General features: G+C 41.5%; 1 protein-coding gene across 1 annotated transcript; it reads right to left on the reverse strand.

Moving 5' to 3' along the window:
* Window positions 1-5,635: 5,635 nt before the first annotated feature.
* On the reverse strand, window positions 5,636-56,811 carry GARS1 (glycyl-tRNA synthetase 1). The gene is made up of 17 exons (XM_040259693.1): window positions 56,508-56,811; window positions 42,398-42,499; window positions 41,423-41,525; window positions 40,259-40,400; window positions 38,727-38,815; window positions 38,255-38,331; window positions 31,906-32,051; window positions 29,352-29,501; window positions 25,408-25,570; window positions 23,805-23,969; window positions 17,563-17,670; window positions 16,636-16,781; window positions 12,653-12,738; window positions 10,997-11,106; window positions 8,273-8,366; window positions 7,526-7,716; window positions 5,636-5,943 (listed from the first exon to the last, which is right to left on the reverse strand). Exons 1-17 carry the CDS (start codon window positions 56,727-56,729, stop codon window positions 5,818-5,820), a joined length of 2,220 nt encoding a protein of 739 aa, XP_040115627.1. The 5' UTR covers window positions 56,730-56,811; the 3' UTR covers window positions 5,636-5,817.
* Window positions 56,812-72,089: the final 15,278 nt, after the last annotated feature.

Below are 72,089 nucleotides of genomic sequence, written 5' to 3' on the forward strand. Positions count from 1 at the left end.
GCAGAACAGTGGGTTTTGATGAGCCAAAAAAGGTTTCAATTAGTCTAAATTGTTTCAGTTAGCATAACTGCTTCTGCACTAATTGTTGGTGATTGAGTTTTAAGACCCAGCAAATGTAGACACTCCCTGGAAAAATGCTCCTGGGGCTCATGTCTGCTCCAAGTCCTCAAAGTTGAAAGAGGAGGGCAGAAAGCTTTGGCTCCCAAAGAGGAAGGGCTCTCTCTTCCCAGCCCCAAGCTCTAGAAACTTCCATGAGGTTCAGGTTCAGGCTGTGGCCTGGGATGGAGGTATGACGGTTAGAGCAAGGCTGGCATTGCTAGATTCTCAGAGTCAGGACCAGAGTCCACTTTACTTGGCTTCCAGCACAAAACTCACAGCTGCACCCACCCTCATTCAGCAAGATCACGGCTCCTGAATTAAGGCCACCTGGGAAAACTGAAGTCCATTCATTGCTCACTTCCCCACCCCACACCTGCTTGTCTAATTGTCTCACTGGATACAAGGTTCTTATAAATACATACTCTCAAAGGGAAGCCCTTTTCAGGAGAGCAAGCAGTCCAGCATTTCATATGGCTGAGAAAGTGCACAGTGGTGCAAAAGTAGGGAAAACAGTTCAAGGAACAAAAGCAATGACAGCCCCTTTGAGGGATCCCCCAGGGCTCACCTTGACTACATTGTCCCTGACCCCCAACACACAATCCACAGAGTCTGGGCTCCCACAGAGCAGACAGCCAGTGCACATTTGCTCTTGCAAACAGGCCCCCTTCTCTGAAAATCCAATAGCACATGACCCAGGACTAGATTTCTCCATCCAGCATTCACAACAGTAGTTCTGCAGTCTTCTTTCTAGCCAAGTTGGAGTGGACTTAGATTTTGAAAATAAAAAAGCAAGCGTTTTTCATTTAACACAAGAGCCACACCATACCCTACACCCAACCCCCCAGGCCCAACACAGATTCATCTGCCTAAAGTTCTACTGATGGAGGATTTTTTTCTTGTTTTCAAATGAGGACATAGCTTCTTTAGTAGTAAAGGACTGTCAGCTCTGGGTTAGACATGTTGCCCACCACAACACTGCCTGTGTGTCTGAGTCCATTTTCCTGTGGACATGTCTGCCTCCAGAGTCAATGCTTTACTATGATAATATCTCACCAGCAGGAAATGACATTGAACAGGAAAACAAGAATGGTCACAGATTTTGAACCCAAGTATCAACCAGCACAGAGAAGTCAGGCCAAGGACAGACGCCTCCCACTCAACCACCTCTGCTGGTGACTCCGAGGAGTAAAGGAGAAAGCTTTTACTTAGTCGTTTATGGACTCACCTACTAAAATCTGAAATCATTCTGTTCAACCAGGTTTCAGAAAAGGAAATGAACTCTCAAGGAGAGCAGAAAAAGAACTGATTCAGGTGACAGCTCTCCCCTCTCCAAGCTACAGCCTCTTATGTTTCCTGCGTAATAACTCTTTTAGCCCTCCTCACAGCCCCAGACAGTAGACAGCTATGCGTACTTTGTGCTCTAGCTGCTGGACCGATGGCCCAGTTCTGATACGTGTCCTAACCTGAGCAAAGAATCTTAAATGGCTACACAGATGATGTCCAAAGGGTTTTGGTAAATCGACATATTGAGGTACACAGGAATGCTGTGAATCTCCTGATGCTAAGTAAGAATTGCGTTTTGTGGTAAATACCCCAAATGGGAAAATGTTGAACAGTGGACAAGAGATTAAAGTAGAAAGATGAGCAAGGGAGAGAGAAAGAGAATGGGAAGGGGGAATGGAGGAAAAATTGAGCTTGATAGGGTATTAAGCAAATTTGGTGGTTGAGGACAGAAATGGGTTTGTGGAGGCAGAAAAAATCAGTGCTGTAGTTTACCAGAGCCTGCGAGCAGTTTTCATGCCTCTTCCTTCCCTCACTGTCATCTCTAGTGCTGGCAACACCCTCCTCAAAGACAGGTCTACAGGCACAGCTTCTCATGACATTAAGTCATGGCTGAGAAGCCTAGACTTCCTAACCTGGCTGAGAATCTGCATTCACAAACTCCAAAGTGTGGGACAAGGAAAGGTCCTGAGCTGTAGGGCGAGGGTTATGTACAAGCAAGCATTTTCCGACAGCAACAGACTGTTTTGAACTGTGTTAATAAGTAACTGAGTGCTCAGATAGTAAAGAATCCGCCTGCAATGCAGGAGACCTGCGTTCGATCCCTCTCTCGGGAAGATCCCCTGGAGAAGGAAATGGGAACCCACTCCAGTATTCTTGCCTGGAGAATCCCATGGACTAAGGACCCTGGCGGGCTACAGTCTGTGGGGTTCCAAAGGGTCAGACATGACTGAGCGACTAACACTTTCACTTTTTCTTCTTTTTTAAAGGACAGTAATATTTAAATTACCTTAAGGGTGAAAAGAGAGAACACAAAGGACCTCTCTTAGAATAGAGCCTGGCATGTGATAGGCACCCAGCAAATGTGCCATTCTCCCTGGAAACACTGAGCTCCAACCACGGAAGTCCTGAAGGGGAGGTGGTAGAGGAGAGGCCTGAACCCCCAACACTGGACAAGGGAAGCAGGCTATGAGCTGCAGAGGGTTCACGAGAGCACGTTTACGGACACTTCACCGGAGCAACATAAAACAATGCCTGCTAAATTCATCTTTTCTGGAAACTTTGGTATTTTTAATGACAACTTTTAACCTGTTGTCAGTAAAAATTTTGTTCAAAAGATGCTTCCCCACTCTGGAGCGGGGCGGGAGAGGGCAGGGCTCAGCCTTTTTATGGCTTGAGCCAAAATATCTGTTTTAGCAGAGGTTTTCCTAAGGGGGCTTTCAAAACTTTGCTGTCTGAACATCAAAACTCAGGCACATACATGAGCATTTTCCAAAGTTCCAGTGATTCCAGTGTGCAGGCAGGGTTAAGAACTACTGTCCTAACTCTTTCACTGCTGCCAAAGGTTTAAAAAGATGTATCCTTAATCATGCAAGAAAGGTCTACCATCACAGCTGGGAGAACAGAAGTCACCAGCACCAGAGGAGCTCCTGGCAAGAGGTCAGGGCCAGAGGCTCCAGCTCTCAGGCATTTCCTGGTGACGCTCCCAAATAATAACCAATTTCCAGGAGAGCCATTAATCCCTTCCACATGATCCTAACACAATTACTGCTTAGACGCAGCCCAATAACCGAGATTTATTGAAGAAACAGGCGAATTTTGAGGCACAATAAAATTATTCATCCATTCATATGCTCAATCTTCAACTAAACTTCTTTGGAGTGGACAAATGCCAAGCAAACAAAACCTGCCTTACACATAGTCGGACTATCAGCAAAGATGCTGGTGCAAGGCTCTTTAACGTGATTGATGCTATCCAAACCTCTTCATCCTAGCCCCTCCCAAGAGATGCAGATTAATAGTTATCCCTGGTGATAGAAGGTTAAGTGCAGCTGCATCCAGAGATAATCTGGATTTATTTCTGGTTTATTTGGTTCTCTTGTGAATAGACTCCACTAGGCAAGACAGTCACTACCATTAGCCTACGTTTAGCCCCCTGGTTAAGGGACTAATAAATAAGGGTCTAGAATCAAGGGATTTGACAAAATGATTTTTCAAATTGTTATCACAAAGATCTTTGAACATCTGACATCTCTAGTACGCTCTCACCTGACTAGTAGGATTTTTTTATGACTTCACAATGAATTCTGGAGCACTCTACATTCAGTATTTTATTATGAGCCATTAAGCAGTACTAAGGTTCTGGACTCCTGCTCAACTCAGGCACCAACCACCTCTCTAGACACAACTCATACTTGTCTGAACGTCCTGAATTCAACCTGTTTTCAAGAAACTACTGTTTTCTTAATGTACATTGCGTGGGAATCAGATTGTCACCCTGCTTCCTATTTTTGAGAAGAATGGAGAACAGGTGTGACTTCTGGGACAGTGCTACTTAGCCAGCTCCCGAGAGCCCACAGTTTGACACAAAGGCATAAATGATGGGCTGCATAGCACATCAAGCCAGAAAGTCCCTGGCTTACACACTGGACTTGAACAAGAGAGGAGTTGTGCACACAACTCTTTAGTGTGTAGAGCCTCTTTAGAAAACAGCTCTTACCCTGCTTGCTTAGAAGCAAGCATATGACAGACAGAACCATTGGCTATTGACCCAGCTTCCCCACGCAGGTAATCAATCACTTTTGGGGAGAAATCGTGCGTTGCACCTAGAGGAAAGACCAGAGAAAGCAGGGCTTGTAGAATTCACATCCACCATCTAACACATGACAAATGTGTTTGCCAATGAAAAGTGAAGAGAGCTTTGGTTCCAATCCTTTTATGATCCAAAGTAGATAAATCTACGTGTTTAATATATTTTTCCTATTAAGCAGCTCTTAACAATGCCTGAGGTTGGGGTGATTGACTAGGGAGGTGCTCACTGTGAAAAGTTAAATAAATGTTAAGTAGTAAAGACAACTGCCTTCTTATACCTCTGTCCCAGCCCCAATGTGAGAATACTAGAATATACACCAAGTTAAGAGCTATATTATAAGGGGTGAAAAAAATACCTAGAAAATAAAAACTCAGGTTTATTTAAAAGCTAGTTTCTTCTAATTTAATAATGAATACTTTAAAAAGCATAGGTCAGAGGAGAAATAAGCATCAGTGAAATGATTTATTCCCCAGAGGTTTGTTTAAAATCAAGACTCATGCAAAGTCTATTTACTGACTACATACTGTGTACAGCACTGTGGGAGGCACTATTGGAGAAGAGATAAAGATGAGAGAATCCCAGTCGGATTCTTCAATTGCGCTTCATTCTCAAGACAAGGAAAACATTCTAGATATGGCACCCCACCCCCCTACTGTCTGAGAGGATGATGGGATGCTAGACAGTCTTAACACAGCAAATAAATAGCTGGTCAAACTCACACATCCTTGAATTTCTTCCTAACAAATGAACACATGTGTTCTGACTCTATACAAAAACATCATAGCAGTGAAGTCCCTCAAAAGCGGAGCCAAAAACTACTAGGCTAAAATCAAAGACACTGTGACAATTGAGAAGTGCTACGTCAAGACACAGCAGATGGGGCTCCTCTAGCATCAGGAATTCAGCAATTTCCAGGGCTATCTGGGAAGCCAAGCACAAGCACTCCTTAAAATTAAAATAGACGGTTTCTGTTGATGCACCCCACCTGGACACTGTGAAGAGCAGAGTGTCATCAGGATACTGGGGTGAGCAGCCCTGACCCCCACCCCAGCAAGTCTCTTCCTTCTCCACTGCTTCTGCAGCCTCCTCCACACCGCAGCACCTCCCAGAAGCCAGTCCCCCTACTCAGAGACTGCTGCCTCTTCAGCACAATGCATCAGCTCAGAAAAGGAGAACAGAAAAGGCAAATCCATAGAGACAGAAAACAGGTAAGTGGGTGCTTGGGCCTGGAATGCGCGTGAGATTTCTTTTAGGAGCGACGGAAATGTTCTAAAATTGGATGGTGGTGGCAGTTGCACAACTCTGTAAATACACATGTCATCAGCTTGTTCAGGCGAGTTTTACGGTCTTATGACTAACGTGAAGTTTAAGGTGTATTCACTGTTTCACATTAAGTCATGAGTGTCTACCCAAGGTCGGAAAAATAGCTGAAACAAGAGCATGTAGGTTACAAGTCTGTTCAGAATTCCTTCAACTTTAATTGTGGGAGTAAGATCAGGCAGCCACTGAAGATAAAATGTAGTCCTGGGGAGGAACTGAGATGATGTTTTGTTTTTTTGTAAAGTAGACATGATAAGAGTTATTCTTTTATTAAAGCAAATGGTCAGAAGTTGCCAAAACTGTTCTCATTCTTCAATTGCCTCTTTTTTCCCAGTTTCTTGACCTTCGAAGACAGGATATCTGGCCTCCACATCTGCCCACATGATGCTGCCATTGGCCAGATCGCGGACAACACCGGGCAGTTCAGAGACCTGGGGTAAAAGAAAAGAGAAGTCCCAGAATCAACCAACTGGATCAGGCTGTCAAAAAAAGAGGATTCACCCTGAACTCAGGAAACGACATAGTTGAGTCCATGTCTACACAGTGACAGGATCCCTCCAAAAACTGGTCCCTACGGTGTGTTTCTAAGTGACTCCCACCGAAGCCTCTTTACCTAGTTATGTTTACCTCCCTCCCAGGCTGGGGTCCTGCTCTTCCTCCAGCCCAGAAGCCCTGCCAGCTCCCTTGGGTACCCCAATTCCCCACAGAGCCTTTCCTAGTCATCCCAAGCCTCCAGGCTACCTGAAGTCACTTCATTCGTATTAATTCAACTCTTAGAACCACGGTCAGTCAAGTAACAGGAGTGAAGGGAGTCAGGAAACTGAAAAGGCCCTAAGGAAGGGGCCAGCTGTTCATCAGCCAGAACCAACCGTGGACACCACACAGCAGGGGTTCTCAAACCTGAGTGACCAACCGTAGGAATCATCTGGGAGGCTTGCTCCTTTTTTAAAATATTTTTTTGGATGTGGACCATTTTTGATGTTTTTATTGAATTTGCTATAATGTCATTTCTGTTTTCTGTTTTTGGCATTTTGGCCGTGAGGCATGTGGGATCTTAGCTTTCTGACCAGGGATCCAACCCGCACCTCTGCATTGGAAGCACAGGGTCTTCACCACTGGGCTGCCAGGCAAGTCCCTGGGGGGCTTGTTAAAACAGTTCTGCCCAGCCTCTCTCCCTCTCCAAACCCCAGCTCCATCCCAGTTTCTGACTTAGCAGGTCTGGGGTGGAGATTCCTCTTCTCTAACAAGTTCCAAGGCGATGCAGATGCTGCTGGTCCAGGGACCACACTCTGAGAACCCCTGCCTGACAGGAATACAGGTTCAGAGGAGCCAGATCTGGTACTGCAAAAAGATGAGCCAGAAATCTGTGACCTCTAAGGTAGACTGAAAATTCCCTTGGGAAAAAAGCAGCCTTTCACTCCTGTTTTCCCTATTACAAACTCTTAGTAACAAGCAAAGCAAATGAAAGGCATTCTAAATACAAACTTGCTCAACATAAACTGGTCAGGCAGCTGTCAAAGTGGCCACTCTTTTCTTTCCCTCCTGTACTTTTCCCATCTCCATGGTTCCCTTCCGATCAAGTACAATTACTGAAATATTATTCACTGTTTTGAAATTGATTAGCATGAAGAAGTTTATACATACTCGTGTGTATACTTATATGGAAATATGAAGATAAAACTGTCTAAGCTCCCCAAAGCCTGCCAATAATACTACAGCAACAACCACTTGCGATCATACTTCTCTTGCTCAAATAAACAATCATAAATGCAAACTGTCAGAGAATGAGCCCAGAGTGATACAAACGGCTGTAAAATACTAGAGAAGTGTTAATGAATATTTTCATAATTAAGCCTAGGGGATTTGGGAAATCTGTGCTCTGTCTGATCCAAACTTACGATTAAAATGAAAAAGACAAAAACAAGAAGGGAAGCATAAACACAACAAAATCCATCTCAGCTCAGAAGCAACCAGCATTTTTAAGACTACAAATGCCAAAGCGAAGGCAGCCACCTCTGCTCTGATCTGCCGCATGGAGTCCCGATCCCGCAATGTGGCCGTGTGAGGCGTCTTGTTCACTGTATCAAAGTCAATGGTTATGCCGAAAGCCACACCAATCTCATCAGTCCTGGCGTAGCGTCTTCCGATGGATCCCGAGGAATCGTCTACTTTGTGAGAGATGCCGTGCCTGGTCAAGGCCTCCGCTATCCAAAATAAATTCAGTAAATTAAAAATGTCATATGAGCTCAGGAAACTTATAACAGGAGCTAACACAAAAGAGCAAGAAGTTGCAGCTGCAAGAGACAGAAACATTCCCAAAGTTTAAGCCCTTGCTGGAGCTCAAACCCTCACTCATCCCTGCACCTCATTCGGCTATAGGGGCGTGAAGCAGCCAAGGTAGGAGACTGGTGTGGCCCCAAGCAGCTCAGTGGATGCTTCCCATCTCCCAACTCTGAAATGTGTGGGTCACACCAGATGGCTGCAAAGATCCCTTTCAGTGCTGTGAGTCCAGCAGCTGCAGATCTGCAGGGTTGTCACCCTCCATTGGGCGTCCCCTGACGAAGTGACCGGCAGGGTCAGCAGGAGAAGCAATATGCAATCTGACTCTTCCAGTCTATCCCAACTCATTCAAATGCTAGGAGAGAACATCCCGAGTAAGCATACTCTTTATTCAATACTTTTTTTTTTTAAGAGACATTTCCTAAAATTCAGTCTGCCTGATAGTATTCCCATGGAGATTAACCAACTGGATTTACTTACATAATTCTTTGACGAATGGCATGAACTCCTGGTTCTGGCTCAATGGAAGGACGGAACATTTGAATGGAGCTACTACGGCAGGGAAACTGAAGAACTAGACGATTTAAAAAGACATCCAAATGCATTAGTGTATAAAGATCTAAACATTAACGTCCAAATTTCACTATCAAAATACTGGAAAATAGGATGTTAAAAAGCAGTGTGATAAAACAAACAGCGAGATAACCAGAGTGAGAATCACAAAGATCTGGTTTTCAGCTCAAAATCTGGACCAACTCAGTGAACTCTACCTCTCTGGATCTTAGCTTCTCTGTCTAAAATGTAGGTCTCTGCTATCTGCTCTGCCTACTTTGCAGGTCAATCATGAAAATATTAAATGATGTAAAGTATTTTGAAAACTGACATCTAAGATGGTAATTATTTGGTACTACTTAAAAGCCTTACTTCTTTCTGTGGAGATCCCTAAGAACCTCCCCCCAAATCATCAAAAAAGTAGTGTCAACAGACAAAATTCCATTCTGTCCTTTAAGAGATTCAACATAGTTGAAGGATGTCTGAGTCTTAGTGACTAAGTAAAACAGAACAGTTTAATTAGCTTACAAATACATGTCCCAAATAAATAGTAGGAAGAAAACAAACAAAAAACCCAAAATGGGGTTCTGTATACCAGAGAGAAATACAGCCCTCCTAAACTGCTCCTGAAACAGATTTCAGAGTTACTCAGAAATAAAAGAAAGCAAAAATATTTGGCAGAAGGCAAACAATTCTACCATTTTGGGTTGGAAATGAGAGCTGAAGATAGTTTTTAAATAGGATCTGTACAAAAGGTTCACTTGAAGGCAAGAATATGGGACTCAGAATGAATAGGTCCCATAAAAATAATGAATGACATGGGGTCCAGTTTGGCCCCCCAAAAGCCTAATTAATCTTAAAATGTCAAGCAATGGTGACTATTCCACTGTAAGTAAACCCTAGACTGCAACAATATGGCACATGAATTGTGGAACCCTCCTAATTCCACTCCTCTCCTCCTCTTATGATAATTCCATTTAATGTGAGAGAGAAGTGGGGAACTGACTTTACAGAAAAATGGTGTTTTTTTTTGTTATCTAACCAGCAATGCTTTTATACCAAATTTATAGGAAAATGGATCGAGGGACTATGTGCTAGTAATTTAGAAACACTTTTGGCTTCTTACAGCCTAATCAAATTCTTCATGATGAAATCTCTATGTAATTCATAAAACACTGTAACTTATTCTTGCCTAGCCTTTAAGAAATTTCTGTTACAACTTTAGTTTTATCACGATAGAGTCAAAGGAATAGCTGAAAGCTTTTTTAAAAAAACTCTTTAATTAGAAAAATAACCAGGAAAAGTTTGAAGCAAACTTGTCCTCTAAAAAAGGGCACATTCAGTAAAGTATGATGTCAATCCTCAGGAAGAACCATCCCTTATGTCTTATCTCTTGGGTCCAGGCTCAGGTTCCTGCTATCTGTTAATGAATGAAAAGCCACTCCTTAAACGTCAGGAAATGAAGATGTGACTTTAGGGCACAGAATAAAAGAGTAGCTTTATTAGCTGTACATTATCAACAGTTATGTCAAACCTTTTAAAAATACTGGTGCCAAGAACTCATCAGTTTAGTTCAGTTCAGTTGCTCAGTCATGTCCGACTCTTTGCAACCCCATGGACTGCAGCACGCCAGGCTTCCCTGTCCATCACCAACACCGGGAGCTTGCTCAAAAGTCATGTCCATCAAGTCAGTGATGCCGTCCATCAAGTCAGTGATGCCATCCAACCAAGAACTAATCAGTTCATCTTTAAGGCTAAACGCCCTAGGATAAAACTACAGAGCTGATGTCCATCCAGCATTGTGTACACACTCAGCGTTAGCTGGTCACACAGGTAAGAATGCTTCTTTCAGTTAATTTGACCTGCACAACCTTTCCTCTCTAGCATTCTTCTTCTGAGTGGTCTTCCTGGAATCCTGTAGTTATACATCAAAGGAGTATAATTTCCACAACCCGAGGTTAGGTGAGAAAGGTGAAATAAGCCATAATGAAGAGCTATGTGGAAGACATGGAGCAGTAATTCAAAAGCACTGGAGCCAAAAGAAAACTTGATAGATGAAGACTTCTTAAAAACATGCAGCGTTAGCTAGGTTTGAATGCTGGGAAAGCCTACACGTCACATACTTCTGCTCAATTTATAATCTGTCAGTCTCCCACCATGGAATCATCTGGGTTTCTTATAAACACACATACACACACAAACCTAGATCCTGGGGTCTCAGACCTAGTGAATCTGTATCTCTGGACTAAAACCTAGGAATTTACATCTTTACCCTCAAAATACCTCAGACAATTACATGCAGTTTGAGAAGGTTCCTTTTAATGCTTTACCAAAGTATAAATAAGTTTTTAAGTTTGTCCAAATTCTATAAATCATCGCCTCCTTCCCTTGATGCATTACAGACAGCTCTCCCAAAGTAATATGTTGCCTCAGAACTCAGAAGCAACTAAAACAATGGCATCTGGAATAACCTACACATTCTAAAGCACAAATGAGATAAGGAAGTGCTTTGCTTCGTAAACAGTTAAGCAAAGGTGCTAATATTCCAGTAAAAAATAATTGATTGTTTCAGAGTTGTCTTAACATCACTCAGGAGATGTCATTCTCTGACACTGTAAGACAACAAACAGTACACTTTGCATGGCAACTCACCGTTCTCTGTTCATCTCCCTCGCGAACCTGGAATGTATGTTCAAATACCGTATACATGATCCTGCCCAGGCCAAAAGAGGGTTCGATTACACTTGGAATAACTTCTTCCACTGCAAGAGAAACAGAAATTCAGCAAGACTGTCTTAAATCCCACATGATGCACTTCGGGTCCTCTCGAAACAATTCTAACTGGCCCTAAAGATCTCTCTATTCTAGATGGATTGTGATTGATCCTGTACAGCAGGACAAAAAAACAATCAGAACATTCCTAAAAACCATTTCCTGGTAGAAAACATGATGCCTTTAAAGAGAAAACTGGAGAGGAAAACTTTTTTTTTCACCAAATTTAATTGTTTATATACCATAAAAAATAAAACAAGATACCAGGCCAAAGGAGGGTTCAATTACCAAGTTGGTAAGCTATGAGCAATGCCTTGCCTCACCTATGCAGAAAGCACTGAAACTCTAGAGCTTCTGTAAGACTTTGCTAGAATTAAAAATCCACTACCACAGCTGGCAAATTTGATGAAAACAACTCCTACATACAAGTATCATGTGATTTGTGCTTTACTCTTTATCTTAGTATCTGGATGAGAACTTCTTAAGACAGCCAGGTTACTGCTATTGTATTTCCAAGATTCTGGGGTCAGGAGTCTGTTAGAGAAGAGCTTGCTCAGGTACCAGAAGTCAATCAAAGACCAGGAAACCCACAGCTCTTCCCATGGGTGCAGTTATACTTGTGGTATACATAGGAACTGTCTTCATTATCACTTATTATTCAGAAAGGAACCATAGCTAAGCACTATCCACATCTAACTAAACTGACCCTTACCTTGAGAGCTTATTTCAAGAGAAATGAGGTAACTGGAACCCAAAGCTCGCACATGAGTAACATTTGAGAAATGACCAAGGCATTTTCTGCCCATGAGGTGGCATCTTGAAGGACAGCTCTAAGCCAGCTGCCAGGATGTGGCTAAAAGGCCTCAGAGCATGAAGAAGGGCTCCCGGGCTCTCTCCTGTCACTGCTCTGCCTGCTTTTACAGCTCCATGCGGCCTAGCAACAATGAGGCAGGCCAAGAACAAATGGAAAAGGCCAGCTCACTCCATGGGCAGCAGTGTCTCACATACCCACTACTCTCAGTTTCCAGGAGCATCAGTTCAACCAAGAATCCTTCATACCTTCTCCAAAATATTCACTTACCAACTCACAGAATTTGTCCTACAAAACAATAATCATCTCCTTGGCTTTTAAAAAGCATGAACGACCACTAGCCTAAATTGACTTTTAATAAGTTAATCTGCCAGAAAAGATAGTGTGGATAAGTTCTCTCTTTTGCTTAAAAAATAAAAGGAATTTTCCTTAAAGTGAGGGAAAAAAGAAAAGATGCTTTTAATCAAAGAGATATTCTTCATATGTGCCTCGGTCACAGAACATATAAAGATGGCATTGTAAGTTATTTTTAAGTATGAGTACAATTATGTTTTTTTTTTTTTTTAAAAAACAAGGTAATGTCTTGAACATATGCATCAAATTTAGGGCTGTAACATTAAGGATTCATTTTCTTCTTCAAATTTTCCATAAAATAGTTATGCTATGAAACTTTAAGGAGTAATGATTTTTGTCTGCTTGTTCCTTAATTATTTTTACAAATTTACCATGTAGTGTTTTCTGGAATCTCTTCACATTGACCATATCTTTTGTCAACTGAAATGTTTTCCCTTCAGTTTCAACAGTAAATTCCCTACAATGAAACAAAGCACATATTAGTGAAAACACATATGCCCATGCCTTAATTTAAAGGAGTTTTACAGACTGCTAAACCTCTTTTCATTTTAAGTGTAATACAACTTGGTCAACAATCCAGATATAACAACTGAAGTCAAATTTAAATTTTTCATAAGGAGTACCAAATTAAGTATTATTCTAACAACAGCACCAAATAGTATTTTGGGAGGCACCCAAATATGTGGCTAGTCTTATAAAATTCCACAAGTGACTTAGTGACCAACTCCTTGATTCTAGGATCAAGATAAAACTAAAGAAAATTTTTTAAAAACTCAGTTATAGAATAATTACATTTGTCAGAAACAGGTCTGCTGGCAAAAAGACCACTGTTCTCATTACTATCCCAACAAATGTAAAAATGACCAACTTGTCATCTTACAGAAAGAATTTTTAAAATTCCCACACTTTTTCCAAACTAAATTTTTAGACTTATGCTGATGAAGATCAGCTTAAAAGAAGTTTAAAGATTCTGCTTGATATGTCAATATAAAATACTATTCCCCCCCCCACCCCGAATCACTGACTGCTTCATGTTTATATCGTGAGATATGCCCATTCCATTTCAGGTTATAAGAATTCACCTTTATAAAGCACTTCAGGTAATACCTGTATCTCAGCTTATGAGGCATTTCATTACATTATGATCAGTTTAGATGGGTCTGGTCTCACGAGCAGCCTGGTGCTGGGAAAAGAGAGCCCTCATGTGGTTGTCCTTGGAGCCGTATGGCTGCTACATGGTACACTGCACTCTGCTGGTTTCTAGCACTGATAAGCCCATGCACCATATGAATGATTTTCATTGATTTCTTCCAATTTTACTATTCTGGAGTTTGTGCATGCATGATTAAAGACTCCCAATAGACAGTATCATATATATTTTCTCTGTGAGCACAGTCTAAGTGTAGGGTATGTAACAATTATAAAAAAGCTGAAATTAGCAAGGAGATAGTTATTATTTGAGAATAATTTTTAAAAAGCTGTCTTGTTTGTATATAAATCTGTTAGTAACCTATGTTAACTTTAATGGGATATGAGGTTATTCTAGCATAAACAGACATTAATTCTAGGAGACCAGAAATGTTTTAAAATTTTCCTATTGAAATAGATAATTTTATCTTCAACTTTGAAGTGTTCATCTTGCAATAGCTGACAAGTACATATACATATGTACCCACTATGGCCCCGAAAGTTCCCCTGGGTCCCTTCTGTTTTGATCCCCTCCGTTCTCATTCAACCATTGATGTGCTTTCTATTACTCTAAACTAGGTTTGTCTTTCCTAGAGTCTGGCATATAATCTTTTGTGTAAGATTAGCCTATCACTTAGCCTAATGTCTATGACAAGGTTTGGCAAACTTTCTGTATAGGGCTAATCATGAAATATTCAGTTATAAAATGTGCCGGGGTTGCAGACCATAAGCAGACTCCCATACTGCGTTTTTTAAAAAACAGCCCTTTGAAAATGCCAAGTCATTCTTTGCATTGTGATACAAAAAATATGAAAGATGTTCCAAATGTACTTAAAAGCATATACTCCAGTTATTAGGCATTCTACAAACAACAAGTGGGTTGATAAACAGTGTTTACACCTTCAAACTCCTACCAACTCTTTTTTGTCTACCAATCACTGAGAGGGGCATAAAAACCTCTAACTGTAACCGTGAATTTGTCTAATTTTCTGTTCAGTTCTGTCAAGTTTGCTTTACTTATCTTGAGGTGATTTTTAGTGGCACACATGGCTAGACGTGATGTATGTTCTCGATGAATTGATGATCCCTTTATCATTATGAAATACAACCTGATAATTTTTCTTATTCTTAAGTTTCCTTTGATGTTAATAAGGCACTCCACCTTCTTGATTAATGTTTTTATGGGAAATATTTTTAAAATTCTTTTCTCTTTAAACTTAAATTTGAGTAGAGGCATACCTGCTTTCTTGTGCTTCACAAGAAGCACAAGCGTTGCATTTTTTGGCAAATTGGAAGGCTTGTGGCCACCCAGCGTTTGCACGTCTATCAGCGCTACTTCTCCAACAGCATTTGCTCACTTCATGTCTCTGAGTCACATTTTGGTAACTTTCGCAATATTTCAAACTTTTTCATTATTATTATACTTGTTATAGTGATCTATAATCAGTAAAAGACTTTGATGTTACTAAAGATTTCCACTTGCTGAAGGCTCAGATAGTGGTTAGCATTTTTCTGCAATGAAATATTTCTAAACTAATGTATATACACTGTTGTTAAAAATATAATGCTATTGCACACTTAACAGAGTACATTATAGTGTAAACATAACTTTTACATGCACTGTGAAACCAAAAAAATTTGTGTCACTCACTTTATTGCAACAAATTTATTGCAGTGGTCTGGAACCAACCCACAATATCTCCAAAGTATGTCTGTACTAAAATTACAGTCGGTTTCCTGTAAACAATATTTAACTGGGTCTCAAATTTTTTAACCAGTCTGACATGGCTATTAATTTGAGTGTTTTGATCATTATATTTAAAATAACTATCAATACTGTTGAGTTGAAATCTACCACTTCCTGAGTTGTTTTCTATTTGTCTCATCTATTCTTTGTTCATTTTTCTTCTATCTTTTTCTAGAGCATTTTTTATTATTCTATTTTAGTGCCTTTATTGGTTTATTAGTTACATCCCTTTGGTTTCTCTGTGTCTCATCCAGGCAATTATCTAAAGTTGACTACATGTCCCTTTTTATTAAACTTAGCATATGTAACATATGCACCTTACAAAAGTATACATATTCTTACATATTCCCAATACTTGGCTCCCATCCTTTGGGCTGATGACACAAATGCTATTTCTACACATTACAAATTTCACAATACACTTAATATTTTTCTCTAAACAACCCGTTATCTTTTAAAGAAATTCAGAGATGTCATTTTAAATCAATGAAAGAAAATGTCACTCATATCACCCACATAGCCATCATTTCTAGAGCTCTTAGTTTCTTTGGGTAGATCTACATTTCCACACTTCTGCCTGAAGAATTCCTTTAGCATTTCCTGTAGTGTAACTCTGGCTGACAATGTATCCTCTAAGTTTTCTGTCTGAAAATATTATCTCTTCTTTTTCCTCAAGTACTTTTTTTTTGAAAAGATATTTTCGGCGGGTATAGGCTTTTGTCTGTAAGAACCTGGGAAGGTTTCATTCGACTGTATTGTGGCTATGTACACACAATTACATTTGTGATATCACATCTAGATGTTCCGTTTGGTTTTTTAAAATATGTACTTTTCCATTTCCCACCTCATATGTTCATGTCTTCTCTTATGACCCTGAGCACATGAACACGGTGTTAACATCCTTCTGTATTATTTCCATGATGCTTGTCACTTCTGGGTATTTCTTTTGATTGATTTTTCTCCTTATTTTGGGTCTTTTCATGCTTTTTCATATGGCTAGAGATTTTTTTATTGTTTGCCAGACATAGTAAATTCTACATTGTTTAATGAATTTTGTTGAATTCCTTTAAAGATTCTTCTCTATGGTTTTTCATTTATACTTACAACAATTATGCTCAGGACTCCAAAACTCAGAAAAAGGGTATTGACTTGAGAGATAGATGTAGTTTCTAATTACTGTGGATAAGTCTTCTCCTTTAAGAAAGTTATTGGGAGGAAAAAAGATCTTTGTAGTCCATTTCAAGTCTATTTCCAGGTCTCAATGCCAAAATCTCAACAAACAGTCCCTTAAAAGTGGCCAAGAGATGGTACTCACTTGCAAAAATTTCTAAAAAACTAATGTCCCCCTAATTTTCAAAACATGGCAAAGAGAATATAGCTGACTGGAGCCCATGTTAAAGTACACATCTTAAAACTTACCCTTTTTCATTCAGCAGTTCCTCCATTTCTGTAATGTAACACTCATCACAAATGGCAAGGTACTCCATCACCAGCTTTGCATCCTTCTTATACGCCTTACCAATTGCTCCCTTATTGGGTTCAAACTGAACAACATTGACTGTTTTGTATGAAGGGGTCAAGGAATACAAAGCTACAGAACTGCCCCAGTACTTCCAGAAATGATCCTGAGGACAAGTCTTCATTGACTTAAAACAACTACCAGTTCCCTACTGGTATCCAAGATCCTCTTTATGCTGATTTTAAGCATAAGACAAAACAACTACTGATAAAATCATTCAGATAAACCCCACTCAAAATAAGTAAACATCATCAAAAAAGACTTTTTCAAAGTTACAATGAAATAAAGGGACATTATCTAATCAGCAATATAACCCAATACATAGCATAATGAACTCTGATAACATTCATTTCTTTATGTCTCAGCACAATAGGATCTACTTCCTGTCACCACTCTAGCCCTTTGATAAACTTACAATCTCACTGTCTGGTAAAGGAAGGAAATTTCTCCTTTGCTGATCTACAGATCAAATGAGATAAATTATTTCATCATAAAAGGGCGTTCATCTTTTAACAGAGAAAACATTCACCAAGCACCCTTTATCTAAAAGAGCATGTACGCAGACGCAGGTGTTGGAAACAGCTGAGAAAAACTGGTCAACATCCTGAGAGATACAGAGCATTTTTCTCTCAAGGACCAAACACTGAGTGGGCACATGTTAGACTATAGGTAAAGAGAACAAGAAAGGAACAGTGAGATGCATAAAATGATTGGTTTAAATAAAGTGCCAAAACATCTCAGTTTATCCACAGATCAAGGTACAGTCTTGAACTTATCCATTTTCAAGATGTTTACTCCTGATTTGCAGAAGTGACCAGATAGGATATGGGCTCTTTCAAAGGTTTCTCAGCTACAAGTGGGACTTTGGTGGCCCTCGCATGACAAGACAGGTCATAACAGGAACGGTCAGCACATCCAACAATCTCGATCCAGCCCTAAGAAGACATAATAAACATCTGTAACTCACACAAGGTTCATTCACAAATGCATGCAGATTATACGTACTCATGAATAATTCAATTACAGAATTTCCACTCAACTTTTACAAATGTTTGAAATGGGTACAGTTTTATACATCAAGCAGTAGCAATCTTATAATATATAATCTACACATGTACCCAAAATAGTCTTTTTATCTTCTGGACAGAATTATTTTGCCATATTGTGAATGTGGGGTATTTGCTGGGATTTAGCTATGGAAATAAAATGTGAACCTAAACAAAACTTATAGATCTCTATCAAATTTTTGACCAGAAGTCAAAATGAATCTGGTAGAAACCACTAGTACAACACTCTGTTCCCTAAAACACTCTAGCATTGATGGGTTTTGGCATCCACAAGGGGTCACTGATGCAATGGACATGAACGTGGGCAAATTTTGAGAGATGGTGAGGGACAAGGAGGCTTGGCGTGCTGCAGTCCACAACTGGGAGACCAAACGAGCAACAACAACAAGAGGTCTTAGAACCAATGCCCCATGGATTCCAAAGGACAACTGTAATGGTTCCCTCCTGCCCATACAATTGTATTGTTAAAACTTTGGCTCAAATCAAAGAATTTCCACCCACAAAGTCATTACTCTCTGTGCACTTTTAAGAACTGCCAAAGAGAAGGGCATGGCTAGTTCAGAAGAGCTCTACACTAGCAAGTAAATCATGGTCCTGGCCAGAAGTCGACCTCCCGAGTTCCACAGGGCACACACAGCAGCACACCCCCAGATGCTTCCTGTTGCCGCTCACGTGGAGGACCCAGGGGTCAACCAAGCTCCCTTCTGTGAGTCAGCACAGAACATATGCACCCACAAATCTGAACGTGGTGCTCACCTCAAAAACAGTTTGTGGAGAAGGAAAACAATTTTCATAATCTTTTAAAAGCATGGAAGACGGTCAAGAGGAGGAAGAGTTTTACCAGTTTTTACCATGGAAAACAACAGTCAAGGGTGAGTGACCCAATTAGCCCCTTGAAAATCTCTTGTGGGTTCAGAGACCAACACAGGTGATGAAAAATAAGGTCAATAATAGCTGCAGGCAGGAAGGCAGGGATTCACCAAAGGGATTGCTAAGCTGGGAGGAGGAGACACTACCACAGACATCATGGCATTATAGCAGAAGAGCAGCAGAAAGAAGAACATGCTATTAGGATGCTGTGGCGATGGCCACTCTGAACGCAAGTGACAAAGATACGAAAGTAACACGTGGGGGGCGGAAATCCATTGGGAGTTAAGTTATATCACAGCATGCCCTGCACCTACAGTCTAGCTTGTAACTCTTCACTGGAAGATATTTATGAGAAATTATAAGGAAAATAATACAGCATGTATACATTTATCTCAATCATTAAAAAAGAAAGAAAAAGAAAAAGAACGAGACTACACCGGAGGAAATGAACAGAGTGCTAAAGCATCACATCAGCCTTGACGGATACACAGAGTGGACATATGCCAGAAGCAGGCCTCAGAGATCGAGGGAAAACCTAAGAACTAAGAGGAGGGTCAAAATGCTGGCCTAACAACGATGGTGATACCAAAGTCACATTCGGTTTTTGTATATTAGAAAGACATTATTAAACTGGAACACAAATATATTAAATGTCATCTGTTTCCTCTTCTTTTTAATCTGTTAATTTAAGTGGGTAAACTCTGTGTAAGTACTCACCACATGGAAAGGTCAAAGAAGAAACCATACAAATGTAAACTTAGCTCAGAGAGGACAGATGGACAAAGAGGACAAAGGAACTTTATCCATGTTGTTACTTCATTGTTTTATTGGCCTTTTCCCTCTAAAAAGTTTTTGAAAAACTGTAAGTAGATTCTGAAGGGTATATTTAAGTGTTAACACCCAACAATACAGCCAGTCCTCTGTATCTGTGGCTTCTACATCTGCAGATTCAACTGTGAATCGAAAGTATTTAGAAAAAAAATGTTCAGAAAGTTACAAAAACTTAAACTTTGCTGCAAACCTGGCAACTATTTGCAAAGCATTTACAGTATGTTTGGTATCATAAGTAACCTAGCTAATTTAAAGTGTATGGGAGGATGTGCCTAGGGTCTGCGTAGATACTAAGCCTTTTTACGTAAGAGACTGGAGCATCCCAGGATTTTGGTGTCGGTGGGGGTCCTGGAACAAGATCCCAGCAGCCACTGAGAGATGACTGCATTCTCTTTGTACGAAGTGTCTACTGCCCTCAAAACTTGGCATCAGATGACTGTACTAACACACATCTTAGCAGGCCACAAATGTGGGCGTCTGTACTCAATCCAGTTTCCTACCCAACAAAAGAAAACTCAATAAAGAACAGGTACTGTTTAGATCACAGAATAAAACTTAATAACAGCATTACTATCACAGCAGTGGCAGGTTCCATTTCTTGTTAATGCCCAAGTCACTTTTCAAAAGCACAACCTAGAGTGTTTTCAAAGACTCTTAAGAACCTGTTATTTGAGTAAGAACCAAAGAGGCAAAAGGCTTATTAGTTCAGCAGATGTCTAGTTAGTCCTTCTCATAAATACTTATTTTTGCCTTTGATCCAGAGTTTGGGAAAATTCAACCATAACACCTGATAAGCTTTCCAAGCACATATTACCGCATGGGGTGTTTCAAACAAAGAGGCAAAAATAAAACTAATATAAGCGCAGAAACCCCAGCACATAAAAACAACAAAACAGGAATTAAGGGGGGAAAAAAAAGCTAAAAACATGTAACTTGATCATCTAGAGTCACTAAAGATGCCAACTAGTATATCTATGTTCCTAAACATATACTTACTCGTTATCATTTACTAAAGATATTGATGAAGATATTTATGTACTAAATGGTGAAACTACAAAAATATGCCTGAGAATGGTAGACAACAATTTTGAAATCATGGTGACCCCTTAGGAGGGAGAAGAAAAGGTTAGAGCATTAACTGTATCAGTAACTTTTTTATTTAAAAAAATACAATATGAAGCACACAAAAAGAAAATATTCAAGTCTCTAAAAGCATTTCCCCCTCTCCTTAAAAGTTTATTACTTCAGAGCTTTTGGTTAGGTGTTGGAGAAGACTCTTGAGAGTCCCTTGGACTGCAAGGAGATCCAACCAGTCCATCCTAAAGGAGATCAGTCCTGGGTGTTCATTGGAAGGACTGATGCTAAGCTGAAACTCCAATCCTTTGGCCACCTCATGCAAAGAACTGACTCATCTGAAAGGACCCTGAATCTGGTGAAGATTGAGGGCGGGAGGAGACGGGGACGACAGAGGATGAGATGGTTGGATGGCATCACTGACTCGATGGACATGAGTTTGAGTGAACTCTGGGAGTTGGTGATGGACAGGGAGGCCTGGCGTGCTGCAATTCATGGGGTCGCAAAGAGTCAGACACAACTGAGCAACTGAACTGAACTGAACTGAGTCCAGTCTTCTTATGATCTTACACAAAATGTGAGGCCTAATCTCAAAGCTAGGCCCACATTTTCTTTTTAATTTTTTCTTTAATTCTTTTAAATTTAGATATAATTGACATACACAATGATACTAGTTTCGAGTGTATAATGTAACAATTTGATATTTGTATATATTGCTAAATGATCACCACAATAAGTCTCGGTTACATCCATCACCATACACAGTTATAATCACGTGTCTGTTTGTGTGATGGGATCTTTTACAATCTACTCTCTAAGCAATTTTCAAATACACAATACAGTACTATTAACTATCGTCACCATGCTGTACATTCCATCCTCAGGACTTCTCAGATCCACATTTTCTGACTTCCCATCCTTGAGGGTTTGGCCACAGCTCACAGTGACCCTCAGGAAGGATGAGCAGGGGTGCAGTAGGGTTTAAGAAAGCAGTGTAGCACCACGGCTAAGGGCAGGGGCCTGGAGTCGAACCGCCCTGGTTCACATCCCCACTCCACCACTCCCGTGCTGAGACGTGGGCAAACCAACTAACTTCTCAGCACTTCAGTCTCCTGAGAAATAGAGCCAATGAATGGAGTTATTGTGAGGATTACACAGGCTGATACACTCAGAATGGTATATAGCCCTTAACAATTACAAATACCGAATGGACAAACAAATGAAATGCAACTCAGGCAGGATTCAGAATCTAAACTGAAAACAGCAAGAATTTGGGTCTGGTTTAGCTTGAAATCTTCTCACACAAAACACTTTATTGGTTTAACTTGAAAATAAAGAGAGATTTCAGAATATCTAGTACATATAAAGAAACTAATGATCACCTATAATCCAAAACTAATTACCACTATCATTTAAGCAAACATATGTCAAGTAAGTTTGTGAATAAAGTTAACATAACAAGAAAAACCTAACAGATTCTTTCCTAATTCAATAAAGTTAAGAGTATATGCTAAAAACAATATCAATAATAGTCACTACAGATATATGCATATATCATTATGCATATACACGTGTATTTTTAAAACATTTTATTTTTTAATTAGTGAGAAATTGCTTTATAATTTTGTGTTGGTTTCGACCATACCTCCTAGTTTTTGATTTGCATTTCTCTAATAATGAGCGATGCTGAGCATCTTTTCAAGTGTTTATTGGCTATCTGTCACTTATGTATATGTTTTTAAAGCACATAAAATTACTTTGAATAGGGGTTGACAAATCAAGGGTCATGGAACTAAGAATAGTTTTTATGTTTTTAAAAGTTGTTAAAAAAAGAAAAAACAAAAAACAGAAGAGAGCCACAGAGATCCACAAAGCCTAAAACACTTACTGTGTTTACTACGTAAAATGTTTGTTGAGCCCTGATTGAGAAAACAGACATGGAACACTCTTGGGGAGCACAGTTGGAAGTTTCACTTTTTATATAACACACTTAAAGGGAATTATTTTTCACTTTCCGTTTTACAAAAAAAGGTTGTCATTTTTAAAGTGACTTTTTGTTTAAACTGGAGGATATCTACTTTACAACGCTGTGTTAGTTCCTACTGTACAACAATGTGACTCAGCCCTAAGTATATATATATATATATATATATATATATCCCCTCCCTTGTGAGCCTCCCTCCCACTGCCCTCGTCCCAGCCCTCTAGGACATCACAGAGCACCCAGCTGAGCTCCTTGTGCTATACAGCAGTTTCCCACTAGCTGTCTATTTCACACACGGTGGTGTAGATCCGTTAATGCTACTCTCTCCTTCCTACCCTATGCCCACATGTCTGTTCTCTACATGTGCAGCTCTATTCCTGCTCTGCAAATAGATGTATCAGTACCATTAAAAAAAAATTTTTTTAATTAAAAAAAAAAAGAACCTATTTTCTCAAAGAAAGGCACTTTTAAACTTTTACTTTTTAAGAGAAACCAAGGGCATGTGAGAATCAAGGACCCTGAGTTAAGTCTCTGTATGGGTGAGAAGTCTCTCCAATATCAAATAAAGGAAATGCAGAAGACTCTGGGGCCTGCTTCTCGTGGCTGCTGACCTGTTCCCACTGCTACCAATGCTAAAGCACCTCCTATATCCAAATGCCTTTCAATCCTAGACTTTAGTACTAATGTTCACGTCTGGGAGGGTGGAGCGGGGGAAGGAACAGTGAAGAGGTAACCTGGAGGTCTTCTCTGAATTATTATTAAATACACAGAATTTGAGAAAAGGTAGTTCGTAAACAAGAGATCAGAATCTCCTAGTCTATCCCCCAAATCTACCAAACAGCTCTCCAGATGAAGAGCACTATTGGCTTCTTTACTCAGCCTGGCCACCACTTCCAGTATCTGCTGGGGTCAGGAAGGTGGCCACTCCATCCTAGCTGCGTTCAGGCATGTTACCAATCACACTGCCCACACCAGCAAAGGACATGCCAGGAACACACTGTCACCAGCCTTCTCTCTCTCTCTCTCTGTAAAAGCCATCCATATCTACAAAGGGATCCTGGGACATAAGGGTAGCCCCCCCCTTATGACAGCACACCGGGGCAACCACTTTTTCCATTTTGCTCAGGAAGAGACCTCTTTCCTTTTTGTTCCACTCTGACAAGAAGCACATAAAAGGCAACTTTGATATCCATGCGTCTAAGTTAACAACGTGAAAATCACAGAGCCACTGCACTCTACTTACATAGGATGTTTTGGATTCAGCATCCCAACAGTCACAGGCATAATGGGCCATCTCATTCTCCATGTGCTGTCGGAAGCGGAGCTTCTCTGGAGAGACTCCAACCTTCACGAGGTAGAGGTAGATGCGGCCAATGAAATAGCCCAACACTGAGTTGTTAATCACACCCTAAAATAAATGAATAAACAAACTCATAGATAAGTAGGCAAGCAACATGCAAACAAGCACAGATAAATGAAAAAAAACACCACAAACATTAAGGCTTTTGAAGGCCAAGGTACCATTTTCCATTGAGTTATTCATCATCTACTGAAAAATCTTTGAAACACAAAGCAAGCTAATTTATACAGCTTTCAGAATGATCTGAAATACCCAAAAATGTGATTAAGGCTATTTTCAAAAGTTTAACTGTCAAGCTAACAAGCAGATAATAATGAATGACATCATTCAAAATCTTTCCACCATACTCACTGGGTCAGCAAAAATTCAGCCTATTACCTCATACCTTCTAAATCTACAGTACTAAAAATGACATTCACAGTAATGACCCTAAGGAATGGCATATATTCCTTCTGAATTAACAAAAGTCATAAGACATGCTGAGAGGACTTTAATGCATTGTTATCCACTGAAATTTGTGAACCCCATATAGTATAAATCCCCTGACAACTTCAGTACAGAAGGGTTTTAGAAATCGTCTAGCCCTATTTCCTACCACCTGCAGGGCTCTTCTCTGCAAAATGGCTGACAAATTATCACTCAGCCTCCACCTGAATATTTTCAGACAGGAAGCTCATTGTTGACAGGGCAATTCATTCCATTATTAGGCAGCAACTACTGTTACCAAGTTTTTACTCACTCATTTCTCCAGGCAAATAATCATAGAGAAATTCTATTACATGCAAGCCCTTATCCCAATTGTTATGGGTAATACAGTGGAGTTTAAAATAGAAAGGGCTTGCTTCCTGTGAGTCAAAATGTCTCCCAAAAAGCAGTCGATATCGTTAAAAGTCAGACTGATGGGGGACTTCCCTGGTAGTCCAGTGGTTAAGAATCTGCCTGCCAATGCAGGGGACACGCATTCGATCCTTAGGCTGGGAAGACTCCAGCTATTGTGGGGCAACTAAGCTGGTGCGCCACAACTACTGAGTCTGAGCTCTACAGTCTGCAAGCTGCAACTACTGAGCCCACACACCACAACTACGCAAGCCTAAGACCCTAGAGCTCGTGCTCCACAGCTCGAGAAGCCACCACAATGAGAAGCCCACACCGCAACTAGAGAAAGTCTGCATGCAGCAATGAAGACAAGTGTGGCCAAAAAAAAACCACAAACTGATGCGGTACAACTCAAACCAACAAATTTTTTCCACATGCCCTGCTAAATTTTTTTTCATGTTAGTCCCAATGGCCCACATATTGGCACGTTCAGGTAATTCTCTCCCACTATAATAACAGTGTGTAATAAATACTGTAAAAAAAAAAACATACACACTGTATCAAAATAAAGTGACTGTCAAAACATTTTATCATCCAGTACACAGAATCTGCTAAGTGCTGAACTCCAGGAAGAAGTATGCTCTAAATTAAGTTATCTATAGAATCTTACCTGCTCAACAGCATCTCCCAGGCGCATTTTCCGAGCAGACTGTCCGCTGACCTGGGCTTTCGCTGAATACAAATAAAGGTAAATGTCTGCCACATTCTGGAACTTGGGATGGTCTTTCTCACTGGGATCTACAAAATGCTCAATTTCTGCCATTGTGAATTCTCTGAAAGCAAAAATATAAAGGATAAAAGTGGCACACTTAAAAAAAATGAACAAAGCCCTTATTTTAAACTTCATTTTACAATAACACAGACTGATATAGAAAATAGTTGTTAAAGAACAGATTGATACAGTTTTTTTTTTTAATTAGGAAAACCCAGGAACTTCCCTGGTGATCCCGTGGTTAAGACTTTGCTTTTCAATGCAGGGATGTGGGTTCACTCCCCGGTTGGGAGTGATCTTGATCTTGATCCCACATGCCTCCTGGCTGAAAAACCAGAACATAAAACTGAAACAATAACATAACAAATTCAATAAAGGCTTTAAAAATGGTCCACATCAAAAAACAATCTTTAAAAAATAAAATTAAGAGAATCTGAGCAAATGTCAGACACACAAAAAATGAGCTACTGAATAGTGCCTTCCAAATAAAACGATTTTCCTTAAAGCACTGGCAAGTCTTTACTAATGCACACTAAATGAAGTGCCTGATATTTACTTCTCAAAGAATGGCAATTAAAAGTGAATTTAGCTTTTATAATAGTCTGATTTCTTCCTTTTTATTGCTCTGAACAAGTAAATGACTGATAATGGCACCATACAGTTGGTGTCTTTAGAGTAACAGCTTCCTAAATGATGTGTTATTCAAGGCAGAGGACATAAGGCATAAATTGAACAAGCTAACATCAAGCGAACTGCATAATGATGAGATAAATATGCACATAGTAATGGTTTCCCAAAAAGATTTCCCCGAATGGCAATTTAGTAGCTATTGGTGGGGGAATGTTTTAAGTTAATTTTATGAGTCAAAATCAAATCTCTCTTCTCTAAAACACACACACACAATTTACTAGGGCACTTCCATGATTATCTCAGATGTTTTAGAAGTAATGAAAAATGGCTTAAATGGGTCCTAAAAATACATGAAATGCATTGCAAAAGAGCTTTGATTTTTTTTTTTTTACTTTTACTTTTTAATGTCATCTCTTGTTCAGTCCAGCAGCACCTATATCTTAATTGCCTTTCAAAAGCTATCAAACATCTTCTGCGAGCACAGAAATGAGAGACAGACAAGAGAAGCTTGATGTCTGTCCTCACAAAGCTTCCAACCAGGATGACAGCAAGAGAACACCTAAAATGAAGCGCAGATCAAAATAAAGACCCTGCCCAGAATCCCCAAATAAGCAGCTGCCAAAGTCCTGTCAATTAATCCAAGCTCACAGACAGGAGATGGAAATCAACACAAGCACTGACTCTATCAGCTGCCTCTCATCTTTGAGTTCAGAGACTCTACCTGAACTGTGGAGACAAAATAGTCATCAGACTAGAAGACAGAGCCAGACAATCAAAATGAAATTTAATTTCAAAAAATTTCATATGGACAAGTGATACTCCCCACCTAAACGAAAGCTATACAAAGACTTACCACCTGCCAACTCTAAGTCAAGAAGAAGCTAACATTAAACAAGTCCTAGCCCTGCTGCTAAGTCACTTCAGTCGTGTCCGACTCTGTGAGACCCCATAAACGCCAGCCCACCAGGCTCCCCCATCCCTGGGATTCTCCAGGCAAGAACACTGGAGTGGGTTGCCATTTCCTTCTCCAATGCATGAAAGTGAAAAGTGAAAGTGAAGTCGCTCAGTCGTGTCTGACTCTTAGCGACCCCATGGACTGCAGCCCACCAAGCTCCTCTATCCATGGGATTTTCCAGGCAAGAGTGCTGGAGTGGGGTGCCATTGCCTTCTCCATCCTAGCCCTACCATGGAATAAAAGCCATGGAGATACTGACTTGTGAAGGATGAATGGATTTCCACCAGGATTCTGCAGAGGCACATGACAAAATCAACCTAAATCCAGAAGAGCAGGGAATAAAACGGCAGGAAGCCCCAGTGGACTTTCCCCCATTAACTCCTGGGACCGTTTCTCTGTTCTAAACTGCTTTCCCTGCTTATCACTTTTTATTCCACAGGCCCCAAGTTTTGCCTTACTTCATGGTCCTTTATAATCACTCAACGGTTACTCTCTTTGATGTAAGCCCTCTCCAAAACACTGGCTTTAGACAAGCTCAGTCTCAGACAGCTATTCTGAAAGCATGCTTGCAGACACTTCCTTTTCCAAAAGCGAAAGGAAGAAAGACATGAAGAAACCCAGAGACTGAGAAATAAGACAAATTCAAGTCTGACAAGTTTTTCAATGTTACAATACCCAGTTAAAATTTAGGACTACTTTTCATTTTGCAGCAAGCCTCAGCGGGTCCTCCCCATTCCAATTCTCTAAGTTGTACAAGCTCCTTCCTCATGAACTCTCCCTTTTCTAGACCATTCAGCTGAAGGGACTACAGGCCTGAAGATAAAGTCTGGTGAGAACATAGAAGCGTCTCCTCAGAGGGTGTCACCAGGACTCACAAGATTAGGCAGGGGCTTTGCACGCTCTGATAGTTATAGGAGGGATATGCGGTGCCCGATGCTTGTAATTACAGCAAGTAAGAACCATAGTTCAGTTGGTAAAGAATCTGCTTGCGATGCAAGAGATCCCAGTTCGATTCTTGGGTTAGGAAGATCCCTTAGAGGAGGGCACGGCAACCCACTCCAGTATTCTTGCCTGGAGAATCCCCACGGACAGAGGAGCCTGGCGGGCTACACTCCATGGGGTCACAAAGAGTCGGACACGACTGGGAGACTAAGCACAGCGTGACAAGAAGAGAACAAAGGAAGTGGGTGGGCTGCTGCGGCTGTGGAAAATACTTTGGAGTCTAAGAAAGTGAAGTTTACCAACATAGCCCATTTTATATGAAATTTATTACCTTAAAATATCAGTAAGAAAATGTATAGAAATTGCAAAAAACCTAAGTCATAAATAGCTAACTCATAATGAGAAAAACATAACCCAGCAGGGCCAAGATGCCTTCCTGCACATTCCTGGATACATCTGACAAAGGGAGGTTATTAGAATAGAGACAAGAGACTGTCTGAACTAGAGTAGACAGAAGCAAGCTTGCTAGCTGGACTTTCTGTCATAAAGGTACCCCAAATATGTGGAGGAATACCAACTGGCTACTGAAACACCCTCACCCCAACACCAGCAACACTGTCTGCCCTGGATGCCTAGGATGGCCCTCCTGCCATAACCCTCACCTCCTTCTAAATCACCCTACTCTCATCTCCACCACCACTTCCAGGAAACGCCTGTGTCGACAATCAAGATCTTAACCATCCTCAAAACAGAACTGAACAACGGGAAAAGATCATTTTGGAGCAGATGTGAAACGTCAGCTATTCACCCCTTCCCTTCAAACCACACAGTCACTCAAAACCGCCCATCATTCCAGAGACTACAACTGAAGGTAACAATCATAAAACAAACTTTTTTGGAGGATAAAAATAAAGATATAATCATGTAAGAAAGGACTTCCCTGGTGGTACAGTGGATAAGAATCTGCCTGCCAATGCAGGGAACACGCGTTTGAGCCCTGATCCGGGAAGATTCCAAGTGGTGGGGAACAACTAAGCCTGGGCGCTACAACTACTGAGCATGCGCCCTAGAGCCGGTGCTCTGCCACAGAAGCCGCCCCAGTGAGAAGTCTGTGCACCCCAACAAAGGGCAGCCCCTGCTTGCCGCAACTAGAGAAAGCCCGTGAGCAGCAACGAAGACCCAGTGCAACCAAAAAGAAATACGTTTAAAAATGATGTAAGAAAGAAGAAAGCTGTTTCAAATCGGCAAGCCTTTGTTTCCACTTCAATGCAAAAGTCACTCACTAATTTCACCAGCAGAACACCATGGGTGGTACCTGACTCTGATCAGTCCAGATCGAGGGGAGATCTCATTTCTGAAAGAATTTCCAATCTGGGCAGCAGCAAAAGGCAACTTTCCTTGGTTGAATTCCAAAAGCCGTTTGAAATTCAGGAAAATCCCCTGTGCAGTTTCTGGTCTCAAATATCTATAAATTTAAACAAATCAGTCTGTTACAAAGGAAGAAATCATGTTTTCCAATAAATCTGAAATTCTAGATACAAATCCTAAAAGTCCTAAACATACTACTCACACAAAGCTGTATGGGCCCTAAAAATGTTTTAGAAATAGATATTTTCCTCAGTAGCAAACATTCTCACACAGGTAACAGAGAAGGTATCAGGTGATTGGTATGGAAATACCACTGTTAGAAATGTCATTTTATTTCATCACTCCAGTGAATCAAAGATGATTTCTCTCATGATGTCTCTAAAACTTCGGATATTCTCCTGATTAATCACTTACTTTGGAGGCAGATGACAATTTTAGATCCTTTTAAAAATAAAGTGAAGCATCCCTCTGCTTTTAACCCACATCAAAGCATAACCGTGGAACTATTAATAAAAAGAAGCCAGTACAGGCTGACAGTTAACATCAGAACTCACTCAACAAAACCATTACACCATGGCAGGCAATTTTCAAGGCTTTTCATACCATTTTCTTCTTTGTACCCAGAGACACAAAGAAATAGGGAAATCCAGAATGATCAAATTTTTGTGGTATTTTGTATTTTCAGCCCAAGGCTGCTTCTGATTTTCTCCACATTTTAAAAAGACATAGTCACTCAAATATACCATTATAGCCATTGTTTTCTTTTCAATTTCACAGAAAATATTCTGTGCAAAATATCACACAAGAAAGCACTCTCAAGAACCTACTTCAAAAGAAACGTTTTATGGAAAAAAATTTTAAAACAAAAAATAAAATTTTACCGTCTTCTCACTCTAATATATCAATTCTTTTTATTTTTTGGTTTTTATCCAAATATAAGCATAGTTACAGTTACTATGCATATTTATTAAGTAGAATGTACTAAATCATTAATTCTTTCTTTTATGCTTTTCCATTTTATAAAAAACAGTAAAATTTTCTTATTAACAGTTGCAGAGTATTCTACTAAAATAAACTACTATCATTTATCTAGCAGTCCTCAAATTACTGGATGAATATGTTATTTTTACTTTCAATTTATATACTCTATTTTTTTTGGCAAAGTAGTCACATTTGTTTTCACATCCATAATAAAATCCCATTATGTTATTGCTTAAAGACACAGAGCAAGAATTAGATGTTATAAACCACTTTCAGAGCACAAGTTATCTTGAATTATCTTTTAAAATCCTCTTTTAAAGAAGGAATAGTCAAGGACATATTAAAATTAGCTGTTTTTAATTTTTTCACCAAGAACTTTACTGAACAACATTTTTGCTGTTCTGTTCCACTATCTTCTATCATTAATTAATACACTCTTGATAAGTATACCTTCCTTTCCTTTTGAATTCTTTCCTTAGATAAATTCACAGCAGTGGGAAGGCAGGTCAGAGGTCATGGCCCATTTTATGACTCTCTGTATTAACAAAATGAAGGGCTCATCCTTTGCCTCTTTCCACAAAATATCCTAAACCAGCCCACTGTCTTACTCCAATAATACATTGTCACAATTCGTTTTTGTTATTCTTTACTCTCTACTCCAGGAAACATGATCTAGCTTTATCTAGCAAAACCTATCCTTTCTTACCCTAAAATGAGACCATGAGAAAAATATCTGAGGCTATGAAATGGAATACTTTGACTAACTTTGCTAACAATGAACAAAGAATCTGAACATATAAATTCTGGATCATACTGCAAACTGTTACAGGTTTTCTACTCTATCTGCAAAAACCACCTTTTAATGAATCAACAAGCTAAACGTATCCTGTCCAACAGGGTAGGCCACTAGTCACATGTCTAGCGATTAAGATCTGTTTCCAGCACAGGGGCCACAGGTTCCGTTGCTGGTCGGGGAACTAAGATCCCACATGCCATGTGGCATGGACAAAAAATAAATAAATAGGTTTAGAATTTCAGTTCCCCAGAAGCACTAGCCCCATTTCAAACGCTCAGCAGCCACATGGCAGAGGCTAGCGGCTACCATACTGGACAGCAACAGCTTATAGATTATTTCCACCAATGCAGAAAGTTCCGCTGGGCAGTGTGACCTACACTGAATGGTTTCTAAAGTCTCCCTCAGCAATGGGTTCAATATCCTTCAAAATCATTCTTCAACTCTCTCTCCTGCCCTATGCAGTAATAACTATAAGAAGTGATGATTACAGACTTCTGTATTTATGCCCTCCCCCAAATGACAACATATAATAAAAAAAATTATACTCAGAAAGAATTAGAAGAAATAAAATTTTAGAATATATCTATCATTATTTCTCCTTAATATGTTTGTGTGTACGTCGTACAAATCATTTTTCAAACATTTTCCTTCATGGTTGCTATTAATATTTACCTTTTATTACAAGCAGTTATAATAAATTACATAAACAATAAGTGATACATACCCAGGCATGTTTCCTCCAGGTCCAATGAAGGTCTTAAACATTAAGTTAAAAGGCACTGGAGGGGAAAGATCATTTCCAGTAGTGGGAGATTTTACATTGTAGTTTACAAAAAGATCTGCAAGTTCTTGCTGTCCATAGTTATCGAGCTAAAGAATACATCAAGAAAATGATTAGTGTAAGAGACTGAGAAAAAACAAGGCATAACAATAAAATATTATATATAAAACCCTACCCACCATTAAAATTCACCCAAAATAAAAATATCAGATTAACCTAATCTTCAAGATGTCTATATTAAAACCATACCCAATTTACATAGCTTACATTCACGAACAGAGAAATGGAATGTCTTTGTAGGACCAACCTAAAATTCACACGTGTACCATTTCACAATGAAAGATAAGGGAAAATATCTCGTTCAATTATAATAGCTACTGGTTGGCAAGAATCATGCGAATGAGTTTACACAATGAATTTTACTACTCTGTATACTTAAGAGTCAGGTGCACTTCCCTGTCTATTAATTAAATGTGCATGTAACTTTCCTCTCCCATTAGACATTATGGGAGAAGCTTGAAGGCAGAAGCTGTGTCTTATTCACTTCTGCATTTCCCAGTGCACTGCACATCCTATACACTGATGATCAATGCCAAACCCTCTAAAATGATATAGGATCTCCAATTCAAGAACCTCGAATGACTATGACAAATGACTATGACATCTAATAGTAAAGAATATTTAAAACTTAATAAAAATAATTAGATAAATCAACTAATGATTTATGGCCATTCAGGATCAGAAAATCCTGGGTAAATTGCTCAACTCCACCACGGATGGGTTGTGTGATTCAGGATCAAGTTCCTTCCTAACCTCTCTGAGCCTGTTTGCTTATCTGTAAAATGGGAGAACAGACTCTACCTTGTTTCTTAGCCATAGAGGGTGAATAAATGCCTTTTAGATAAACTATTAATATCATGCTTCATAAAGCTGAGAAGGAATCACAAGCATTAAGAGATGCAGAAAATGCTATTATATGCTGAAGCAACAGATGGGCCTCTGCCCAGGAAATTCTTTGGGGCCATTTCAGTATCAGGCCACCTCCATGGGTTTCTAACACTTCACTGAAGATTAAATTGACAATACAGAACTGACCCTTGAACAACACGTGTAACTTACAGCCAGCCCTGTCTATCCACAGTTATTCTGTATCTGCAGATTCAACCACCTAAAAACTGTGTAGTACTGTAGAGTTTACTACTGAAACTCATCACAGTGTAAGTGGATTTGCAAAGTTCAAACCATGTTGTTCAAGGGTCGACTGTATGTGTGTGTGTATGAGATATCACACATATATATGATATGGCAATCAAAATCAAAATCCAAACTGTTCTCCTGGAACATATACCTGATGAAACAGAAAGTCAGTGCTCAAACTATAAATTATGACTTAACAAAAAAACTACTTCCTGTTTCTGACAATTTATTTGGAAATGAATGAAGCTGTTAAGATCAAAGACACATACACACAAAATCTCTAATAAATCTACAATTATGAATGTGAAAGAGAATAATTTAGGTGTAATCTGAGGTGCTTTTCATGTCTTCTTTCTAGTAAGGGTCATGTCTTTGGAGAAGGAAGGAAATGAGAAATGAGGGTGTGGCCGTAACAGTATTAAAGTACAAGAATTCATTTTCTAAGCCATAAGCAACAACGTGGAAGAAATGAGTTTCAAAAAAGGAATAAAATATACTTCATATGGCCCAAAATAAATTGGCAGATGAGTCAATAGCCAGATTAAGAAGTTTTTCAATTTAAATGACGAAGGAGAAAATTTCTCAGCTAATGTTGGGAAAGCCAGATACTGCAGAGGAAAATCAGCAGGTTTTAAAAAATCATGGCAACAGTGGAGAAGTGTCCAGTAATTTCCATCAGAGGAAAGTAGTGTTAGGGAGTCCTCAGTTTAGTCGCTCAGTCATGTCTGACTCTTTGCGACCCCATGGACTGCAGCATGCCAGGCTTCCCGGTAAATCACCAACTCCCGGAGCTTACTCAAACTCATGTCCATCGAGTCAATGATGCCATCCAGCCATCTCTTCCTCTGTCATGCCCTTCTCCTCCCGCCTTCAATCTTTCCCAACATCAGGGTCTTTTCTAGTGAGTCAGTTCTTTGCATCAGGTGGCCAAAGTACTGGGAGTTTCAGCTTCACCATTAGTCCTTCCAATGAATATTCACGACTGGATTTCAACATTCCAATATTCCAATGTTCCAATGAATATGCATGACTACGATTGACTGGCTGGATTTCCTTGCAGTCCAAGGGACTCTCAAGAGTCTTCTCCAGCACCACAGTTCAAAAGCATCAATTCTTTGGCGCTCAGCTTTCTTTACCATCCAACTCTCACATCCATACATGACCACTGGAAAAACCACAGCTTTGACTAGATGGATCTTTGTTGGCAAAGTAATGTCTCTGCCTTTTAATATGCTGCCTAGGTTGATATAGCTTTTCTTCCAAGGAACAAGCATCTTTTAATTTCAAGGTTGTAGTCATCATCTTCAGTGATTTTGGAGCCCAAGAAAACAAAGTCTGTCACTGTTTCCATTGTTTCCCCATCTAAATTTGCCATGAAATGATGGGATCAGATGCCATGAACTTAGTTTTCTGAATGCTGTTAAGTCAACTTTTTCACTCTCCTCTTTCACTTTCATCAAGAGGCTCTTTAGTTCTTCTTCACTTTCTGCCGTAAAGGTCATGTCATCTGCATGTCTGAGGTTACTGATATTTCTCTCAGCAATCCTGATTCCAGTTTGTGCTTCATCCAGCCCAGCATTTGGCATGATGTACTCTGCATATAAGTTAAATAAGCAGGGTGACAATATACAACCTTCATGTACTCCTTTCCTGATTTGCAACCAGTCTGTTGTTCCGTGTCCAGTTCTAACTGTGCTTCTTGACCTGCATACAGATTTCTCAGGAGGCAGGTCAGGTACTCTGGTATTCCCACCTCTTGTAATTTTCCAGAGTTTGTTGTGGTCCACAAAATCAAAGGCTTTGGCATAGTCAATAAAGCAGAAGTAGATGTTTTTCTGGAACTCTCTTGCTTTTTCAATGATCCAACAGATGTTGGCAATTTGATCTCTGGTTCCTCTGCCTTTTCTAAAACCAGCTTGAACATCTGGAAGTTCATGGTTCACGTACTGTTGAAGCCTGGCTTGAAGAATTTTGAGCATTACTTTACTAATGCGTGAGATGAGTGCAATTGTGCAGTAGTTTGAACATTCTTTGGCATTGCCTTTCTTTGGGATTAGAATGAAAACTGACCTTTTCCAGTCCTATGGCCACTGCTGAGTTTTCAAAATTTGCTGGCATATTGAAGCACTTTCGCAGCATCATCTTTTAGGATATGAAATACTTCAACTGTACTCCCATCACCTCCACTATCTTTGTTCGTAGTGATGCTTCCTAAGACCCGCTTGACTTCACATTCCAGGATGTCTGGCTCTAGGTGAGTGATCACACCATCGTGGTTATCTGGGTCATGAAGATCTTTTTTGTACAGTTCTTCTGTGTGTTCTTGCAACCTCTTCTTAATATCTTCTGCTTCTGTTAGGTACGTACCATTTCTGTCCTTTATTGTGCCCATCTTTGCATGAGATGTTCCCTTGGTATCTCTAATTTTCTTGAAGAGATCTCTGCTGCTGCTGCTAAGTCTCTTTAGTAGTGTCCCACTCTGTGCAAACCTATGGACAGCAGCCCACCAGGCTCCTCTGTCCATGGGATTCTCTCGGCAAGAATACTGCAGTGGGTTGCCATTTCCTTCTCCAGAAGAGATCTCTAGTCTTTCCCATTCTATTGTTTTCCTCTATTTCTTTGCACTGATCACTGGGGAAGGTTTTCTTATCTTTCCTTGCTATTCTTTGGAATTCTGCATTCAAATGGGTATATCTTTCCTCTTCTCCTTTGCCTTTTGCTTCTCTTCTCTCAGCTATCTGTAAGGCCTCCTCACACAACCATTTTGCCATTTTGCATTTCTTTTTCCTGGTTATGGTCTTGATCCCTGTCTCCTGTACAGTGTCATGAACCTCCGTCCGTAGTTCATCAGGCACTCTTGTCTATCAGGTCTAATCCCTTGAATCTATTTGTCACTTCCACTGTATAATCATAAGGGATTTGATTTAGGTCATACCACTGGTTCCAAATAGGAAAAGGAGTACGTCAAGGTTGTATATTGTCCCCCTGCTTATTTAACTTATATGCAGAGTACATCATGAGAAACGCTGGGCTGGAAGAAGCACAAGCTGCAATCAAGACTGCCAGGAAAAATATCAATAATCTCAGATATACAGATGACACCACCCTTATGGCAAAAAGTGAAGAGGAACTAAAAAGCATCTTGATGAAAGTGAAAGAGGAGAGTGAAAAAGTTGGCTTAAAGCTCAACATTCAGAAAACTAAGATCATGGCATCTGGTTCCATCACTTCATGGGAAATAGATGGGGAAACAGTGGAAACAGTGTTAGAGTTTATTTTGGGGGCCTCCAAAATCACTGCAGATGGTGATTGCAGCCATGAAATTAAAAGATGCTTACTCCTTGGAAGGAAAGTTATAACCAACCTAGATAGCATATTCAAAAGTAGAGATATTACTTTGCCAACAAAGGTCCATCTAGTCAAGGCTTCCAGTAGTCATGTATGGATGTGAGAGTTGGACTGTGAAGAAAGCTGAGCACCAAAGAATTGATGCTTTTGAAGTGTGGTGTTGGAGAAGACTCTTGAGAGTCCCTTGGACTGCAGGGAGATCCAACCAGTCTATTCTGAAGGAGATCAGCCCTGGGTGTTCTTTGGAAGGAATGATGCTAAAGCTGAAACTCCAGTACTTTGGCCACCTCATGTGAAGAATTGACTCATTGGAAAAGACTGATGCTGGGAGGGATTGAAGGCAGGAGGAGAAGGGGATGGCAGAGAATGAAATGGCTGGGTGGCATCACAGACTCGATGGACGTGAGTTTGAGTGAACTCCGGGAGCTGGTGATAGACAGGTAGGCCTGGCTTGCTGCAATTCACAGGGTCGCAAAGAGTTAGACACGACTGAGCAACTGAACTGAATTGAACTGAACGGTCTAGTGGTTTTCCCTACTTTCCTCAATTTAGGTTTGAATTTGGCAATAAGGAGTTCATGATCTGAGCCACAGTCAGCTCCCAATGTTGTTTTTGCTGACTGTATAGAGCTCCTCCATCTTTGGCTGCAAAGAATATAATCAATCTGATTTCAGTATTGGCCATCTGGTGATGTCTACGTGTAGAGTCTTCTCTTATGTTGTTGGAAGAGGGTGTTTGCTGTGACCAGTGTGTTCTCTTGGCAAAACTCTGTTAGTATCTGCTCTGCTTCATTTTGTACTCCAAGGCCAAATTTGCCTGTTACTACAGGTATCTTTTGACTTCCAACTTTTGCATTTCAGTCTCCTACAATGAAAAGGACATCTTTTGGGGGTATTAGTTCTACACTCAGCCTTACTTATTCATACACAAGATAGAGAAAATCTTACTTCTTGGATGAAAAAAAAAAAAAAAAGCATTGGTTTTTTTTTTTTTTTAAATCCAAGGAAGTAAATAAAATTTAAGAGATGAGCTGTGGTGGATTTCATGATCAAACATGGTACTGGAGAAATACTTTGCTTAAAAGGATAGATGAGGTGAGAAATCAGCAACATTCACATACAGGCATGTGATCCTCCTGGGGCAAAGGTGTGCAGTATTCATCAATTTTTAAAGGAGTTTGTGGCCCCCCCAAAAAGGGTAAGAACTACTTTTGATATAGAAGGTATTTCTGCATTTGGCTAAAAGTCAGAATAGATGATCTCAATGCCTTCTCTAAAACTTGTCAACTTAAATACAAAACTAAAGGTCTACCGGAAAAGCAGGGGCCTGCTCCATCAGGCTCTAAGAACAGCACATGGTCAGGGACAGTCCAATCAGAAGTAGATCAAGTGGCTGATGAGACAGTCTCACACCGATGTCTGCCCCAAATCTCCACGCTGAACACTACCCATCCTTAGACACTGTCCTGGTTTTTGCTATTAAATCCAGGAAACTGGTTTCCAAGGAGAGAAAACTAATTTCATTCCTATTTACACTGACTTGCTAGTTTGACATAAATAAAGGGTTAGCCATAAAATGCTGACAGAGAAAATAAAAATGCAAAAACAGATGATATGATGGACAGAAGGTAAGCTCTCCTTCTATACTATTGTGACCAGGTCAGCACAATATGGAATTCAAGTCATCGAATGCTAAAGAAAGACAGCACCTACCTGGGTTATCATGATAACATCTCTCAAGTACTTACCTGGGCCAAGACACTTTCCATCTCTGATTTCTTCTCAGCAGAACACTTCTTATCAGACATCAATTTCTGTAAATGAGCTGCAAGAATAGTGTTGTACATGTCAATTTCAATCAGTGGGAAAAAAGGACAATGTACTTTTGAGTTTCAACATTGGGCAGGTGAAAAAATGAACCCAAGGATAATATTCTTAATTTATATGAATCCTATGGCTGATTTTACAGAGACAGTCATGATACTCTCTTGATTCTTTCGGTGACTTAGAATTTCTAATTATCTGTATATATGTGTGTATATATTTCTTTTTTTTTCAATAAAGGACTTGTTCTATATACTAAGATCTGTGCACTTTATTCTTTGTATATTATGTCCCAAGAAAAAAAAATGTAAAAACTTGAGAGAAAAGTTTAATCCAAACCCTTTGCTTTGATCAATCCTACTTGAAAAGGTGTTTACTTGAGATGAAAAGCCATACCTTTCAACAGATGGTCAGCACGGAAACACTCTCCATTTTTTAAATCTTTCACCATGAAGTCAGCAAATTTGTCTACATGGCCAGAAGTCCTAAGTTAATACCAAGTCAATTAGTCATTTTCATATAGCTTAACACATAAATTTTACCTTTTAAGACAATCTGCCATCTATATATTTATCCATAGCTTACATCTGTGTATCTGACAGATGAAAGCTCCCATATCCATTATGGAATATCCCATGGTAGATAAAAATGTATGCCAAAGAAAATTCTTCCTTAAATCTATTCCTACCTGCTTCCCAAGTTCTCCCTTCCCTTAGGAAAAAAAATATTAGCTAGATTATACTTTTTCACAAATTGTCAAGGTCTGTGCTACTTTTCAGGATCAGTTACTCCATGCCTATCCCATTATTGTTAGTGATCCAAGCAAAAGCCAAAACCATGGGGAATTTGACTAGCCAAGAATCTGCGAGAACTCAGAATAGACACTGAACCTTAAAGAAAGAGTTTTCTGCCACTGAAACCTGTAGGGACACTGGTATTATCGCTACATGGCTCCCATTAACGAAGCAAGTAGCTAAGAATAGGTTGTCCTGATCTTTTAGAGCTATCATCAAGAATTCCAACTTATTTTAATTGCCTGAAATTATTGAGAGAGAGCTTAAAGTACACAAAAGGCTCCTCTGGTGACTCAGATGGTAAAGAATCTGCCTGCAATGCTGGAGACCTCGGTTCGATCACTGGGCTGGGAAGATGCCATGAAGAAGGGAATGGCTTATCACTCCTGTATTCTTACCTGGAGAATTCCATGGACAGAGGAGCCTGGCAGGCTACAGTCCATGGGGTTGCAAAGAGTCAGACACAACTGAGAGACTAACACTTTCACTTTAAAGTACACAAAAAGTGAAAATTAGCTCTTTAACAAGCAATATTAAATGAAATGATGAAAAATAGTAACAATTCCTCTTTCAGTTTCATATCTGAGAAATGCTGACCTGCTTTCAACAATGTTGGTAGGAACAATCTAAATTTCTGCATTGAAACATCAATATACATAGTAGTATTTAATTTAAAATATGTACATAGCTTTGCCCAGAACTTCTATGAATTTATACTAAAAAAATCACCAGGATATACAAAAAATTCATCTATTAGGATGTTCAGCACAATCAAAACTCAGAAACTAAAACTTAAACGCCTATACTAATGCACCAGCGAAGTAAATTATGCCACATCTGTAAGAGAGAATACTATTCTGTCACTAAAAATACTTCTGAAGCTTATTGATATAATGTTCACCTATATTAGGTGAAAGAAAGCACTGTGCTACCACTAAATGCCACACTATGCTACTTCTAAGCTTAAAAAGAAAGGATAAATACAACATTTTAAAATGGCTATCTGTTGGCAATGAGTATGTTTTGTTTTTATTTTTCAGATTTTCACAATGAACATGGGTAATTTTTTTTTAATCAAAAAGTTACTTAAGTATATAAATTGAAAAATTTCAGCCTTCGAAGTAGAAATCTTACTTTAAAACTGGCTCAGGGGTAAGCATGGTACAATCAATCTCCAGGATCTGTTCCTCTTGGATAAAATGCTGCCTCCAGGTCTGAATAATATTGTTTTTTAAAGCACATCCAACTGGGCCAAAATCATAAAGACCACTCACACCTGCAAAATGAGAGGAAAACGTACTTTACCTTATCACTCTGAACAAATCAAAGCAAGAAGACATCAGAAAGCTGAAAGACTCACATATTCCCAAAAAATGTATTCAAGCCAACACTTCAAATCCCCCAATACTAAAGAGTCGTATTTCCAACTAGCTGACAGATGTTTAAACTGAAAAGGTCTTACTCTATTTACTATTTCTGTATGTGAAGGCTGAAATTTCAAGTAGGATTAGAAAAACCTAAAAACAAAAAGAAGCTCCTCCTTATGGAAGAAACAAAATGAAAAAGCAGATTATAGTTTTCTGCCATAGAAATGAGAAAATGACTTGCTGCATCAGTGGAAGAATGATGCCCAATACCCCATTCTCCAATTTATTCTTGGTATTTGAGCCACTATTTAAACCTCAAGAAATAAAACATTTAGAGATCTGCTCGGACTAAAAATCAAATCAAGTTTCGGCGGCAAAGTATTGAAAGTTTAATACTGTTGCAATAATCTCCGTTACTTATGAAAATATCAGTGAATTATATTTGTCTATATAAATTCATGTAGTGTTCAGAGGGATGTAGAAACTTATCTGCATAGCTAAGAAGAATGGTTTCACCTGGCAGCTGCCATAATGAATAACACAGGAACCAGGGTTTATCACTGCCCTGTGGGGAACAGCACAGTGCAGTTGGCCAGTGCTACAGACGGCCCTCCACTACTCCCAAGTCACCACTGGGATTTTACGAAGAGTCTGATATGTACACGGACACACCAGACACTTAGTATCTGCCTACCCCTCCAATTCCCTGAGTCCTAATGGAAAAAAAGCCATCTTCAAGAATAAGGAGGGTAGAAGGAAATAAGAACTGGTATCATACCAAATGAATGACTAAACAAATAAATGCAAGGTAGCTATCCTCTGCTTTGCATGACCTGATACAACAAGATATCAATTGGCAAGTTGTGCTTTCCATTTAGGAACCATATTAAAGCCACTAACAACACATTTTTTTCATTCATTAATCCCCTACCTCCATAAATAGCAAAAGCTTGATCATAGAAAAACCTCCTCTTCAGAGTATCTTCCATTTTTGCTCTGTCTACAACATCATCTTTGGGCTGTAATGCTAGCTCCTGTAAGAGATTTTTAAAGAGAAAATATGTGACTGAAGGAGTGAGTGGGAATTTCAGTTTACACACCTAAATTTACTTTATTCCTCAGATTTCAATATAAAATTTATCAGACAAGATTTTCATACCCTTAAAACAATAGAAACCTTGGAGATTTTTCCCTCTGAGTTACAGAAAAGATACTTTTATTTAACTATTTAGGAAAATGTATGACTATTTCCAAGAGTATAAAACTAAGCTTACTTAGATGTAGATACTAATAAGCAGTATCTAAATTTTAGAGGATCACTGTAGTGAAATAGTGACTTAAAACTCCAAATGAGGAATTTTCTGGCTTCCCAGTGGTTAGGACTGGACGCTTTCACTGCTGGGGCTGAGTTCAACCCCTGGCTGGGGAACTAAGATGCCACAAGCTGTGCAGCTTGGCCAAAAAAAGAAAAAAACTCCAAACGATTTCAGTTTAGTGATGTGAAATAATATGAGAGGTTTGTGAGCAGGTATCAGATGAATAAAACTTTTCCTTAAAAGAAAAGATTTTAAAACAGCATAACCATTATTTGTAAATATAAAAGAATTCCTCAAGAAGAACACAACTGCCTTCCAGGGAAATTAATGGAACACAACCAGTCTAGGGTTTTTGTCTGGTGGGAGGAATAGGTTAGGGTGAGGAGAAGTTTTGTAGAAAAGCTGACATTTTGAATTACACATTGAAAGGAAGGAGTCCACCAAGTGGAGAAGGAGGAGAAGGCATTCTGGATAAACAGAGATAGAGCAACTTTTAGATTTTTTTCTAGGTCTCTCCCACCCACAGAGACTAAGTAAAGATGAGCAGTTCTATACCTACTTACGTTCCTTTCCAAGGATCCAAGACTCACCTTTGCTTCCAGAATCCTCTTCCGGGCTTTGAGCTCAGATACAGCCTTGTCTACATCTACTTGGGGTGCTTTATCTTCTTTGAGTTTTCGTACAAGATCTCCCTAGCCAACAAAGAGAATCTGTAGTCATGATTGGTTTCAGAAGTAAAGTTTGAAATGTGCTTTTCAGCAGGTCTTTTAAACAGTAGCTGTGTGAGAATGAGGAAATTCAAAGGTTTATTATGTGAAAGGTCATTATGAATACTGTAGGTCTCTGCTCTCAGCATGTATAATCTAAACATATAGACAGGTACATAAATAACTACACTTGCACTGTGATTATTACTGGTTTGTTTTCTTCGTGGGGAGGAGATGCACAGAGGGGAGAAAAGCACTGATCAAAAAGTAAAAACCCTGCTGGTATCTACCGGGTAAGACTCTGCCTTGCAATGCAGGGGGATGAGGGGTCTGATCCCTGGTTGGGGAACTAAGATCCCACATGCTACAATTAGGCAGTACGCACTCTGCAACTAGAGAAAGCCTGCTCCCTGCAACAGAGATCCAGCACAGTAAAAAAAAAAAAAAAAGTAAAGAGCAAGATAAGCGCTGAGAACTCAGAAGAACCAATGACTAGACTACCATCTCCTTGAATCTCTTTTTTCTTGCATACAAAAAAAAAAAGGCTGTTTTAGTTTTCTGCTTACTTCTCTGCCCATTTGTTCTCAGTCACTTACCTTCCTCTGCCCTTTACTGTGGCATTTTTTTCCTTGCTAATTTCTTTAGACTGCTTTATTCACTTCCAACAACCTACCACCCGTACACTGATTTTCTCTAACAGTAATGTGGTAGAATAAGTAATCTGAGAGAACAAACAAAACGTTACCACATGGTCTGGGAAATTTCAAGATGAGAAATTAAAAGGTATCAAATTAATAGAGCCCTGGGGGGCCCAACAGAAGCAATTGCTCTCTAAAGTAGACCTTCCATAGGCCTTTCAGGATTTTCAGTTTAAGGTTACCAAAATAAGAACTCGGCTCAAAATTTTAAAATCCATGAGGAAGAAAGACACCATAAATGAGACTCGGCAAAAACAACAAATAACAAAATTAGATCCTTTAAAAGTATTAGAATGACCACACATACTTTTTAAATGCTTAAGATGTTTAAAGTAAAATAAAAAGAGGAATCAAAAACATGAGTAAAGAATAAGAGACTATAAAAACAATCAGGGGACTTGCAAAAGAAACACATAGAACTTTAGAAAATAAATCACTGAAATTAAAAACTCACTGGGCAGTTTAAACAGCAGATCAGAGAGCTGAAGAGAGAATTAGTGACTTAGAAAAGAAATTATCCCTGGATAATTTTCATTCCATGGAATGGAACAGAAAGACGAAGTTGAAAATACAGATAATCAAACACAGAAAAGAGATTGGAAATGGGATACGTGTTCTCCTTATTCCCCTCCTGTCAGGAAGCATTTCACAGGAGGCTTCCTGTCTGCTGCTTTGCATCTGTCATGAATCCTCTGTCCCTTATTAATTCCTGAATATTCAGGAACTAAGTGGAGTAGCCAACGACCCCGGGGGCTTAGGAATGCATGCATTGCCTTCCTTAGTTTTTCCATACGGTGATGAGTAACTATTTACAACCCTCTTCCTTTTTATGAACCATTCGGTGAAAGTGATTATTTACAACCCTCTCTCTTTCATATGGATGACCTCATGTTTCCTTAATAACTTCTAAGTTTCGATTTTATCTCTGCTGAAAATAGCTACCTTGTAAGACAGTATAAATACCCACACAATGTTGAATAAAACACCTTTGCTCCATCAGAGCTGGGGTCCCCGTGTCTTTCTTTCTTTCCTCCTCGCTCTCTCTTTCAGGCTAATTCTCTGGAGCGCAGGAACCCGTCGTGCTCCTTCTCCGGCCCAGGCTTCTAAGACCCTCTTGAGAAGGCGCACTGTGCCTTCACCCCTCGAGAGGACGCCAGGTGCCTTCGTGAGCGCCGCAAGCCCTGTATCAAGGACTTTATTGGTTTTCTGTGTGAACCAAAGAATATCAGCCTCTTTCTCTCTTTTACTGTCTTATCATCGACTCTGGACCATCAGGTTCCGGTGCATTAAAGGACCTCAACAAGTGGCGTCCAAACAGAAGCCTGGTGCACTTGGCAGATTCGGACAAAGTGACCCCAAGGGCCTATAGAGGCCGGTAAGTACTAAGAGATGGGTAATATGGCTGGAAAGCCCCATCACTTTTCTACTTTACTTCAGCACTGATTTAAAGTTCAGGGACTTTCAGTTTCGCGTCAGCGAATAGAGGCTTGCCTTCAGACAGTGGCTGAATGTAACCCTTGGTTCCCTGATGAAGGTAGTTTTGAATTAGAACAACATAAAATATTTCAGAATTTTCCTACAAGCCCTGCCCCAGTTGCTCCAAGCACTCCTCCCCTGCCAGCAGGCCCGAATCCCAAAGTCTCTTCTTTGCTAGAACCTAATGATTCTGGCAATGACTCCCCTAAGACACCTTTTGACATTAAAACCAACAGCACCTTTCTGAATAACAATAATCGACCTACTCACTCTCCTTCATGACAGAGGCTCTCTGAATTGCTGGCTTTACAATCACAGGTCTCTGAAGCCGATGGTTTCTCCGCCTTTCCAGTTTTTAGAAATCCTGATGCTCAAGGGCAAATAATACCTCATTATGAGGGTATTAACCTTTTTCACATGCAACGAATTTAAAAAGCTATAACTATGTATGGCCCACATTCATCTTTTACTAAAGCACTTCTAAATTCTATAACATCCTCTATTGGAGATTTTACTCCCCACGATTGGCGAACTTTGGTAACAGCTTTCCTTAAACCAGGAGAAACTCAAATTATGATGTCATCTCAGATTTTATGACAATTTAAAAAGGGGGATAAAATTGCTCAATTACTTATTTTACCTTACTTTTCTGTTAACTCCTCTAATGAGGTACGGACAGGTGGATTCAGCAGTACAGATCAAAAACAGTCCTTTTGGACATCATTAGTATCTGAATTTGCCCAACCGACTATAAATATCAAAATTAATGGTAAAAGATTTTCTGGTCTCCTCGACACTGGGTCTGATAGTGCTATTATTTCCAAACATTTATGGCCCAAATCGTGGCCTGTACAAAAAAATTCTTGCCAAATTGCAGGGATTTCTCAAACCAAAGTACAAGAGGTTTATCAGAGTACTCAAATTTATCCATGTGAGAGACCAGAAGGCCAGCCTGCAACACTAAGACCTTAGGTGATAGATGCACCCCCTAACCTGACAGGAGGGGACTTCCTTATGAGATGGCAAACTCAGATGCACATTCCACATTTTTCCTAGGGGCCACTGCTCATCTAACCAACAATACAATTATTAAAATAACTTGGAAGAATGATGAGCTTATTTGGACAGAGCAGTGGCCCCTCACCAAAGAGAAATTACAGGCGGCTAAGGAACCTACAGATACACAACTAGAATTAAAGCAGATTGAGGAATCTTGTTCTCCTTAGAACTCTCCTATTTTTGTTATTTAAAAAAAAAAAAAATCTAACAAATGGCATCTCCTAACAGACCTTAAAAAAGTTAATGCATCTATGAAAGCTATGGGTGCATTACAACCAGGAATCCCATCACCTACCACTATTCCTCAAAATTGGCATATTATTATTGCTGATTTACAACTGCTTTTTTAATATACCTTTACACCCTTTAGACCAAGAGAGATTTGCTTTCTCTCCCTTATCCTAATCACACTGGACCCCATAAGCGGTACCAATGGAGTGTACTGCCACAGGGATGATGAATTCTCCCACCATGTGTCAGTACTACGTAGCCAAAGCCCTTGAGCCTGCGAGAAAGCAGTTTCCTAACTTGTTATTCACTGTATGGATGATATATTGTTTTCGGCTCCATCTATCTTAGAAACTCAACACACATTTGATATAGCTCAACTATGCTTTAAAAACTCTGGATTAATCATTGCCCCTGAAAAAAATTCAAACCTCTACACCTTACCATTACTTGGGGTTTGTTCTTAATAGACAACGTATTACTCCCCAACTAACTCAGATCCGTACTGATAAATGATCAACCTTAAATGATTTTCAAAAGCTCTTAAGTGATATAAATTGGATTAGACCTTCTTTAGACATTGCTAATTATCAACTGAATAACCCATTTAATACTTTAAAAGGAGATCCTGATTTAAATAGCCCTCGTTCACTTTCTCAAGAGGCACGAAAGGAACTCTTATTTGGTGCAAAATAAATTACAAAAACAATTTCTTACTCACATCAAACTAGATTTACCTCTAGAATTATTTTTACTCCCCTTTCTTCATTCTCCCACAGGACTTCTTGCCCAACAAGAACACCCAGTAGAAAGGGTCTATACCCGTTTTAGGGGAATAAAGTCACTTACACCCTACCTTAATTTAATTGCTCTAATCATTATCAATGGAAGAAATAGGACTAAAACTCTAATTGGCTCTGATCCTCATAAAATTGTAATATCTATCAATAAATCTCAATTTGAGAACACATTAAAAACTTCTACCGATTTCCAAATAGCTTTTCTGGAATATTTTGGAGAAATTTCATTTCATTATCCTTCTGGTAAGCTGTAGAATTTCTTCAAAAATACTGAATTTATTATTTCTTGCATGATCAGCTCACAGCCTATATACCACAGGCTAAGGTTTTTTATATAGATGGGACTAAAAACACCAAAGCTTCGTTCTGGTCTCTTAAGGAATATAAAGTCTTTTATATTAAATTTCATTCTGCTCAACAAAATAAATTATACGCTCTTATTCAAGTTATTTGCCTACATCCCTACCCCATTAATATAGTCTCTGACTCTATATATACAGTTTTTGTATTAAAAAACAGAAACCTCCACCATAAACTCCAATCAACCTATTATTCAACAACTCTTTTTGGAACTACAATCTGCTGTTAGAAACCGCAGTTCTCCCATTTATATTACACATACTCGAGCACATTCTTTCCTTCCCGGGAACATGACTTATAGTAATGAGCAAGCTGGTAAACTGGTTTCCTTTGGTACTCCAGAAGAACAGCATGCTCTGTTGTGTAACAATGCTGGTTCCCTACACCAGCTATGGAAAATCCCATACCGCCAGGCTAAAGAAATTATTAGTAATTGCTCTACTTGTAGACCCCTACATCTTCAACTCAACCCGTCGCACAAGGTATTAATCCGTGCGGTTTGCAACCTAATGAACTATGGCAAATGGATGTAACTCATTGCCCTGAACTTTCTCCATCTTCTTTCTTGCATGTCTGTATCGACACTAATTTTCCTTTTATTTGGGCCACACCTCGTCGCGGTGAGGCTACAAAACACGTTATAACTCACTTATTAACTTGTTTTGCTGTAATGGGAACTCCTAGTTCTATAAAAACAGACAATGGCCCTGCCTATATTTCTAGACACTTTAAACAATTTTTACAATCTTTTTCTATCAAACATATTACAGGTATTCATTATAATCCACAGGCACAAGGCATAGTCGAACGAGCACATCACACACTAAAGTTACAAATAAAAAAATTAAAAAGGGGGAATACACAGGAACACCACTGTCTTCCTTATCTAAAGCAGACTTTACTAGATTCCAACCTAAGATATTTTCTAGACCTGTAACTATTGTTAATACAGCTTTGTTTTAAAATTTTTAAACTTAGCACAGGGAGACATTTTAACGAGGGCAGGAAAGCATTTCAAGGAATTGAAGAACACTTCTCTTCCTCTGTCCATCTGGTACCAAGACGGGTTAACGAAACAATGGAAATCTGGGAAACTAATCTTACAGGGAAAGGGGTATGCTTGTATTTCCCCAGATGGATCCAACAAACTCACACGGCTTCCTCTTTGGAAGATTCGACCCAAGGGGGCCCCCGGCCTTCAAAATGGAGATGGGACAACAAAAACCCCAGGAGGAAGAAATTCCAATATGGGCCATGGTGGCTCTACAGACCCCTAGGAAGTACCGCCCTCGGTGGCATCACCCTTATGATCTCCCCACTTGGGGACAAATAAAACCCTTACTAATCAAGCTAAAAATCTGGTTTCTCAACAGAGAATATCCCAGAGTCCTGAATACGTTCTCCTGAGAATTCTCAGTCTCCTGACCTGTGCCTCTCCTGTTGGAACCAGATTAACTAATCAGACTTAACTGGGCTTACTTACTCAACCCCCCTTTATTGCAGGTCATAAAATGGACGGAGAAGACCCATCCTGTCAATGACTCCACCCATATGCCTCCTCCCTGGAACGTGAAAGGGCCCTCACACCTTGGGGAGGAGGGAAAACTAATTAACATTTCTTTAGGCCATGAAGTCCTTCCCCTGTGACCTGGGCCCAGGAAAATTATGCATAAACGTCAGCCAACAAACTTGGGCTTTCGTCCTGTCTCCAAAAGAAGACTTTCAGATGTTGCTTAGATCATTTACTGCCCTTTCTTTGTCTGTGAACCATGTTTATACTACTGAGACTTTAGGGAAAGAACAAAGAACATTATGCAAAGGGTTTACGTATAAGAACTTTACATATACTCCTGTTCATTGGGACAAACGTCAAGCCAAATCAGGAAAATTAATGTTTGTGGCTAGTCATATAATTGTTGATTGGTGACCCCATGGTATGTGGTTATCTAACTGCTCAGAAGAGGTTAACATCATGGTGTATGACTGTTACACAAGTGACATGGAAGGTTACCGACACTAGGACGGAGCATTACCACGACAAAGGACTGCTTGGGTGGCTTGATAGTGGATCGGCCCCACCTCGTCCTAGGATCTTCCTCGATAAACAGAGTGGGCCTGAACAATTGGACATTTGGAAACTTGCTGTGAGCACCGGAGAACTTGGAACTTGGACCAGACATTTCACAGGGACCAGTCATGGTCATAGTAACTATTTCTTTCTCTACAATCAGTCATATTTTATACAGGCCTCTGTTCCACTTCCTTTTGTTATAGCCACAGGAAATTTACAATAAGATTTTAGTTCTGTAACTTATATTAATTGCAAACTATATACTTGTCTTAACTCCTCTATCTCTTTAAGAAATGGTTTCCTTTCGATTCTTCGATCTCGACGTAATTTGTGGTTACCAGCAAATCTCCAACGACCCTGGGAAGAAGGTCCCGTGGCTGGACTTGCTTCCAGATTACTTCAATTTTGTGTTCCTCCTGTTCATTTTAATCACAGTGCCTACAACTGGGAACAAATCAAATTTCATTTACAAAATATACATGATAATGCCTCTCTGAATGTATAATTACTGCAAAAGGAAATCTTTGAAACTTTTTCTAAATTTCTCCCCTCCTCCACTAATTTGGAAACTTTAGCTGAACAACTAGCCAATCAATTATCTGGGCTAGACCCACGAAGATGGTTTCAAAGTATTACCCACAGCATCGGGTCTGGAACTGTAACTTTGGTGATTGTCTTGATAATTATATTTGTTGTTTATTACTGCCTTTCTATAAGGTTGGTTAATACTAAACAACGGAGAAGGCAATGGCACCCCACTCCAGTACTCTTGCCTGGAAAATCCCATGGATGGAGGAGCCTGGTAGGCTACAGACCATGGGGTCACTAAGAGTCGGACACGACTGAGCGACTTCACTGTCACTCTTCACTTTCATGCACTGGAGAAGGACATGGCAACCCACTCCAGTGTTCTTGCCTTGAGAATCCCATGGACGGGGAAGCCTGGTGGGCTGCTGTCTATGGGGTCGCACAGAGTCGGACACGACTGAAGTGACTTAGCAGCAGCAGCAGCAATACTAAACAAACTCAATTGGTCAGGACCTTTTTTACAAATATAATAAAATAGAGGGACTTGTCAGGAAGCATTTCACAGGAGGCTTCCTGTATGTTGCTTTGCATCTATCATGAATCCTCTGTCCCTTATTAACTCCTGAATATTCAAGAATTAAGTGGAGTAGCATACTACTCCCTGGGGCTTAGGAATGCATGCATTGCCTTCCTTAGTTTTTCCATACGGTGATGAGTAACTATTTACTAACCCCTTCCGTTTTATGAACCATACGGTTAAAGTGATTATTTACAACCCTCTCTCTTTCATATGGATGACCTCATGTTTCCTTAATAACTTCTAAGTTTCGATTTTATCTCTGCTGAAAATAGCTACCTTGTAAGACAGTATAAATACCCACACAATGTTGAATAAAACACCTTTGCTCCATCAGAGCTGGGGTCCCCGTGTCTTTCTTTCTTTCCTCCTCTCTCTCTCTTTCAGGCTAATTCTCTGGAGCGCAGGAACCCGTCATGCTCATTCTCCTGCCCAGGCTTCTAAGACCCTCTTGAGAAGGCGCACTGTGCCTTCACCCCTTCGAGAGGGCGCCAGGTGCCTTTGTGAACAATGCAAGCCCTGTATCAAGGACTTTATTGGTTTTCTGCGTAAATCAAGGAATATCAGCCTCTTTCTCTCTCTCTTTTACTGTCTTATCATTGACTCCGGACCACCAGGTTCTAGTCCATTAAAGGATCTCAACACCCTCTGTACTTTCAAACTGATTCCTCCTTTCTCTTTCTAAAACCCCAACTCCTTTGAGGGGCCTACCATCATCCTTTCCCCATTGTGGATATTTTCCCAAGCTCTTGCCTACTTCCCCCATTCAGTCAAAAGAACCCCCTCCCCTGTAATTCATGCTGTTTTACAATGTCCCAGTTAGGAGGCGAAAAAGCTGTTTAAAATTATCTGAACTAATAATCTAACTCTGCTTATAAATGAGAAGTATTTCCCCAGTTTTAACATACATTGAATTTTCCAGGAATGCACCCAGGAAAATGTAATTTAAAGGAAGACAAAAATCAACTGTGTATGAGTGCTCACTTGCTCAGCTGTGTGGTACTCTTTGCGAGTCCATGGGCCGTAGCCCACCATGCTGTGTGTCCGTGGAACTTTCCAGGCAAGAATACTGGAGCAGGTTGCATTGCTCTCCTCCAGGGGATCTTCCCAATCCAGGGATCAAACCTGTGTCTCTTGCATTGTCTGCACTGGCGGGCTGATTCTTTACCACTGTGCCACCTGGGAAGCCCCCAAATAAACTACACTTCAACTAAAAAAATAAAAAAGGAAGACTATACCTTGCTTTGTTCAGAATTTTAGAAAGTTGCTGTTGTTTGGAACAAAAAACAAAGACGACATGTGACTGCCGGCTATGCTGCTGCCCTATCTGAGTAAACAATGCAATATATCTTTATCAAGGTGCATTAGTAGCAACTGCATTCACAGTAAATCTGTATAGGGGTATAAGCATCTGCTTTGGAGAAGGCAATGGCACCCCACTCCAGTACCCTTGCCTGGAAAATCCCATGAACGGAGGAGCCTCGTAGGCTGCGGTCCATGGGGTCGCTAACAGTCGAACACGACTCAGCGACTTCACTTTCATTTTTCACTTTTCATGCATTGGGGAAGGAAATGGCAATCCACTCCAGTGTTCTTGCCTGGAGAATCCCAGGGACGGGGGAGCCTGGTGGGCTGCCGTCTATGGGGTCGCACAGAGTCGGACACGACTGCAGCGACTTAGCAGCAGCAGCAGCAGCATCTGCTTACTTCAGTATAACTTCCAGTGGAGTCAAACCCCCAAACTTATGTACTGAAATACATATTACTTATTGTAAATTACTTTGTATTACATTTAGAGTACTATGTATACATGTATTTTTCTTATGAAATATGATATTTCTGAGGCATGAATTTCATTACAAGGTAGTAAAGAATTTCAAAATATGTGGTATAAAAGGGGACACTGAGTCTGATGTGGTTGAGAGTCACGGAGTTGGTTCTTTTCATTCTCTTATTACATACAAATAGGTCTGGTCTGTTATTATACTAACAACTTTTATTATCTTGACCCCTCTAGCTCAAGCAACATCCTCAGCCGCCTTCTAATTTTAACTTCTTTATTACACACACAATCCTTGAAATCATCCCATCAATGGATTGGCTTATTTACTTACATGCATTTGATTTGTCCCTGCCTTTATACAGCAGGCTCTTTTAAGACAGGAACCCTAGAATGTCAGTGCTGGCACTCAGATTCCTTGCCTGCTATCACAGCCTACACCTAGCACAGTCCCAAACACCTAATACTTGGTAAATGTCCACTGACCTAGCGCTTCACATTCAGTGGCTCTTTCCCCTTCCTCTACCTGTCGGAACACTTATCTCTTAAAGGTTCACTAACAGTCCTTTTTGATGGGGATAAGAACCTATGAGAGTCTGTGTTCTGAAAAGAGGGCGGCAAGCAGTTCTTTTTGAATGTCTAAAAGCAGCAAGCAGTTCTTTTGAATTCCTACCTTTGTGTGTCAAGTACTGGCACTCACATGTCTTCTTTTGGAGCTTTTCAAAGGACACTGGGCAAGCAAGGCCACAGCTCGGTCAAGGTAAGAAGAACTTAAAATTAATTTTCCTGAATCATTTTTTTTTTTCTGTTTTTTAAAGTTCAGGCATAGAATGAGGCACACACACATTCCAGGAGAGGCTCACTATCAACAGAAGCAGTGGAACAGTCAGGAATCCTACACTGAGTTAATCATCTCTAAAAACCTCAGTCAATTAAGAAAATACTTGACCTACAGGGGTGGGATGAGGCGGGAGATGGGAGACTCAAAAGGGAGGGGATATATGTATACTTATGGCTGATTCATGTTGAGGTTTGGCAGAAAACAACAAAATTCTGTGAAGCAATTATCCTTCAATGAAAAACTAAACAAATTTTTTTAAAAAAGAAAATAATCGAGTTCATTCCGAATAATGGAATAATTAAAACCATGATTTATAATGATCTAATTCTGAAAACAAAAGGTGCAGTTGATCTAAACATGGAAAGAAAGTATTTATGGATTCCTAATTTCTAATTATTTTCTCTCCTCTTTCTTCACCACTGACTATTGTGTGTGTGTGTGCTGAATGAAATCAATGTGAAATATCAATATTTCTAAATTACCTTTAAGATACATCAACTAGAAGCTTAATTTCTATATAAATTCTTACCATAAAGACATAGATTAGAACTATAAGTCTGTGTTTATAAAATGAAATAATTACAGGTGAGAAATCATTCCAACAGACCTTTTTCATTCATCCTTCATACCTATCATGGTGTATATTCAGTCAGCCAAGAAAAACAAGAACACATTACCTTTTAATGATGTTTAACTTTCTACCTATGAACCTGGACAGTTCTTGTGAAGATTAATAAACTAATTTCCATTCCCAAATGTTTTACAACTATTGACAAAAACTTCATAAATGTATCATTTGTCCTTTGTGGATTAAGCAAGAGCTCTAATGTACCCATTAGTAAAACAGGCCAGCAGTTTTACTCACCATGTTTTGCAGCATGAGTGCACATGTCCAGAGTGAAAGATGCCAATAACATCTTAGTTTTATCATGAAAATGGTTTTGACCCTGGAGACCTCCAAGGGTTTGCAGACCATACTTTGAGAAACGCTGTCCTAGAGCCACTTCCCAAACAAGACTCTCCAGGACATGTTCATCAGCATGGTGGTGGTTGTGGTGGTGGGGTGCCAATATATCAGAACATTTTTCAAATATAAAAGACTGTTCTTTATTCCGAGTTATGGCCTGTCCGTTCTTAGGTATTAAAATATATTTTCTTTTATGAAATAAAAGGGGAAACCAGATGGTAGTTTCTTGATTGCAGTGCTTTGTTTTTTTTTTCTTATGCCCTTATTTGGCAAACTGGGGCTTCCCTGGTAGCTCAGTGGTAAAGAATCCGCCTGCAATGCAGGAGACCCAAGTTTGATCCCTAGGTCAGGAAGATCTCCTAGAGAAGGAAATGGCAACCCACTCCAGTATTCTGGCCTGGTAAATCCTATGGACAGAGGAGCCTGGTGGTGGGCTACAGTTCACGGGGTCACAAAAGAGTATGACACGACTTGACAACTAAACAACAACAAATCTGGCAAAATAAAGTCTGGCCACTGTATGCTAATTCCCAATTTTTTTTTAGCTCAGCGCCCTAGGGTGTCCTTCATCAAACAATTAACAGTTTTCTAGGTGTTCTGAGGCCCTTTTACAAGCTCCAAAACTAAATTCTTCAGGAAACAACTAAGAATGTGCCATGGTGAAACACATTTCAGCCAATCAACAAACCAAATCTGTAAAAAAAAAACCAGCAGCATTCACATGGCATAGCAGATTGGCCAATTTATAGGAACTAGCTATTTATCTGAAACACATACCACTAATGAAACCCGTTATTAAGCACCTTACAAATCCCACTCCAAGGATGTCTTCAATTGCACAAACTTCACAGTGGAAATTGTATCTCCTTTCTTCGAAAGCAAAAAAAAAAAGGTTAACCAGATGACCTTTAAATTCCCTTCCAGCTGACCCTGAAATCAGTGCGATTCAAAGTCCCAGGTAGTTAACTGATTTATGTGTGGTCCTGAAAAATTAGGAAAAGAAAACACAAACTGACTGACATAGACTAACTTACATATTCGGAAAATAGCTTGAAGCACCAAATATCTAGCAATCAAGCCAACATAAACAATACACAAGACAGTAATAACAGGGGAAGGCTATTCCCCCATCAAAGTGTACTTCAGTTAACTAGTTCCAAAGTCTTACTACAGATGGATAATGTGCACTGCAGTTCCAGGGTAACGTGGCAGAGGGAGGGGTTTGGGTGTGCGTTTTTCCAAATTAGATGTATTCTCCCTTCTAAAGTGAAGGATATGAAGAAAGAGGGGGGAAAAAAGTTGAGAGAGAAAAGACAAAGGAATCACACTTAATTTTATTTAAGGAGGGTGTGTGGAGGAAGATGGAGAACAAGCATGCATAAAGCTCTGATACCAAGAAAAAAGAATAAATTAAGCCCACAGTAAAACTTCAAAATTAAACAGGATAGAATCAATCAGGCTCAAACTAGAGAGAAGTAGATAAAGGGGAAGAATTTGCCGAATTTTCTGCAGCGCTTCCCCAATGAATTATTTCCGAGAGAGGGATCCACCCTCCGTAGCCAAGGCAAGTTATTGCATCAGGCGCCGGTGCTGGAGAAACCCGTTCGGTGCTTCCTACTAGGTCATCTACTCTTGGGGTTCTATTCCGAGCTTCTGGTTCTACCTGACTGGATGTGAGAATACCCTGTCCTCTCTAAATTCTGATGTCCATGCAGTGCCCTAGGAAAAGGAGGCCTGGATTAAACCACCAAGCTCTCCACCCATGAAACCTCCCTCCCTTCCACAAAATCAAATTTCAAAATGTTCATACGAAGGATGGCTGCCTTCATCGAGTAACTCAGGAACATTTACAGCTTTCCACGTTTACGATCTGAAAGCTCACTCGTTTCAAGTGATCTTTTCGGAACCCAGAAAATGACAGGAGCGAAGGATGATAAACTCACATTATTAGAAGAGAGGGAGAAAGTTCAAAACCTCCCCTTATCCAGGTTTCAACTATTTCACTTTTTCAGTGGACCATTCGGCTCACTAAGCACCGAATGAAGATGTCAAGGAAGAAACACTATTTAAAGCATCTTGAAGATTTTAAAAAAGAGTCAGGCGGTAAGAAGAGAGAACCCGCAGCTTCTTCGGCTCGTAACTGACCGGGGAGGAATTAGGAATCTCGCCACCCAGGAAGCACAAAGAACACAGCAGGGACAGGAAATCTAAAATTGAGGTTATTGAGCTAGAACAGGGTGGAGAAGCTAAGGGTTACAGATCCCAGCGTCATCGGAGAGGGAAGAGGCAAGGCAGTAACAAGGACTGGGAAAGGAGAACAGATGGCCAGAGAAGGGACGCAGGATGTCGAGGGATCCGCGGGAGTCACCCAAGGAGAGGGGAGGAGAGGGGTCCACGGGAGGGAAGGTGGCCGGCGCACGCGGGGACTTGAGTTCAAAGTGAAAGAGGCGAGGAAGATGCCTGGAAACCAAGGGCTTTCAGAGAATGAAAGAGACGGGTAATCGATGAGATGGACCGGTGCCCGGGAAAAAGAGAGAGAGAAGATGAGAAGGAGGGGACCAGGAGGGAGGAGAGCCGGGGCTGAGTGCAAAGCGCAGAATGCCGGTACCTGCTGGCGCACGGCTAGTCTGAGAGGTGCCAGCACCTCCTCAGCCCCGGCGCCGTCCATGCTGCTCCGGGAGGCGGCGGCGGGGAACCAGGTCGGGGCGCGGGAGGGCTTGCTGATGGGCCGGCAGGGCAGGAGCGGAGGCCGGGCCGGGAGACCGGCTGGCAGCGACTGCAGCAGAGCGGCGCGGGCAGCTCTAAGCAGCGCCGGACGCAGAGAGGGCATGAGCCGGCGGCGCTGGGAGGTCGGGAGCGGGCGGCGGCGGAAGCGGCGCGCGCGGCCGGGCCGGGAGCATGATGAAATCGCCGCGTAAACGCCGCGGCGCGCGCAGCCGCACACTCCCCACCCCGCGACGCGGCGCCGGGTAGCCACCGGCCGATTCGACACAAAACCCCGGAAGGACCCGGAATCATTCGGAGCCCCGAAAGGGCTTGAGCCTCCTCGGGCGTACAAGAGGGCTGTGGGACCCCAGGTAGACCCCCGGCGAACAGATTTGCACTATGCGTTAGTGGACATTTAAGGACTCAGCCCTGTCCGAGACACGCGGACTGAAACTCACGAGGACCTTCAGAGCACAGGCGTGTACAGGGACACTGACATTCTGGCCGACCCACGGGAGTACACACTTCTGTTTCTGTTCTTTCGCCCCCTGGTTCTTAAAGGGTCATGTCCGACTCTGCGACCCCATGAACTGTAGCCCGCCAGGCTCCTCTGCCCATGGGATTATTCAGGCAAGAATACTTGAATGCGTTGCCATTTCCCCCTCCAGGATATCTTCCCCACCCAGGCATGGAACCCAAGTCTCCTGCATTGGCAGGCGTATTCTCTACCACTGAGCTACCTGGGTAGACGTCAAAACAGAAAGAGACTTAGACTTAGTGTTGCCCAAGCTCAGATGATCCTCAGATAAGGAAACAGATCAAGAGAAGTGAATGGTCTGTTCATCTTCACCCATCCATGCCCTTCCCAATGTCGAGACAAAAGCTGAAGAAAGGGAGAATGATGGACTTATTGGAGAAAATCAGTGCTGACCATCCTTTGCTGGGCGAACAAGATTTCAATCAGCAAAGATGAGGAAAGGCAAGAGGCATAGACATGAGAAAGACTGGAAAGCGATACTGTGCCAGGGAGTGGAGAGGAGCATCCAAGTGCCCCGGCTTCCCTCTGCTTGGCCCTGCCTCAACTGACCTGACTCATGGTTAGGCCCCAGATGGTGGACCCTCTGGAACTGGCTTCTTCTCTCCCTCCTGCCGCAAGGGCAGGTTGGCTGAAAAAGCTGGATTCTGTTTCCACAGAGAGAATAGAAAAATAAGGAATGTGTTAATTTTAGAAATAGCATTACACACACCCACTAGAATGCCTAAAATGGAAATGATGGGAAATGCTAGGAGATGCTCTGGGACACTCCCACACAGCTGAGGGGAATGTGGATTGGTACAGACTTTGGAGGGCAGTTTTGACAGTATCTCCTGAAACCAACGGTACACACCTTAGTCCAAAGTGGAGGAGGTGAGGAAGATGCCTGGAAATCAAGTCTTCCAGGGAATGAAAGGGGTCATGGGCAAAGAGGACCCGTGCCCAGGAGTGTACAAGAGTACACAGGCTCAACAGACTGAAGTCACCTTTCCCAGAACTGTGAAAACTTCATAGTACTTCTCTTCTTTCAGTTTGTGGTTCTAGAGAAGTACACACAACTTAGCATAAGCAGAGCAGGTACAGAATGTTAAATAATTTGTATTCTTAAAACTTTTATTTCAAGATTTAATTTTGGGGGCTAGAATATATACTTTTATTGAAGTATAATTAATTTACAGTGTTGCATTTCAAGTGTATAGCAAAGTGATTCAGTTATACATTCATACATATATATTTTTTTCAGATTATTTTCTATTACTGGTTATTACAATATACTGAGTATAGGTCCCTGGGCTATACAGTAAGTCTTTGTAGTATGACTGTTTTGTACACAGAGAATATATTTAAGTTTGTTAACCTGACGTGAAACTTAAATATTAGGCACCTGCTAGAAGAGACTTCATTTAGTACAAGCTTTGATATTTATTAATTTTAACTTTTATTTGGCTTTATTTTAAAAGGTAATTTAATACTTCAATTTTTAATTGAAGTATAGTTGATATACAATACTGTATAAGTTTCAGGTGTACAAGATAGTGATTCACAATTTTTAAGGGAGTAAGAGAGGGTGAGCTGGTTGGATGGCATCACTGCCTCAATGGATGTGAGTTTGAGCAAACTCCAGGAAATAGTGGACAGGGAAGCCTGGCATGCTGCAGTCCATGGAGTTGCAAAGAGTCGGACACAACTGAGCAACTGAACAACAGCAACAGCACTCCACTTACAGCTTTTTATAAAAGATTGGTTATATTCTCTGTGTTGTACAACATATCCTTGTAGCTTATTTTATACATAATAGTTCATACTCTTAATCCCTTGCCCTTATATTGCCTCTTTATCCTTCTCTCTCCCTACTGGTAACCACTAGTTTGTATTTTATTTGTTGCTGTTCCTTCACTAAGTCTTGTCCAATTCATTGTGGCTTCCCTGTCCTTCACTATCTCTCAGACTTTGTTCAAATTCATGTTCATTGAGTTGGTAATGCTATCTAACCATCTCACCCTCTGCCGCCCCCTTCTCCTTTTGCCTTCAATCTTTCCCAACATCAGGGTCTTTGCCAATGGGTCAACTTTTTGCATCAGGTGGGCAAAGAATTGGAGCTTCAGCTTTCTCCCATCAGTCCTTGCAATGAACATTCAGTGTCAATTTCCTTTAGGATTGAGTGGTTTGATCTCCTTGCAACCCAAGGGACTCTCAAGAGTCCTCTAGCACTACAATTCAAAAGCATCAATTGTTTGGCACTCAGCTTTCTTTATGCTCCAACTCTCACATCCATACATGAGCCTGTTTCTTTTTTGTTATAGTCACTAGTTTGTTTTATTTTTTAGGTACCACATGTAAGTGGTATCATACGGTATTTCTCTTTGACTTATTTCACTTAGCATAATATCCTCCAAGTCCATCCATGTTGCTGCAAATGCAAAGTTTCATTCCTTTTTATGGCTGAGTAGTATTCCAATGTACCACATCTTCTTTTTATCCATTCATCTGTTGATGGACACTTGGGTTGCTTCAGTATTTTGGCAATTGTAGATAATGCTTCAGTGAACATTGGGGTACAGTTATTTTTTTCAAGTTTGTCTTTTTAGTTTTTCTTCAAGTATATATGCAGGAGTGGAATGATATTGTAGTTCTAGTCTTAGTTTTTGAGAAAACGTCATACTGTTTTTCACAGTGGCTGCATCAATTTACATTCCTACCAACAATGTATGAGGGTTCTGTTTTCTTCACATCCTAGCCAACATTTGTTATTTGTATTCTTTTTGATGATAGCCGTTTTGACAGGTGTGAGGTAATATCTCACTGATAGGTTTTGATTTGCATTTCTCTGATGATAAGCAGTGTTGAGCATCTTTTCATGTGCATGCTGACCATCTGCATTTCCTCTTTGAAAAAATTTCTGTTCAGTTATTCTGCCCATTTTTTAATCAGTTGTTTTTTTTTTGATGTTGACTTGTATGAGTTGTTTAGATATTTTGTATATGCACCCTTTGTCAGTCATATCATTTGCAAATATTTTCTCCCATTCAGTAAGTTGCCTTTTTTTGGCCAGTGGTTTCATTTGTTATGCAAAAGCTTTTAAGTTTACTTAGGTCCCATTTGTTTATTTTTGCTTTTATTAGGAAACAGATCCAAAAACAAAAAACATTGCTATGAATTGTGTCAGAGTGTTCTGCCTGTATTTTCCTCAAGGAGTTTTGTGGTTTCTGGTCTTACATTTAGGTCTTCAAAACATTTTAAGTTTGTATAGGGTGTGGGAAAATGTTCTAATTTCATTCTTTTATTAATACATGTAGCTTTCCCAAAACCACTTACTGAAGAGATTGTCTTTTCCCTGTTGTATATGCTTGCTTCCGTTGTCATGGATTCATTGACCACAGCACGTGAGTTTATATCTGTGCTCTCTATTCTGTTGCATTGAGCTGTCTGTCTGTTTTTGTGGCAGTATCATACTGTTTTAATTAGCTTTATAGTGTAGTCTAGAGTAAGGGAGGGTGATTCCTCCAGCTCCGTTCATTTCTCTTAAAATCATTTTGGTTATTTGGGGTCTTTTGTGTTTCTGTATAAATTGTAGAATTATTTGTATTTTTAAATTTTTTATTTCAAATTTTAATATTTATTAAGCATAGTTTTTGGCTTTATTTTAATAGGTAATTTTGAATTTATCATAAAAATTTTAAATATGAAAAGCAATTAAAAATTTTAGATATACTCTTATTTAGATTTTTATTAAACCATGTTTAAACTCTCTACACTTTGGATACAATTATACATTTTTAAAATTCTTTCAGTCAATAATGTTGTATCCATGTTCATGTGAGGATAGTCTTATCACTGTTCTCCAAATCTGTCCTTTCCTCCCTCCAGTTCATCCTCCCTACTTCTGCCTCAGTGATTATTTCTAAAAGGCAAAGCTGTGCTTCATGCACCTCTGCTCAGGATACTTCAATAGGTCCCTAAGAACCTTAGCAGAATTTCCCAAGTGGTTTCCCTTAGACATCTTAACCACTGGACCACCAGGGAAGTCTCCTCTCCAGCTTTTTGATGACTAGTTCCAATGGCCAACGAAGAGATGAGTCGACTACCATAAGCCAAGTAAGTGAGCCACCTACGAAGCAAGCCCTCTGGCCCCACCCCAGCCTTCAGCTGACTGCAGCCCCAATCAATGTCTTGACTCCAACCTAATGGAAGACCCTAATCCAGAACCACCCAGCTAAATAGCTCTCAAATTTCTCACCTACAGAAACTGTGAGGTAATAAATGTTGTTTTTTAAGGTGATAGATTTTAGAGTCATTTGTTATACAAAAACAGATAACTAATACAGGGTTCTTCCCTGAATCGACCATAAATCTGCTGTCTTGAGAAGTGAGTAGCCAATCTTTTGACTTTTAAAGGACCTTTGTGAAGCTTTGACAGTGAGAGTGTCACAGCAGTAGTGTCCTCCCTGAATCTCCTTACTATAGAAGAGCCAGGCACTTATCAAATAGTCATTCAGTAAACATTTAACCCCTGAGAAGCAGAGGACCCCAAAAGGCTTGATTGTTATGGGTCTTCTGCACTTAGGTGCCAGGAGCAATAGTGGGAACTAAAGCAGGGAGGTGCCCTGAAAGAGATTCCGAATGTAGGAGGAGTGAACACAGGCTATGGTCCAGCTGGGCTGGCTTCCTCAATTCTCTCTCACTGGCTCTTTTCTGGCTCCCGTGTGCATGTGTGTGTGCTAAGTCTCTTCAGTTGTGTCCAACTCTTTGTGACCCCATGGACTGTAGCCCACCAGGCTCCTCTGTCCATGGGATACTCCAGGCAAGAATACTGGAGTGGATCGGGTTGCCTTACCCTCTTCCAGAGGATCTTCCCGACCCAGGGATCAAACCCACGTCTCCTGCATCTCCTATATTGCAGGCGAATTCTTAACCACTAGCACCACCTGGGAAGCCCTTTCTGGCTTCTGAGTCATTAATAAAGTTCTGTCTCAACCTCCAGCCTGCCCAAGCAGAGATTTGTTTCAGCCTCTGTCCTCCAAAAACTAGGAGGCAAGGTCCTGAGTGATAATATCTTTGGCTGCTTCAGAGTCATTTATCACCAGAATAATTTCTGTTTTGAGTTTACTGGTGTGGAAGCATCAGGAGGAAAGAAAACCGCTGCCCTTTCCTTCCCTCCTTGAGTCCTTGGCATAGTTAAGGGAAGATTTTATCTTCCAACACTGTTAACATAGAAGAGATGAGGGAATGAGATGAGTGAAAGAGATGCCTACCCAGGGGCTTGGAACATGAGCAGAAGTGGCCAGAGTGGCAGAATTTTCTCTGAGACTGGGAACCAAGGTCTGTGAGTCTCAAGAAATGGAGACCAGCAACTGTTCCCAAACACCATCCTGGTCACAGTGCCAGGATCTTGGTGAGACATGCTTATGCAGCATCCCTAGGGAGGCTGGATGCAAGCCCTGGGACTCCTAGTCTTTGAAACGATTCCTGTGTTCCAGCTTGGCACACAAGTCACCAAACTACTGGCCTTCAAGGGACTTCTGAAGACTTGCTCGGTGAATGTCACAGCAGAAAGAGGTCACCCCCCACCCCCAAATCTTGCATTCTGCTTAAAAGCCCTGGCACCTGTCACATAGTCAGTGACATTTACAAAGTGCCTACTAGGTGCCAGACATTGTTCCTAGACACTGGATGGACAGCAATGAACAGACAGACTTCCTGTTTACAAGGAGCTTATGTTCTTTGGGACTAGACTGGCAAGATAAAAATGAGCTGACTAGTAAATAGTTTCAGACAGTGATAAAGACTCTAAAAATAATAAAGGGGAGAAATTATATGAAATATGACTTGGGGTAAGGGTGGTGTTTAGATAGGTGGTCGGGCCTCTCTGAGGAAGGTGACATTGCAGATGACACCACCCGTATGGCAGAAAGCGAAGAGGAGCTAAAAAGCCTCTTGATGAAAGTGAAAGAGAGTGAAAAGTTTGGCTTAAAGCTCAACATTCAGAAAACGAAGATCATGGCATCTGGTCCCATCACTTCATGGGAAATAGATGGGGAAACAGTAGAAACAGTGTTAGTCAGACTTTATTTTGGGGGGCTCCAAAATCACTGCAGATGGTGACTGCAGCCATGAAATTAAAAGACGCTTACTCCTTGGAAGAAAAGTTATGACCAACCTAGATAGTATATTCAAAAGCAGAGACATTATTTTGCCGACTAAGGTCCGTCTAGTCAAGGCTATGGTTTGTCCTGTGGTCGTGTATGGATGTGAGAGTTGGACTGTGAAGAAGGCTGAGCGCCGAAGAATTGATGCTTTTGAACTGTGGTGTTGGAGAAGACTCTTGAGAGTCCCTTGGACTGCAAGGAGATCCAACCAGTCCATTCTGAAGGAGATCAACCCTGGGATTTCTTTGGAAGGAATGATGCTAAAGCTGAAGCTCCAGTACTTTGGCCACCTCATGCGAAGAGTTGACTCATTGGAAAAGTCTCTGATGCTGGGAGGGATTGGGGGCAGGAGGAGAAGGGGCCGACAGAGGATGAGATGGCTGGATGGCATCACGGACTCGATGGCCGTGAGTCTGAGTGAACTCCGGGGGTTGGTGATGGACGGAGGCCTGGCGTGCTGCGATTCATGGGGTCGCAAAGAGTCGGACACGACTGCGCAACTGAACTGAACTGAACTGAACTGAATGATGACAAAGAACCATGAGAAGACCTGGGGTAATAGCATGTGCAAAGGCCCTGAGGTAGGAACCTACTTGGCCTGTGTAAAGAGCAATAAGAAAACCCATGTATCTGGAATGTGAGTGAAGAGAGAAGTAAGAAGTAATATCAGAGAGGTAAATAGAGACCAGATCATGTAGATCTTGTTGACCATGTAAAAATAAATCATTTATTTTCAGTGCAATGGGAAGTCACTGAAACATTTGAAGCAGAGGAGTCCATGGTCCAATGTGTCTTTTACTATGGTCTGGCTGTGTGTGGAGATTGAGCTAGAATGAGACAAGAGTGGAGGTGGAGAGACCAGTTAGAGGTAGTTACCTGTAGCTGCCTGTTCGATTGCCTGGATCAGAATAGTAATAGTGGTGATACTGAAAGAGGATGAGGCTTTTCAAGTTTCTATTGGAGTATAATTGATTTACAGTGTGGTGTTAGTTTCCGGTGTACAGCAAAGTGGATCAGTTATATATAAACCTATATCCTCTCTTTAAGAGAAAAGGGGATTGGATTTAGGAAATATTCTAAAGGCAGAGCAAATCAGACATGCTATAGAGAGTTGTGTAGGAGGACAAATGAGAATCAGGAAAAGCAAATAATAAAAATGGACTTGTAAGCCAGTGGGTATATTTCCTGGTGTGGAAAAAAAAAAAAAATGGGAGAGGTGCAGGGTTCCTGCATCAGAGGACAGGGATCCAAAACAGAGGCCATAGATTAGACCTAAGGATGAATATGGTGATTAAGGACAGGAGAAGGAGGTGGAGAAAGTGAGAGGCAGACAAAGCTTAGGGGTAAGGGACTCCCCTTGTGTTGGTTTTTCTGTGAAGGAGTAGGTAAAGTCATTTGTTGAATGTGAAGAGGAGAGTTGCAGGGCTGTAACGAGGAGGGTGGAGAAGGTTTGTAAAAGCCCTTGTGAAGAAAAGTAGAGTAACCCTGTTGGGGCGGGCAGGGCCTTCCCCGGTGGCTCCGCGGTAAAGAATCCGCCTGCAATGCAGCCGGTGCAGAAGGCACAGGTTCGATCTCTGGGTCAGGGAGATTTCCTGGAGGAGGGCAGAGCAACCCACTCCAGTATTCTTGCCTGGGAAATCCCTTGGACAGAGGAGCCTGATGGGCTACAGTCCATGGGGTGGCAAAGAGTCAGACTTAACTAGAGCGATTTAGCACACACGCACACACCACCCCCCGCTAAAATATGTTGAAATCCTAACCCCTGATACGTCTATATGAAATCTGCAGGTTCTGAGATTACCCAGAGCGTCTTTTGTTCAGACAAGTCTTGTCTATCTTCACCGCCTGGGTTAAATGACTCCAAAGAGAGCTGGAGTCAGGATGCGAGGGAGTAGTCCCCCGTGCTAGACGAAGTCCTCCAGGATGCAGACGTCAAGACAGGATGAAGCGCACGAGGATTTTATTGGGGGGAGCACCTATGTGAAAGGAAAGAGGGAGGAAGCGAGGGAAGCCGGGAGAACCACCAGGCCACAGGGAAGTCTGACCCCACGGGGAGGAGAGAGGGAGAGACAGCCGAGTGAAGCATCCTAGCCTGCCCTGTAGTCTAAGGAAGGTTCAGCAAAGCCCCTGGGAGTTCAGGAACAAAGTTGATAGTAGAGGAGTCCCCTGTACTCAAAGGAATCAGCTGCCTTGGTGCGTCAGCTGCGCTGTCAGTGGCAGGGAGCAGCCTGTAGGGGGCGAGCTTTGGCACAGATTCAAGGATTTCAAAGAGCAGCAGCTGTGGTAGGCAGTCTGCCAGGTGTATTCTTGTATCGCCACGCCTCCCATCAGATCACCATCTAATCCCGGTCTGGACTGTTTTTTTTTTCCCTCGTCCTTTCCAGGTCCTTTGAGTTCTAGCTAATCGAACATGACTAAAATTTGTTGTACATCACTTCCCAGCCTATGTACCATCCTCTATGCCTTTCCCTTTTCTGCTGATTGAGTCTCAATGTCCTTGTGTTAAGGATGGCAGAGGCTGGTGCCTTCGCGACTATGGGGAACAGAGCCCCTCCCTGCACCTTTCTGATAAGCTCTATGGTCTGTTGACACCAGCAAAAAGTGAGTTTCCATTGCATTTGAGCTATGATACATTCTGGTATTTGCCAGAGGAGTAGACTTGGGCAAACTTCAGGAGATGGTGAGGGACGGGGAGGCCTGGCATGCTGCAGTCCATGGGGTCAGAAAGAGTCGGACGTGACTGGATGACTGAACAACAAACTTGCTCTAACTACCATCCTACCACTGGGTCACAAGTGGGAAAGATGGTCAGGTTATCTGGGACACAGGAGGAGAGGGAGGGTAAGAAGAGCATTTGATTTACAAAAGTTCTGTCCGTCCATGACTTCTTAGGAGTGTGGAGTTAGACTACACACAGGCTGGTGGGGAATCATCCCGAGTGAGTGGACTGACTGGTGGTCCTGGCTGTCTTCCCTAGGTCAGGGTCTGTCTAGCTTTCTGATGCCTCTACTTCTTTACCTTCTCCTTCTCTGGCCATTTGTTGTCCAAGCTCAGCCGTGTGCAGACTTCCCAGGGGCCCCACCCTGGCTTTCTTCCAGCTCACAGCCCCAGGATCCTAAGAGATGCTTCCCAGACCTTAGTGCAGGAGGAAGGCAGCGCACGTCTGGTCTCTGTGGGACCTGAGACAAGGCCTTTCCCCTCTCTGGCCTCAGTCTCCCCACTGAATAATGGGGAAACTGGCCCTGCTAACCTCTAGCCCCTGACTGTTTTTACTATGGGTTTGTAAACCTGCAAATTAGGGAAACACATGCTGAGAAATGGAAGGAGAGCAGACTTCCCTCTGTCCAGCAGAGGGGAGCATCTCCCCACAAACCAACAGCTCCGCAGAGCCAGGGATGTGACATGCGTGTGGAGGCCGGGCCTTTGGGGGCGTTCGTGCAGGAAGTAGCCTCTGAGCAGGTTTCTGAGCACCAGGGACCCTGCCCCTAGAAAATGACCATAGGGAAGCCCTCAAGCCCCTTCTCAGCTCTTTCCTAAGGCAGTCAGACCCTCCATACCTGTCCTGTAGAGAGCTGGTCAGTCTGTACATATCAGTGGAACTCTGGCTTTGCCAGTTAGGTGGAGAGGAGGAAGCTTATGCAAGCTGGGAAGATAGGACAACAAAACCAGACAGATAAGCACAAGGTTCACCCAGGCTAGCTGTACGCCTAGGCCGACATGGCTCCAGCTGGACGGGACCTCAGACTCCCAGTTTACGGTTTGAGTTGTGTCTCTCAAAAAAGATAAGGCCACCTTCCACTGTGACCTCATCTGGAAATAGGGTCAGTGAAGATATAACTAAGTTATTATTATGACTTGTAAATTGAGTTTGTCCTGATGTATGGCGGCCCTTAATCCAATGTGACTGGTGTCCTCGTAAGAAGAGGGTAATACCGGGGAAACGTGGCCACGGAGACAGAGGCAGAGATCAGAGTTGTGCTGCCAAAAGCCAAGGAGCACCTGAGGCTAGAAGCTGGAAGGATCCTTTCTCGGAAGCTTCAGAGGGAGCATGGCCCTGCCGGTATTTTGATCTTGGACTTCCAACCTCCAGAACTGTGAGATGATGAATTTCCGTGAAGCCACCTAGTTGGGGGTACTTTATTATGACAGTCCCAGCAAGCTAATACCTCCAGCAGCCCACAACCACCACCACCACCTCCCTGGGCAGAAGCGCTGCATCCACTCAGTCACACCTCTGCAGCAGGCTTTGTTCTGTATGCGTAGTGCTTGCTGTTGCTGCCATTGGTTTTGACTTTGATTTTGCGTGCCATTGGCTGGACTGCTCCTACACGTGACTCACCTGGCACCTGTGGGCATTTGTGTGGTCCCTGTTCCACACATCCCTGGTGCCTAGGAGGAGGAACCCATTAGGTGCCCCCCAAACTCCTCTCAGCGGGGGCTGTTCTTTCCCTCCTCAGGCTTCCAGTCCACACGGGGCAACTCTGACCCAGATAATGTTTTTATGTTGCAAAAGTCTGCCTACCTACAGCTTCTGCCCACCTGTCCTTGCTCTGTATTAGGGCCACCAAGAACCCTCTGCCCTTAGACATTTATGCACAGGACCTTATCCCCTTAAGAGCTATCTGGTCCCAAGTCCCTCAGAACATCCTCGTTGCTGTGTTTTCCTGACGGTCACCTTACCTGGACTAGCTCCAGTTGTCTTTGTGGTTAGGGGCCAAGACTAGACACGATATAGCTGGAGTATGTTCTAACAGAGTCAAGAGGGCAGGAGCATCACCTCCCTTGTTCTGATCTCAGTATCTTTGATGATGCAGCCTGAGACCACCTGAATGGCTGTGACCATGGCAACTCCAGGGGAGAGATGAGAGATGGTGAGCTCTTTGGTCACTGAGAACACTTCCACAGGTACCAGAGTTGGGTATGAGGTTGATAAACTGCCTGCTGGAGGAAAAAACGTGGTATCCATCTGGGTGCTCAAGACAGAATTCTTTTTTTAATTGAAGTATAGTTGATTTACAATACTATTAATATGTTAGTTTCGGGTATACAGCAAAGTGATTCAGTTATATTCTTTTTTCAGATTCTTCCATCTCCCCCATCATACCCCTCATCTCCTTAGTCCTTCCCACATGGCTTATGCCTTATACCAGGAGGGTACGTGGATACAGGCAAGATCCCATTCAGGCTAACCCAAATGACTGGGCATCTAACTTGAGGTACAACAGGGAGTCAGTGGGAGCCTGGAAACCAGGATGTGCAGACTTGAGAGAGGTCTGGATGGCCAGAAAGCAGAGAATATTAGCTAGACATTGCTTCTGGCTGCAAGTAACAGAGACATGGACAACAGGCGTAACAACACAGTGCTCTGTTTTCCTCTCATCTGAAAAGAAGCCCAAAGGTAAGAAGTCCAGGGTGGGTGCGAGGCTTAAGGATTTTGTGGCTAGGTTCTTTGAGCTTCTGTTGGCTTTTCCAGGCCTGGCTCAAGGTGGCTAGTGGAGTGCCAGTCAATAGGCTCACCTCTTGGACAGGAAGGGTGAAGAAGAAGTACCATGACCCGGGCCAGCATAGCTGTCTCCCTCTTCAGGAGGCCCTGGGTACTCAATCACTTTTGCTAGCATCCCACTGACCAGCACTGGGTCATACAGTGTGATGTTTAACTTTATGTGTCGCCTTGGCTAGGCCACAGTGTCCAGATATCTGGGCAAACACAAGTGTTCCTGGAAGGAATTTTTAGATGAGATTAACATTTAAATCAGTAGACTTTGAGTAGAGTAAATCTCCATCATGTGGGTGGGCCTCATCCAAACAGAAGAAGGCCCTTAGGAAAAGACTGAGGTCCTCCAAGGATCCAGCCCACAGGCTAGAGTCTGGAACCCCTGTCTTAGGGAAGCAGTAGGCAAGGAGATAGAAAGGACATTGAAGAGGGGGAGAAAAAACTGGCATGAGAACTAAGGGAACACTGGCAAGAGGTGAGGCCTTTAAAGCTGCCAAGGACAGAAAGAAGGCAACTCTTCAATATTCCTCAACAGTTTGCCTGCCAGGGAGAAAAGGGCAGAAAGGTTTCTGCGTAGCTGGAAGTGTGTCTTGGTCATCCCAGGGTTAGCACAGCATCCACGCTCCTGGAGTCCGCAGACCCTGCTGGCCGGATGCCTGAATGTAGTCAACTCACCGTGGTTTGTTCCCTTTGCAAACAGCAGGTGGACAAGTGGGTCTCTCAGCTCCAAGGCAAGCAGATCACATTCTCCTCTCACAGGGGGATCATGAGCGCACCCCTGCAGTCACGGATCCATTGGTGTGCCCTGAGCTCCTTTCAAGGCCAGACCCTGGGCTTGGAACACAAAAATGGATAAACCCAAGGCCCTGTTTCCAAGGAGTCCACAGGCTGGAGAAGGAGACAAACCCGAGGAGTCAACAGAGTGACGGTAAGTGGTTGACCAAGGAAAGAACACACCAAGTACCTCCTCTTTGGGATCAAGAAACTGACTTGCTGGGCTTCTCTGAAGAGCCTTGCTTGGGCTGAATTGGAGAGAATCAGTCAGACTTGATCAAAAGGATGAGCTGGTGAAGCTTGAGAGCCACAGCACCTTTGAGGAACAGCAAGCATGGCCCGGGCACTTTGCTGGTAGCTCCGTCAATAAAGAATCCGCCTGCAATGCAGGAGACCTGGGTTCGATCCCTGGCTTGGGAAGATCCCATGAAGGAGGGCATGGCAACCCACTCCAGTATTCTTGCCTGGAGAATCCCCATGGACAGAGGAGCCTGGCGGGCTACAGTCCATGGGGTTGCAAAGAGTTGGACATGACTGAGCAACCAAGCACACAAGCGTGGCCTGAACCCAGGGCCCTCGAGGGTCTTGGAGATGGACAGGGAGAGACCCACGGTATTAGTCCAGAGCTCTGTACCCACCCTGTTCTCACCGGGGTCCACCACCAACCTGTGCTCCATCCAGGGGCCTTTTTCCAGACCATTTTTGACCCCTTCCCTTCTCTCTCTTTTAAAAAATGTATTTATTCTTTGGCCATGCCGCTTGGCTTGCAGTATCTTAGTTCCCCAACCAAGGATTGAACCTGGGCCCACGGTAGTGAAAGCCCTGAGTCCTAACCACTGGACTGCCAGGGAAGTCCCACCCTGCCCCCCCCCCCCCGCCCCCTGCCCGAAAAGACCCTGTCTTGATATCATGATGATGACAACAGCAGGATGCCACCAGCTCTTGAGGTTTCCTCCCCTGTCTGGCTGCCCTAACTCACTGTTCCTATTGACTTCCTCATTTCCTTAAATTCTAACTTCCTTTCCCAGCTGTCCCACCTCTAAGTGAACCAGAAACCTCCTCCTTTCTCATTTCCATCTCTAGTTCTCTTTGCATGTTGGTCTCAGTTCCTCCTACCACAAGATAAGCCCCCCGTAATGTCTGGAAATGTGGCTGCAAGAACTCTAGAGAAGCAGTCCTTGGGGATTCCTACGTTCACCCATCCATCCTGCAGAAGGACTCTGACCGGCAGAGGCTGGGGCGTGTTATTGCCCTGGAGCTTATCACTGTTACTAGTACAATGAGATGGAGAAGGAAATGGCAACCCACTCCATTATTCTTGCCTGGAGAATCCCAGGGACGGGAGCCTGGTGGGCCGCCGTCTAGGGGGTTGCACAGAGTCGGACACGACTGATGTGACTTGGCAGCAGCAGCACAATGAGGGTAATATGATTTATGATGGGAGAAATGAAGGACCATGAGTGACCCCATCAAAGTCATACTGAGAGTAAAGCAGTTCCCAAAGGCAGGTGTGTTGGTCAGGGTCGCAGTCAGGAGATAGGAACTACATAGTATGAACAAGGAAAGTTTAATATAATCATTAATAGAGATAATAGAGAGTTAGCCACTAAAGGGTAAGGAATCCTAAAGAATATGGAAGGAGATAAATGGATAAACACAATGTGATATATACATACAATGGAGTATGATTCTGCCAAAGAAAGGGAGGAAATTCTGATACAGGCTGGATGACTTAAACTGCAAATATTTACTTTCTCACAGTTCTGCAGGCAGGAGATTCATGATCAAGGTAACACAAATTTGGTCTCATGTGAGAGTCCTCTTCCTGGCTTGTAGCTAGCTTCCTCCTCACTGCATCCTCACCTGGCATCCTCTGTGTGTGTGCTCACCCCTGCATCTCCCTCTTCTTATAAAGTCACCAATCCTGTTGGATCAGGGGCCCACCCTTATGACTTTATTTAACTTTAATTCCCTTCTGAAGAGCCATATTTCCAAAGACAGTCCCATTGGGGAGGTTATGGTTAGGTCAGTCCAACAGTGACCAAGGCATGGAGAAGACACGGGTGAAGTTAGACATTTGGGGAAAATTCATTTTGAGGAGGCTTTGCTGGGTACTACCAGATGCCTGCCAATGGAATACCCTGACTCTGCGCCCTCGTTGGGTGATTGTATGGCTGTTAGCATATCAGACCCCATCTTGGGAACTTACCATTTCTCCTGTCCTTCTGCTGACCCTACCTGGGGCTTTGCTGTGCAGTAAATCACCTCTCTGTCATCAAGGGCTTTGTAGTTCATAGATATTATTTAATAATCATTGGGATCAGGTGGCCTCTAAACTGTTCAGTTCAGTTCAGTCGCTCAGTCGTGTCATATTCAGTCGTCATATTCATATGACTCTTTGCGACCCCATGAATTGCAGCACACCAGGTCTCCCTGTGTTATGCCCAGAGTCTGAGTCCCCAAAACTGAGGGAATAAGACATCCACAGCAATGCAAAAGCATAAAGGGGTTTATTACCAGCTCGAGCCAGGGCCC

Source organism: Oryx dammah, unplaced genomic scaffold, assembly GCF_014754425.2.
Source record: "Oryx dammah isolate SB20612 unplaced genomic scaffold, SCBI_Odam_1.1 HiC_scaffold_18, whole genome shotgun sequence".
Lineage (NCBI taxonomy): Eukaryota > Metazoa > Chordata > Mammalia > Artiodactyla > Bovidae > Oryx > Oryx dammah.

Bases quoted from the DNA above. Each gene is read 5' to 3' on its own strand.
- GARS1 (XM_040259693.1), bottom strand. From the start codon at position 56,729: ATGCCCTCTCTGCGTCCGGCGCTGCTTAGAGCTGCCCGCGCCGCTCTG. The intron at 41,526-42,397 runs GTGAGTCTTGGA...AATCTCTTACAG, and splicing joins AGAGGATTCTGGAAGCAAAG to GAGCTAGCATTACAGCCCAA. The intron at 23,970-25,407 runs GTAAGATTCTAT...CATTTATTTTAG, and splicing joins TGGGAGATGCTGTTGAGCAG to GGTGTGATTAACAACTCAGT.